Source organism: Oncorhynchus kisutch, linkage group LG30, assembly GCF_002021735.2.
Source record: "Oncorhynchus kisutch isolate 150728-3 linkage group LG30, Okis_V2, whole genome shotgun sequence".
Lineage (NCBI taxonomy): Eukaryota > Metazoa > Chordata > Actinopteri > Salmoniformes > Salmonidae > Oncorhynchus > Oncorhynchus kisutch.
The window spans coordinates 41,470,320-41,542,408 of record NC_034203.2 but is presented as its reverse complement, the minus strand read 5'-3'; the positions used below and the strand labels follow the sequence as shown (position 1 = coordinate 41,542,408).

General features: G+C 43.6%; 2 long non-coding RNA genes across 2 annotated transcripts; one reads left to right on the top strand and one right to left on the bottom strand.

Annotated features, from left to right (window-relative positions):
- Positions 1-21,001: 21,001 nt before the first annotated feature.
- LOC116358669 (uncharacterized) lies at positions 21,002-30,776 on the top strand. The gene is made up of 4 exons (XR_004206451.1): positions 21,002-21,361; positions 29,374-29,521; positions 29,607-29,716; positions 29,834-30,776. It is a non-coding gene; the product is annotated as an uncharacterized LOC116358669 (long non-coding RNA).
- A 16,315-nt stretch (positions 30,777-47,091) lies between these two features.
- LOC109885319 (uncharacterized) lies at positions 47,092-48,707 on the bottom strand. The gene is made up of 3 exons (XR_002254534.2): positions 48,582-48,707; positions 48,151-48,232; positions 47,092-47,570 (listed from the first exon to the last, which is right to left on the bottom strand). It is a non-coding gene; the product is annotated as an uncharacterized LOC109885319 (long non-coding RNA).
- Between the last annotated feature and the right edge of the window lie 23,382 nt (positions 48,708-72,089).

The following is a 72,089-nucleotide window of genomic DNA, read 5'->3' as shown; positions in this document are numbered from 1 at the left end:
ACGCCACGACACAACCCTCACGACACAACGCCACGACACAGCGCCACGACACAACGCCACGACCCAATGCCACGACACAACCCTCACGACACAACGCCACGACACAACCCTCACGACACAACGCCACGACACAGCGCCACGACACGACCCTCACGACGCAACCCTCATGACACAACGCCACGACACAACGCCACGACACAACCCTCACGACCCAACGCCACGACACAACCCTCACGACACAACGCCACGACACAACTCTCACGACCCCAACGCCACGACACAACCCTCACGACACAACGCCACGACACAACGCCACGACCCAACTCTCACGACACAACGCCACGACACAACGCCACGACACAACGCCATGACCCAACGCCACGACACAACGGCACGACCCAACGCCACGACCCAACGCCACGACACAACGCTCACGAAACAACGCCACGACACAACCCTCACGACCCAACGCCACGACACAACTCTCACGACACAACCCTCACGACACAACCCTCACGACACAACCCTCACGACACAACCCTCACGATACAACGCCACGACTCAACGCAACGACACAACGCTCACGACCCAATGCCACGACACAACCCTCACGACACAACGCCACGACACAACCCTCACGACACAACGCCACGACACAGCGCCACGACACGACCCTCACGACGCAACCCTCATGACACAACGCCACGACACAACGCCACGACACAACCCTCACGACCCAACGCCACGACACAACCCTCACGACACAACGCCACGACACAACCCTCACGACCCAACGCCACGACACAACCCTCACGACACAACGCCACGACACAACGCCACGACCCAACTCTCACGACACAACGCCACGACACAACGCCACGACACAACGCCATGACCCAACGCCACGACACAACGGCACGACCCAACGCCACGACCCAACGCCACGACACAACGCTCACGACACAACGCCACGACACAACCCTCACGACCCAACGCCACGACACAACTCTCACGACACAACCCTCACGACACAACCCTCACGACACAACCCTCACGACACAACCCTCACGATACAACGCCACGACACAACGGCACGACACAACGCCACGACACAACGCCACGACCCAACTCTCACGACACAACGCCACGACACAACGCCACGACACAACGCCATGACCCAACGCCACGACACAAAGCCAAGACACAACCCTCACGACCCAACGCCACGACACAACCCTCACGACCCAACGCCACGACACAACCCTCACGACCCAACGCCACGACACAACCCTCACGACACAACGCCACGACACAACCCTCACGACACAACGCCACGACACAACGCCACGACACAACGCCACGACACAACGCCACGAAACAACCCTCACGCCACAACGCCACGACACAACGCCACGCCACAACGCCACGACACAACGCCATGACACAACGCTACGACCCAACGCCACGACACAACCCTCACAACACAATGCCATGACCCAACGCCACGACACAACCCTCACGACACAACGCCACGACACAACGCCACGACACAACGCCACGACCCAACCCTCACGACACAACGCCACAACACAACCCTCACGACACAACGCCACGACACAACGCCACGACACAACGCCACGACCCAATGCCACGACATAACCCTCACGACACAACGCCACGACAAAACCCTCACAACACAACGCCACGACACAACGCCACGACCCAACGCCACGACACAACCCTCACGACACAACGCCACGACACAACCCTCACGACACAACGCCACGACACAACGCCACGACACAACGCCACGACCCAATGCCACGACACAACCCTCACGACACAACCCTCACGACACAGCCCTCACGACACAACGCCACGACACAACCCTCACGACGCAACCCTCACGACACAACGCCACGACACAACCCTCACGACACAACGCCACGACACAACCCTCACGACCCAACGCCACAACACAACCCTCACGACCCAACGCCACGACACAACCCTCACGACCCAACGCCACGACACAACGCCACGACACAACCCTCATGACACAAACCTCACGACACAACCTCATGACACAACCCTCACGACACAACGCCACGACACAACTGCACGACACAATGCCACAACCCAACGCCACGACACAACCCTCACGACACAACGCCACGACACAACCCTCACGACACAACGCCACGACACAGCGCCACGACACAACGCCACGACCCAATGCCACGACACAACCCTCACGACACAACGCCACGACACAACCCTCACGACACAACGCCACGACACAGCGCCACGACACGACCCTCACGACGCAACCCTCATGACACAACGCCACGACACAACGCCACGACACAACCCTCACGACCCAACGCCACGACACAACCCTCACGACACAACGCCACGACACAACCCTCACGACCCAACGCCACGACACAACCCTCACGACACAACGCCACGACACAACGCCACGACCCAACTCTCACGACACAACGCCACGACACAACGCCACGACACAACGCCATGACCCAACGTCACGACACAACGGCACGACCCAACGCCACGACCCAACGCCACGACACAACGCTCACGACACAACGCCACGACACAACCCTCACGACCCAACGCCACGACACAACTCTCACGACACAACCCTCACGACACAACCCTCACGACACAACCCTCACGGCACAACCCTCACGATACAACGCCACGACTCAACGCCACGACACAACGCTCACGACCCAATGCCACGACACAACCCTCACGACACAACGCCACGACACAACCCTCACGACACAACGCCACGACACAGCGCCACGACACGACCCTCACGACGCAACCCTCATGACACAACGCCACGACACAACGCCACGACACAACCCTCACGACACAACGCCACGATACAACGCCACGACACAACGCCACGACCCAACCCTCACGACACAACCCTCACGACACAACGCTACGACACAACGCCACGACACAACGCCACGACCCAACGCCATGACACAACCCTCAAGACACAACGCCACGACAAAACCCTCACAACACAACGCCATGACCCAACGCCACGACACAACCCTCACGACACAACGCCACGACACAACGCCACGACACAACGCCACGACCCAACCCTCACGACACAACGCCACAACACAACCCTCACGACACAACGCCACAACACAACCCTCACGACACAACGCCACGACACAACGCCACAACCCAACGCCACGACACAACCCTCACGACACAACGCCACGATACAACGCCACGACACAACGCCACGACCCAACCCTCACGACACAACCCTCACGACACAAGGCTACGACACAACGCCACGCCACAACGCCACGACACAACGCCACGACCCAACGCCATGACCCAACGCCACGACCCAACGCCACGACAAAACGCCACGACCCCAACCCTCACGACACAACGCCACGACCCAACCCTCACGACACAACGCCACGACACAACGCCACGACACAACGCCATGACCCAACGCCACAACGGCACGACCCAACGGCACGACCCAACGCCACGACACAACCCTCACGACACAACGCCACGACACAACGCCACGACACAACGCCACGACACAACGCCACGACACAACCCTCACGACACAACGCCACGATACAACGCCACGACACAACGCCACGACCCAACCCTCACGACACAACCCTCACGACACAACGCTACGACACAACGCCACGCCACAACGCCACGACACAACGCCACGACCCAACGCCATGACCCAACGCCACGACCCAACGCCACGACAAAACGCCACGACCCAACCCTCACGACACAACGCCACGACCCAACCCTCACGACACAACGCCACGACACAACGCCACGACAAAACGCCATGACCCAACGCCACAACGGCACGACCCAACGCCACGACCCAACGCCACGACACAACCCTTACGACACAACGCCACGACAAAACGCCACGACACAACCCTCACGACACAACGCCACGACACAACGCCACGACACAAAGCCACGACACGACCCTCACGACACAACGCCACGACACAACGCCACGACACAACGCCACGACCCAACGCCACGACACAACCCTCACGACACAACGCCACGACACAACGCCACGACACAACGCCACGACACAACGCCACGACACAACCCTCACGACACAACGCCACGACCCAACGCCACGACACAACGCCACGACACAACCCTCACGACACAATGCCACGACACAATGCCACGACCCAACGCCACGACCCAACGCCACGACACAACGCCACGACACAACCCTCACGACACAACGCCACGACACAACGCCACGACACAACGCCAAGACACAACCCTCACGACACAACGCCACGACACAACGCCACGACACAACGCCACGACACAACGCCACGACACAACCCTCACGCCACAACGCCACGACACAACGCCACGCCACAACGCCACGACACAACGCCATGACACAACGCTACGACCCAACGCCACGACACAACCCTCACAACACAATGCCATGACCCAACGCCACGACACAACCCTCACGACACAACGCCACGACACAACGCCACGACACAACGCCACGACCCAACCCTCACGACACAACGCCACAACACAACCCTCACGACACAACGCCACAACACAACGCCACGACACAACGCCACGACCCAATGCCACGACACAACCCTCACGACACAACGCCACGACAAAACCCTCACAACACAACGCCACGACACAACGCCACGACCCAACGCCACGACACAACCCTCACGACACAACGCCACGACACAACCCTCACGACACAACGCCACGACACAACGCCACGACACAACGCCACGACACAATGCCACGACACAACCCTCACGACACAGCCCTCACGACACAACGCCACGCCACGACACAACCCTCACGACGCAACCCTCACGACACAACGCCACGACACAACCCTCACGACACAACGCCACGACACAACCCTCACGACCCAACGCCACAACACAACCCTCACGACACAACGCCACGACACAACCCTCACGACCCAACGCCACGACACAACGCCACGACACAACCCTCACGACACAAACCTCACGACACAACCTCATGACACAACCCTCACGACACAACGCCACGACACAACGGCACGACACAATGCCACAACCCAACGCCACGACACAACCCTCACGACACAACGCCACGACACAACCCTCACGACCCAATGCCACGACACAACCCTCACGACACAACGCCACGACACAACCCTCACGACACAACGCCACGACACAGCGCCACGACACGACCCTCACGACGCAACCCTCATGACACAACGCCACGACACAACGCCACGACACAACCCTCACGACCCAACGCCACGACACAACCCTCACGACACAACGCCACGACACAACCCTCACGACCCAACGCCACGACACAACCCTCACGACACAACGCCACGACACAACGCCACGACCCAACTCTCACGACACAACGCCACGACACAACGCCACGACACAACGCCATGACCCAACGCCACGACACAACGGCACGACCCAACGCCACGACCCAACGCCACGACACAACGCTCACGAAACAACGCCACGACACAACCCTCACGACCCAACGCCACGACACAACTCTCACGACACAACCCTCACGACACAACCCTCACGACACAACCCTCACGACACAACCCTCACGATACAACGCCACGACTCAACGCCACGACACAACGCTCACGACCCAATGCCACGACACAACCCTCACGACACAACGCCACGACACAACCCTCACGACACAACGCCACGACACAGCGCCACGACACGACCCTCACGACGCAACCCTCATGACACAACGCCACGACACAACGCCACGACACAACCCTCACGACCCAACGCCACGACACAACCCTCACGACACAACGCCACGACACAACCCTCACGACCCAACGCCACGACACAACCCTCACGACACAACGCCACGACACAACGCCACGACCCAACTCTCACGACACAACGCCACGACACAACGCCACGACACAACGCCATGACCCAACGCCACGACACAACGGCACGACCCAACGCCACGACCCAACGCCACGACACAACGCTCACGACACAACGCCACGACACAACCCTCACGACCCAACGCCACGACACAACTCTCACGACACAACCCTCACGACACAACCCTCACGACACAACCCTCACGACACAACCCTCACGATACAACGCCACGACACAACGGCACGACACAACGCCACGACCCACCCCCACGACCCAACTCTCACGACACAACGCCACGACACAACGCCACGACACAACGCCATGACCCAACGCCACGACACAAAGCCAAGACACAACCCTCACGACCCAACGCCACGACACAACCCTCACGACACAACGCCACGACACAACCCTCACGACCCAACGCCACGACACAACCCTCACGACACAACCCTCACGACACAACCCTCACGACACAACCCCCACGACACAACGCTCACGACACAACGCCACGACACAACCCTCACGACCCAACGCCACGACACAACTCTCACAACACATCCCTCACGACACAACCCTCACGACACAACCCTCACGACACAACCCTCACGACACAACGCCACGACACAACGCCACGACACAACGCCACGACACAACGCCACGACCCAACTCTCACGACACAACGCCATGACACAACGCCACGACACAACGCCATGACCCAACGCCACGACACAAAGCCAAGACACAACCCTCACGACCCAACGCCACGACACAACCCTCACGACAAAACGCCACGACACAACCCTCACGACCCAACGCCACGACACAACCCTCACGACACAACCCTCACGACACAACCCTCACGACACAACCCTCACGACACAACGCCACGACGGCACGACACAACGCCACGACCCAACGCCACGAAACACAACCCTCTCGACACAACGCCACGACACAACCCTCACGACACAACGCCACGACCCAATGCCACGACACAACGCCACGACCCAATGCCACGACACAACCCTCACGACACAACGCCACGACACAACCCTCACGACACAACGCCACGACACAGCGCCACGACACAACCCTCATGACGCAACCCTCACGACACAACGCCACGACACAACCCTCACGACACAACGCCACGACACAACCCTCACGACCCAACGCCACGACACAACCCTCACGACACAACGCCACGACACAACCCTCACGGCCCAACGCCACGACACAACCCTCACGACACAACCCTCACGACACAACCGTCACGACACAACCCTCACGACACAACGCCACGACACAACGCCACGACCCAACCCTCACGACACAACGCCTCTCCCCATGTGAACTACATGTTGCGTGTATGTACTGACATGTGTACTGACATGTGTACTGACATGTGTACTGACATGTATACTGACATGTACTGACATGTGTACTGACATGTGTACTGACATGTGTACTGACATGTGTACTGACATGTGTACTGACATGTGTACTGACATGTGTACTGACATGTGTACTGACATGTGTACTGACATGTGTACTGACATGTATACTGACATGTGTACTGACATGTGTACTGACATGTGTACTGTTTGTTTGACTGGGAAGATGCATTGAAAACAGTCTGCCAGTGTTGGACGCTTACCGTCTGTTTGACTGGGGAAGATGCATTGAAAACAGTCGGCAAGTGTTGGACGCTTACCGTCTGTTTGACTGGGGAAGATGCACTGAAAACAGTCGGCAAGTGTTGGACGCTTACCGTCTGTTTGACTGGGGAAGATGCATTGAAAACAGTTGCTATGTAGTGTCTTAGAAAGATCAGGAACACTTAGTCTGAACGGTACCAAAGGACTTTATAATACATTCATAACCCGTACATGTGGTATTCATAAACAGTATGTAAGTCCTAATGTAGGCCCTTCACATTACATATTATTATTATTATTATTATTATTATTATTAACTATTTGACTTATTTCTGTTACACCACTGCAGTATAATTAGAGGATAGAGGGTTTTTCTTTGCCAAGTAAAAAATAAATAAAATAAATAAATAAATAATAATAAACAAAAAATTAATAGAAATAAAATAAATAATAATAAATAAAAAATAAATAAATAAATAAATAATAATAAATAAAATAAATAATAATAAATATAAAATAAATAAAAATAAAATAAATAATAATAAATAAAAAATAAATATAAATAATAATAAATAAAATAAATAAAAATAAATAAAAATAAATATATTTTAAACATTTTTATTTGTTGAACAATGCGAAACATCCACATACATCTCAATCCCATTGAGCACGTCTGGGACCTGTTGGATTGGAGGGCCATTCCCCCACAGAAATGTCCGGGAACTTGCAGGTGTCTTGGTGGGAGAGTGGGGTAACATCTCACAGCAAGAACGGGCAAATCTGGTGCAGTCCATGAGAGGAGATTCTGACTTAATGCAGCTGGTGGCCACTCCAGATACAGACTGTTACTTTTGATTTTGACCCTCCCTTTGTTCAGGGACACATTATTCCATTTATATTAGTCACATGTCTGTGGAACTTGTTCAGTTTATGTCTCAGTTGTTGAATCTTGTTAAATGGTCATTACAAATATTTACACGTTAAGTTTGCTGAAAATAAACTCGGTTGACTGTGAGAGGGCGCTTCTTTTTTTGTTGCCGAGTTTATTTGCCCATAGAAAGTCTGTTATGACCGAATATACTTTTTTTTTAAAGAATGTCTTCGGTGGTGTAATTGTTATTATGGAGAATAAATGTAGAAACTTTGGAAGCCGTTCCGTTCTGAAGAGGTGTATTCTGCCTGTAAGATTCACGGGACGATTATTACATTTAATTAGATCTGCTTTCATATCGTTGAATTAAGATATCTTTATATATTTGTTGTTTGTTGTCACGTATTTAAGTATTGGACATGTTTTCCACATAAAGGTCTACTGCAGTTGTTCAGTTTTCTTAGGCTTTTTCCTATTGACATTTCTGTCCCCCCCCCCCCCCCCCCCCCCCCCCCCCACTTAAATTTTATATCTTGATCTCTGTTTTTAGTGATTATTTTTTTATCTGCTGATAATTACTTCAGGATTGTGGAGTCTAAGAAGGTTGTAGGATCAATCCAACAGTTGTTCAAATCTGATTTTCACTGAAGCTTTTAAAATTGTCGTTAATCACTTTGTTTGTTTATGATTAATACGTTTGTATCTGTATCTTTTAAAATTATAACTGGTTTGTGCATTTGTTTTGTGAGGGCTAGGAAATATTTATCAGGTTTATGTCCCAGTAGTATGCTTTATTTAAATTTCACCTGTACAGTAGTTGTTGGCTCCCTTCAAAAGTAAAATATCATATTCCGGCTTAAGTTCAGAAATAGTATTTTCTTCTTTATCTTGTAAAGATATTTTATGGACTTTTTCTAAAATGGTAACTAACTCAGATTTCACTTTTGCCGAGTATGAGACTATCATTCCCCTAATTTACGCCTTAAAAGCATCCCAAATGATATTGGAGGTCGGCTTTTCTCTGTCCTCTATGTCTACATTTGTAATGATGAAGGTTTTTATTTGCTCATTTATGTATTTAATACATTTTGGGTCTTGAAGATGCGTTCTGTTCATTCTGTTCATTCTGTTCATTCTGTTCATTCTGTTCATTCTGTTCATTCTCTATATTCTGTTCATTCTGTTCATTCTGTTCATTCTGTTCATTCTCTATATTCTGTTCATTCTGTTCATTCTGTTCATTCTGTTCATTCTCTATATTCTGTTCATTCTGTTCATTCTGTTCATTCTGTTCATTCTGTTCATTCTGTTCATTCTCTATATTCTGTTCATTCTGTTCATTCTGTTCATTCTGTTCATTCTCTATATTCTGTTCATTCTGTTCATTCTGTTCATTCTGTTCATTCTGTTCATTCTGTTCATTCTGTTCATTCTCTATATTCTGTTCATTCTGTTCATTCTGTTCATTCTGTTCATTCTCTATATTCTGTTCATTCTGTTCATTCTGTTCATTCTGTTCATTCTGTTCATTCTCTATATTCTGTTCATTCTGTTCATTCTGTTCATTCTGTTCATTCTCTATATTCTGTTCATTCTGTTCATTCTGTTCATTCTGTTCATTCTCTATATTCTGTTCATTCTGTTCATTCTGTTCATTCTCTATATTCTGTTCATTCTCTATATTCTGTTCATTCTGTTCATTCTGTTCATTCTCTATATTCTGTCGCTAAGTCAATTTTTGTTGTTGGTGTAATTAAGCATGATACCTGAGGATGATCCAATCACTGGGTTCTAGATTGTGTTCACTGGGTTCTAGATTGTTGGTGTAATTAAGCATGATACCTGAGGATGATCCAATCACTGGGTTCTAGATTGTTGGTGTAATTAAGCATGATACCTGAGGATGATCCAATCACTGGGTTCTAGATTGTTGGTGTAATTAAGCATGATACCTGAGGATGATCCAATCACTGTGTTCTAGATTGTTGGTGTAATTAAGCATGATACCTGAGGATGATCCAATCACTGTGTTCTAGATTGTTGGTGTAATTAAGCATGATACCTGAGGATGATCCAATCACTGTGTTCTAGATTGTTGGTGTAATTAAGCATGATACCTGAGGATGATCCAATCACTGGGTTCTAGATTGTTGGTGTAATTAAGCATGATACCTGAGGATGATCCAATCACTGGGTTCTAGATTGTTGGTGTAATTAAGCATGATACCTGAGGATGATCCAATCACTGGGTTCTAGATTGTTGGTGTAATTAAGCATGATACCTGAGGATGATCCAATCACTGGGTTCTAGATTGTTGGTGTAATTAAGCATGATACCTGAGGATGATCCAATCACTGGGTTCTAGATTGTTGGTGTAATTAAGCATGATACCTGAGGATGATCCAATCACTGGGTTCTAGATTGTTGGTGTAATTAAGCATGATACCTGAGGATGATCCAATCACTGGGTTCTAGATTGTGTTCACTGTGTTCTAGATTGTTGGTGTAATTAAGCATGATACCTGAGGATGATCCAATCACTGGGTTCTAGATTGTTGGTGTAATTAAGCATGATACCTGAGGATGATCCAATCACTGTGTTCTAGATTGTTGGTGTAATTAAGCATGATACCTGAGGATGATCCAATCACTGGGTTCTAGATTGTTGGTGTAATTAAGCATGATACCTGAGGATGATCCAATCACTGTGTTCTAGATTGTTGGTGTAATTAAGCATGATACCTGAGGATGATCCAATCACTGTGTTCTAGATTGTTGGTGTAATTAAGCATGATACCTGAGGATGATCCAATCACTGGGTTCTAGATTGTTGGTGTAATTAAGCATGATACCTGAGGATGATCCAATCACTGTGTTCTAGATTGTTGGTGTAATTAAGCATGATACCTGAGGATGATCCAATCACTGTGTTCTAGATTGTTGGTGTAATTAAGCATGATACCTGAGGATGATCCAATCACTGGGTTCTAGATTGTTGGTGTAATTAAGCATGATACCTGAGGATGATCCAATCACTGGGTTCTAGATTGTTGGTGTAATTAAGCATGATACCTGAGGATGATCCAATCACTGGGTTCTAGATTGTTGGTGTAATTAAGCATGATACCTGAGGATGATCCAATCACTGGGTTCTAGATTGTTGGTGTAATTAAGCATGATACCTGAGGATGATCCAATCACTGGGTTCTAGATTTTTGGTGTAATTAAGCATGATACCTGAGGATGATCCAATCACTGGGTTCTAGATTTTTGAACCCAGTAAATTGTTGAGAACATTTTTGGAGAGAATTTTTTGTTGTTGTCAATTCTTGAATAACTTTTCTTACTTTGAGAAAAGAAATGGAGTAGTCTTTTGTTGTTGGGAATAGTGATCTCCAGGAGTCCTGTCAAGTATTTGTAGAGATACATTTTTTCAATCTTTTTGGAGGTTCTTTAAATTTTCTCTTTTTTTATTGCTACATCTTTCAATCTTATCGAATGTATGATTTAGGTGACCTGCTAAAATTATTGTTCCTGTCTGGATTTGCCCCTGGTGGGATATACAATCAAATCAATGTGTATTTTTCACCACGTAAGGTACAATTCAATATTACAAAATGGCCTTCTTGATCCATGTGTTTGGATATAAGGAAAAAAGGTGTATTCTTATTTATCAGAATGCCTACACCTCTGCTGTTTCTACAGTAGGTGGCAGTATAGACCTCTACCTACACCTCTGCTGTTACTACATTTGTTGGCAGCATGGGCCTCTTCAACCCAGCTGCTCTTTTAATATTCAATTACATTTCCTTTTTAAGTATAACTCTTGCAGGAAAACCACATCTGCTGACAATCTCTTTAAGTGTTCAGGAGCCATATGCTTTTTTCCCCCCATCGTTGAGTCCATGCACATTCAATGTAATAAGTTTGGATTTTGTTGTATAAAATCAAAGTTAACTTTGTCTGTTCCGTCCGTGGGCATATGAAGCAGTGGCGGTCAGTGACGTAAAAGAAGGGAGGACATTCATTTTTTCATGACCGTGGCCTTACTTCTATTACAGCATATTGGATGACAGTCATTCATATTCCATTCTCCCAGTTCAATGTAACAGCGAGAGGTTTAGGTTACTGTCATTCATATTCCTCCTCTCTAGGTTTCTTCCTAGGTATTGGCCTTTCTAGGGAGTTTTTCCTAGCCACCGTGCTTCTACACCTGCATTGCTTGCTGTTTGGGGTTTTAGGCTGGGTTTCTGTACAGCACTTTGAGATATCAGCTGATGTACGAAGGGCTATATAAATAAATTTGATTTGATTTGATTTGATTCCATTCACCCAATTCAATGTAACAGCGAGAGGTTTAGGTTACTGTCATTCATATTCCATTCACCCAGTTCAATGTAACAGTGATAGGTTTAGGTTACTGTCATTCATATTCCATTCTCCCAGTTCAATGTAACAGTGATAGGTTTAGGTTACTGTCATTCATATTCACCCAGTTCAATGTAACAGCGAGAGGTTTAGGTTACTGTCATTCATATTCCATTCACCCAGCTCAATGTAACAGTGATAGGTTTAGGATACTGTCATTCATATTCCATTCACCCAGTTCATTGTAACAGCGAGAGGTTTAGGTTACTGTCATTCATATTCACCCAGTTCAATGTAACAGTGATAGGTTTAGGATACTGTCATTCATATTCCATTCACCCAGTTCAATGTAACAGCGAGAGATTTAGGCTACTACATGATACTAAAAATGTTCCTTTACCCATCATGAAGTAGCTACAACTTGGCCTAGGAATGAAAGTTTACAACGTAGGTGCACACAGGTCGAGAGAAACATTTGAGGTGACAGACCGTGACACGTTAAATAGCTGCCTTACAAACTCTTGCCTGCATCTAGCTGATATAGGGTGAAATCCTTTGTCCAACAGTTGCAAACAAGGGATTCTATTGGAAAAATTCAGGTATATTTCTTCCCATTTTGTTTCCGTTTGCTTCCGTTTAAGAAACACTTTTAAACAGAATCGGCGGAATGAAGACACCCCTGATTGCACGTAAACACAGTTCATTTTCATAGCAGCCACGTTGTATTCCTTCTTTCCTCCTCTCACCTTGTCCCTTCGCTTGTGGACTTCAATGCACAACACATCAGCTGTATGTGACCAGGCAACAAAAAAACCTTCCAAGCCAAACCATATCATAACCACTGCACACAGCCTACATAGTTGTCACCATATTAGCTAAAGTAACGTCATAGTCAAAATAGCTAATAGAGCTAACACATTAGTAAACCCGCTACAATGACGCAGCAACGTTACAGTGTACAGTCAGCAAGTAGTTTAACCCTTACAGTTTAGCTCTTACACTGGCAATACATTTGTTAAACCAAAAGCTTACCTTGACTTGGACGAGTTCCAGTGTTGTGTTGGATAGTCATAGCCAGCTAGCTAGCATAGCATCCTTCTGTTTGAGGAGGGTGTTTGAGTAGGCTAAACTAGCTAGCTGCATTTGCTATTTAAGTAAGTGAAACTGAAAGTAAAAAAAATATGAAATCTCTATCTCTCACTTGCTTCTCCTTCATTTTGGAAGAAATGAATTTGTTTAAAACTGTTCAACTATTCTTTCTCTCTCTTTGAGTCAACTACTTACCACATTTTATGCACTGCCGTGATAGCTAGCTGAAGCTTATGCTTTCAGTACTAGATTCATTCTCTGATCCTTTGATTGGGTGAACAATATGTCAGTTCATGCCACAAGAACTCTAATAGGTTGAAGGATGTCCTCCGGGAAGTTGTCATAATAACTGTGTAAGTCTATGGAAGCGAGTGAGAACCATGAGCCTCCTAGGTTTTGTATTGAAGTCAATGTACCCAGAGGAGGACGGAAGCTAGATGTCCTCCAGTTACACCATGGTGCTACACTAAATCAAATCAAAATCAAATGTATTTGTCACATACACATGGTTAGCAGATGTTAATGCGAGTGTAGCGAAATGCTTGTGCTTCTAGTTCCGACAATGCAGTGATAACCAATGAGTAATCTAACTAACAATTCCAAAACGACTACCTTATACACACAAGTGTAAAGGGATAAAGAATATGTACATAAAGATATATGAATGAGTGATGGTACAGAGCGGCATAGGCAAGATGCAGTAGATGGTATTGAGTACAGTGTATACATATGAGATGAGTATGTAAACAAAGTGGCATAGTTAAAGTGGCTAGTGATACATGTATTACATAAAGATGCAGTAGATGATATAGAGTACAGTATATACGTATACATATGAGATGAATAATGTAGGGTATGTAAACATTATATTAAGTAGCATTGTTTAAAGTGGCTAGTGATATATTTTACATCAATTCCCATCAATTCCCATTATTAAAGTGGCTGGAGTTGAGTCAGTGTGTTGGCAGCAGCCACTCAATGTTAGTGGTGGCTGTTTAACAGTCTGATGGCCTTGAGATAGAAGCTGTTTTTCAGTCTCTCGATCCCAGCTTTGATGCACCTGTACTGACCTCGCTTTCTGGATGATAGCGGGGTGAACAGGCAGTGGCTCGGGTGGTTGTTGCCCTTGATGATCTTTATGGCCTTCCTGTGACATCGGGTGGTGTAGGTGTCCTGGAGGGCAGGTAGTTTACCCCCGGTGATGCGTTGTGCAGACCTCACCACCCTCTGGAGAGCCTTACGGTTGTGGGCGGAGAAGTTGCCGTACCAGGCGGTGATACAGCCCGACAGGATGCTCTCGATTTTGCATCTGTAGAAGTTTGTGAGTGCTTTTCCGAATTTCTTCAGCCTCCTGAGGTTGAAGAGGCGCTGGTGCGCCTTCTTCACGATGCTGTCTGTGTGGACCAATTCAGTTTGTCTGTGATGTGTACGCCGAGGAACTTAAAACTTACTACCCTCTCCACTACTGTCCCATCGATGTGGATAGGGGGGTGTTCCCTCTGCTGTTTCCTGAAGTCCACAATCATCTCCTTAGTTTTGTTGACGTTGAGTGTGAGGTTATTTTCCTGACACCACACTCCGAGGGCCCTCACCTCCTCCCTGTAGGCCGTCTCGTTGTTGTTGGTAATCAAGCCTACCACTGTTGTGTCGTCCGCAAACTTGATGATTGAGTTGGAGGCGTGCGTGGCCACACAGTCGTGGGTGAACAGGGAGTACAGGAGAGGGCTCAGAACGCACCCTTGTGGGGTCCCAGTGTTGAGGATCAGCGGGGTGGAGATGTTGTTACTTACCCTCACCACCTGGGGGCGGCCCGTCAGGAAGTCCAGTACCCAGTTGCACAGGGCGGGGTCGAGACCCAGGGTCTTGAGCTTGATGACGAGTTTGGAGGGTACTATGGTGTTAAATGCTGAGCTGTTGTCGATGAACAGCATTCTCACATAGGTATTCCTCTTGTCCAGATGGGTTAGGGCAGTGTGCAGTGTGGTTGAGATTGCATCGTCTGTCGACCTATTTGGGCGGTAAGCAAATTGGAGTGGGTCTAGGTTGTCAGGTAGGGTGGAGGTGATATGGTCCTTGACTAGTCTCTCAAAGCACTTCATGATGACAGAAGCTACAGGGCGGTAGTAGTTTAGCTCAGTTACCTTAGATTTCTTGGGAACAGGAACAATGGTGGCCCTCTTGAAGCATGTGGGAACAACAGACTGGGATAGGGATTGATTGAATATGTCCGTAAACACACCAGCCAGCTGGTCTGCACATGCTCTGAGGGCGCGGCTGGGGATGCCGTCTGGGCCTGCAGCCTTGCGAGGGTTAACACGTTTAAATGTTTTACTCACCTCGGCTGCAGTGAAGGAGAGGGCTTTTGAGGCTACTGTAGACGTTCCTTGCAAAATTGTGTTTTAATAAAAGTTTTGGTGACGTGATTATAAATGATAAAACCTAGTATAGTTTTATATAAAAATTATAACTTTTTAAAATGTTTTACCATTTAATGTTTTTTTTTTATTCACTGAGGAGGATGGTCCTCCCCTTCTTCTGAGGAGCCTCCACTGATATGAAGGCAGTAGCCTGACGGGTAGGAGTGTTGGGTCAGTGACTGAAAGGTTGCTGGATTGAATCCCAGAGCCGAAAAGGTAAAAATCTGTTCTTCTGAGCAAGGCTGGAAGCCACCCTCACCTCTCTGATTCAGAAGGGTTGGATTAAATGTGGAAGACTCATTGCATTTGAATGCATTCAGTTGTAAAACATGGCTAGGTATCTTCCTTCATTCCATGGAATGGGACAGAAATAGTTATTACATAGAGCATGTGGGCTGAGCAGACATTTAACAGAAAAATTCTAGAGTAAAGTACTGCTCTGTACTTTGTGGCGCAATGCCTTTTTAGGGATTTTAAAGCTCCAACTACTCCCCTAATGAACCAACAGTCTGTGGAATATGTCATTGTGCATACATTGGAGAAAGACTGCCACTTAAAGGAAAACTCCACCCAAAAACTATCTTTTGGTATTTGTTTAATTAGTCCATTATTGATATCTGTCTAGTTCTTCTATCCAGTGTCTGTGTTCTTTTTCCCATCTTAATCTTTTCTTTTTATTGGCCAGTCTGCAACTCTGCCTAGAAGGCCAGCATCCCGGAGTCGCCACTTCACTGTTGATGTTGAAACTGGTGTTATGTGGGTACTATTTAATGAAGCTGCCAGTTGAGGACTTGTGAGGGTACTGTTTCTCAAACTAGACACTAACGTACTTGTCCTCTTGCTCAGTTGTGCACCGGGGCCTCCCACTCCTCTTTCTTGTCTGGTTAGAGCCAGTTTGCGCTGTTCTGTGAAGGGAGTAGTACATAGCGTTATACGAGATCTTTAGTTTCTTGGCAATTACTCACATGGAAGAGCACATGAAAACTATCTTTTGGTATTTGTTTCACTCGTCCATTGTTAACATAGTCCCAAAAAGTTTTCAAGATATGCAACTTTGAGAATACAGAATTCTGGCCTGTGTGATACGAAGCAAAAAGCAACATCGTGTTCTGAAAAATGCATCATACAGAGATGATGTATATATTTTCAAAGTTACATATCTTGAAACTTGATTTCTGAAATGCAAAGAATTTTGGGACTGTTACGGTTTTCTAGGTGTGAAGGAGAGTCGGTCCAAACTGCAGCGTGTAGATTGCGATCCATGTTTAATGAACAACGAATAAACACAAACACTACAAAACGTAACGAAAACCGAAACAGCCGATACTGGTGCTAACTAACATAGAGGACACTAAGGACAATCACCCACGACAAACTCAAAGAATATGGCTGCCTAAATATGGTTCCCAATCAGAGACAACGATAAACACCTGCCTCTGATTGAGAACCACTCCAGACAGCCATAGACTTTGCTAGATAACCCCACTAGCTACAATCCCAATACATACACACCAAAACCCCAAGACAAAACACACCACAATACAAAAACCCCATGCCACACCCTGGCCTGACCCAATACATGAAGATAAACACAAAATACGTAGACCAGGGCGTGACAGGGACTATATGAACAATGGGCTAATGAAACAAATACCAAAATATTGTTTTTGAGTGGAGTATTTCTTTTAAGTATTGTGGTTAGTTTGTATTACCTTGTAAATTAAATTAAAATATAGTGGCTAGTGGGGGTCTACTTGGGGAGAGTGGGTCCAACGCGAGACTGAGATGAGTGGAGGCCAAGTTTCAATCTAACAACTATAGCTGCCAAACCGACAGGCAGCAGCAATTTCTTATTTTCTGTTGATTCAACATTCAGCTGAAGCTTAGCTTCCTCCTCTCCCACTGTGATGCCTTATTCTTCTCTATCGCTCTGTGTGTGTGTGTGTTCATTCTGTTGGTCTTATCCTGTTGCAGCATCTGCTTCTGAAGCTAGGAGGCTTAGAGAGGGGTTTAATAGGAATGTCCTGAAGAGTTTACCACGGGTGTAGGCAGGAAGTGTTGGCTGGACTTCCTGCCGGTTGGAACTGTGTTCTGTGGATCTCTCTGCTATCACAGAACATATCTGTTTGGCAGGTGGATGCTGAGATGACGTTGAGGAGGCAGGTTTCTCTCTGCAAAGCTTTTAACTCATTCACATATCTAGGGGTTCGTGTCTCAGTGTGTGATTCTCAGAACGCTGGGTGGGAGAGCCTCACGAATCAACCTACAATTAGAGATAGTTGTAAATGGCCGGTGTTCCAACAGTTCTTGGTTTGTCTAAATTACAGATGGATTTGTGAGTAGCTTCCTATTTCTTGATAGTGTGGAATAATTGCTGTGTGAGAGAGATAGAGATATAGAAATAGGTACCTCCTGCCATTCGATTATTTCCCCCTTGATGGAACACCTACTTAAAAGCCATTTATTGAAAATACTGGGCCAATTACAAACAGTTAGTATTTTATTTTATTTTTTTAACCTTTATTTTACTAGGCAAGTCAGTTAAGAAGAAATTCTTATTTTCAATGACGGCCTAGGAACAGTGGGTTAACTGCCTGTTCAGGGGCAGAACGACAGATTTGTACCTTGTCAGCTCAGGGATTTGAACTTGCAACCTTCCGGTTACTAGTCCAACGCTCTAACCACTAGACTACCCTGCCTCCCCGTATTGAGTTTCCTTCAAAACATCCAGTCTGAAAATTAATATGATTTATTTTTATTTTTCACTATTCATCAAAATGTTAACTTTTCAGAATAACTGTTATGTACCTCTTTGATGTATTTTCATGCTGTCAGACATACCTCTTCCCCTGAGGAAGTTTCTGCAGTTCCCTGGTGTACGGTTGTCCATCTAATCAACACTCATGGTAATGTGATTTAGTAGGAAATGGTTCTTTCTCTCCTTTCTCTCTGTCCCCTCCTCCTCTCATTCAGACAGGGTTCTTTTATAGACTCTCATTCTCTCCTTCTGCTGCCAAGCTTTTCTTCTGACAGACAGATACAATGTTCCTCCAGACTGCTGTGGCTGTTCTCACGCTTTCTGCTTCGACATTAAGAAAACATTTTTATTTTCTCCTGCCCATCTCTCCCCCTCTCTCCCTCTGTTTCTCTATCTCCCATTCCTTTGTGTTCTCTCTTTCTCATCTCTCTCTCTCTCTCTTTCTCATCTCTCTCTCTCTCTCTCTCTTTCTCATCTCTCTCTCTCTCTCTCTTTCTCCATCTCTCTCTCTCTCTCTCTCTCTCTCTCTCTCTCTCTCTCTCTCTGCCCATCTCTCCCCCTCTCTCCCTCTGTTTCTCTATCTCCCATTCCTTTGTGTTCTCTCTTTCTCATCTCTCTCTCTCTCTTTCTCCATCTCTCTCTCTCTCTCTCTCTCTCTGTATCTCTCTCTCTCTCTCTCTCTCTCTCTCTCTCTCTCTCTCTCTCTCTCTCTCTCTCTCTCTCTCTCTCTCTCTTTCTCCATCTCTCTCTCTCTCTCTTTTTCTTTCTCTCTCTCTGCCCATCTCTCCCCTCTCTCCCCTCTGTTTCTCTTTATTTCTCTTTCTACCTCTACCTTTCCCTCTCTCGTTCCCTCACTCTCTCTCAACAATGTCAGTCCATCTACCTCTTCTTTCTCTCCAGTGACGCTCCCTCCCCTCTGCTTTCTCTCTCTCCTCGTCAACCAATGCCAAAAAACATTGAATGAAACCCTCTCCTCCTCTCTCCCCAGCCCCTCCCTCTTCCTCCGCTTCCCTCAGACAGGCATGCAGAACGTGCCCTGACTACCAGTCCTGTCTGTCGTTTAATTACTAATTACATACGCACTGACACCTCGCTCTACTGCTCCCTCTTTTCAGCCTGCAGGAAAACAAGATCTCTCTCTCTCTCTTTCACCCACATATCTCTTTCTCCCCATCTCCCATTCTCTCCACCTCTCTCTCTCTCCCCTATCTCTCCTCACCTCTCTTTTCTCTCCTCTCCCCCCTCTCTCTATCTCTCTCTCCTCACCTCGCTTTCTCTCTCTCCCTTTCCCCCTGTCTCCACCTCTCTCTCTCCACCTCTCTCTTTCCACCTCTCTCGCTCTCTCTCTCTCTGTCTCGCTCACTCTTTCTCTCTCACTCTCTTGCTCTCTCTCTGCCCATCTCTCCCCCTCTCGCTCTCAATCTCTCTCTCTCTCTCTCTCTCTCTCTCTCTCTCTCTCTCTCTCTCTCTCTCTCTCTCTCTCTCTCTCTCTCTCTATCTTCCACTCTCTCTCCCTCTCCCCTCTCTCCCTCTCTCTCTTTTTTTCCCTCTCTCTCTCTCTCTCTCTCTCTCTCTCTCTCTTGCTCTCTCTGCCCAACTCTCTCCCTCTCCCCGTTCCCCTTCTCTCTGAATCCCTCTCTCTAAATTCAATTCAACGGGCTTTATTGGCATGGGAAGCATGTTTACATTGCCTAAGCAAGTGAAAGAGATAATAAACAAAAGCGAAATAAACAAAAATAAATATAAATATCACGTTTTGAGGCAAGACCCAGATGCAGACAACATCAAATTAACATCAGTTTACTAATCCAACAGGGAAATGCAAAAGACAGGTCTGAAAACAGGAGACAAAGGGCATGAAAGGGGATGTATGTGAAGGACAACAGAAGTTGAACAACATGAAAGGGGATGTATGAGAAGGACAACAGAAGTTGAACAACATGAAAGGGGATGTATGCGAAGGGCAACAGAAGTTGAACAGCAGAGGAGGTAATCATTTTGGATAAACAGGGGGGAGGGGTTTGTGGGATTCCACCCAGAGGGGCATATCCCATGGTGGACAGCCGGGGAGCTGGGGTCCGATGGCGATCCGCTTGTCGTCAATATCTGGAGGTGGTCTTGAAGAGGGCCGACCGGGCTGTCCTCCAAGTACGACGACAGCGACGGACAAACGTCTGGGCAGAAGGTACGCTGATCTCTTCTTCCTGCTCGGTGAAGAGCAGGGGATGATACAACAGGTTACACGTCTTGCTGCTGTGATGGCACACTGCGCTATTTCACCCAATAGATATGGGAGTTTATCAAAATTGGATTCGTTTGTAAATTCTTTGTGGGTCTGTGTAATCTGAGGGAAATCTATGTCTCTAATATGGTCATACATTGGGCAGGAGGTTAGGAAGTGCAGCTTAGTTTCCACCTCATTTTGTGGGCAGTGTTCACATAGCCTGTCTTCTCTTGAGAGCCAGGTCTGCCTACGGCAGCCTTTCTCAATAGCAAGGCTATGCTCACTGAGTCTGTACATAGTCAAAGCTTTGCTTAATTTTGTGTCAGTGACAGTGGTCAGGTATTCTGCCACCATGTACTCTCTGTTTAGGGACAAATAGCATTCTAGTTTGCTCTGGTTTTTTTGTGAATTATTTTCAATGTATCAAGTAATTATCTTTTTGTTTTCTCATGATTTGTTTGGGTCTAATTGTGTTGCTGTCCTGGGGCTCTGTGGGGTCTAATTGTGTTGCTGTCCTGGGGCGCTGTGGGGTCTAATTGTGTTGCTGTCCTGGGGCTCTGTGGGGTCTAATTGTGTTGCTGTCCTGGGGCGCTGTGGGGTCTAATTGTGTTGCTGTCCTGGGGCTCTGTGGGGTCTAATTGTGTTGCTGTCCTGGGGCTCTGTGGGGTCTAATTGTGTTGCTGTCCTGGGGCGCTGTGGGGTCTAATTGTGTTGCTGTCCTGGGGCGCTGTGGGGTCTGCTTGTGTTTGTGAACGGAGCCCCAGGACCAGCTTGCTTAGGGGACTCTTCTCCAGGTTCATCACTCTGTAGGTGATGGCTTTGTTATGGAAGGTTTGGGAATCGCTTCCTTTTAGGTGGTTGTAGAATTGAAAGGCTCTTTTCTGGATTTTGATAATTAGTGGGTATCGGCCTAATTCTGCTCTGCATGCATTATTTGGTGTCTGCGTTGTACACTGAGGATGTTTTTGCAGAATTCTGCGTGCAGAGTCTCAATTTGGTGTTTGTCCCATTTTGTGAAGTCTTGGTTGGTGAGCGGACCCCAGACTTCACAACCATATAGGACAATGGGTTCTATAACTGATTCAAGTATTTTTAGCCAGATGCTAATTGGTATGTCGAACTTTATGTTCCTTTTGATGGCGTAGAAGGCCTTCTCTCTCCATGCTACTTGCCACGCAAGTTTCTGTCTGTGGCTCTGTGTGGTTTTGACTCTTCCTCCCTTCACCAGAGAATCATCCATAGAAACCCTCATCACACCTCATGCTGACTGCAACGATCTCTAGTCATTCGTATGTAAAACAGCATCTGAATCAAGTGACAGACCTCTTAGTTAGAAAAAACAAAAACATGTTAATTATTTTATATCAAAACAAAAAACATTTTATTTGTCACATGCGCGGAATACAACAGGACCTTACCCACAATGCAGTTCAAAAAATTGAGTAAAGGAAATATTTACTAAATAAACTAAAGTAAAAAATAAATAAAAAAGTAACACAATAAAATAACAGTAACGAGACTAAATACATACAGGGGGTACTGGTACAGAGTCAATGTGGAGGCTATATGCAGGGGGTACTGGTACAGAGTCAATGTGGAGGCTATATACAGGGGGTACCTGTACAGAGTCAATGTGGAGGCTATATACAGGGGGTACTGGTACAGAGTCAATGTGGAGGCTATATGCAGGGGGTACTGGTACAGAGTCAATGTGGAGGCTATATACAGGGGGTACCGGTACAGAGTCAATGTGGAGGCTATATACAGGGGGAACCGGTACAGAGTTAATGTGGAGCCTATATACAGGGGGTACCGGTACAGAGTCAATGTGGAGGCTATATACAGGGGGAACCGGTACAGAGTTAATGTGGAGCCTATATACAGGGGGTACCGGTACAGAGTCAATGTGAAGGCTATATACAGGGGGTAACGGTACAGAGTCAATGTGGAGGCTATATACAGGGGGAACCGGTACAGAGTTAATGTGGAGCCTATATACAGGGGGTACCGGTACAGAGTCAATGTGGAGGCTATATACAGGGGGTAACGGTACAGAGTCAATGTGGAGGCTATATACAGGGGGTACCGGTACAGAGTCAATGTGGAGGCTATATACAGGGGGTACCGGTACAGAGTCAATGTGGAGGCTATATACAGGGGGAACCGGTACAGAGTTAATGTGGAGCCTATATACAGGGGGTACCGGTACAGAGTCAATGTGGAGGCTATATACAGGGGGTAACGGTACAGAGTCAATGTGGAGGCTATATACAGGGGGTACCGGTACAGAGTCAATGTGGAGGCTATATACAGGGGGTACTGCTACAGAGTCAATGTGGAGGCTATATACAGGGGGTACCGGTACAGAGTCAATGTGGAGGCTATATACAGGGCGTACCGGTACAGAGTCAATGTGGAGGCTATATACAGGGGGGTACCGGTACAGAGTCAATGTGGAGGCTATATACAGGGGGTACCGGTACTGAGTCAATGTGGAGGCTATATACAGGGGGTACCGGTACAGAGTCAATGTGGAGGCTATATACAGGGGGTACCGGTACACAGTCAATGTGGAGGCTATATACAGGGGGTACCGGTACAGAGTCAATGTGGAGGCTATATACAGGAGGGTACCGGTACAGAGTCAATGTGGAGGCTATATACAGGGGGTACCGGTACAGAGTCAATGTGGAGGCTATATACAGGGGGTACCGGTACACAGTCAATGTGGAGGCTATATACAAGGGGTACCGGTACAGAGTCAATGTGGAGGCTATATACAGGGGGTACCGGTACAGAGTCAATGTGGAGGCTATATACAGAAGGTACCGATACAGAGTCAATGTGGAGACTATATACAGGGGGGTACTGGTACAGAGTCAATGTGGAGGCTATATACAGGGGGTACTGGTACAGAGTCAATGTGGAGGCTATATGCAGGGGGTACCGGTACAGAGTCAATGTGGAGGCTATATACAGAAGGTACCGATACTGTAACGGCGTTCTTCGTTTGTTGAGAGAGAGTCGGACCGAAATGCAGCGTGGTGGTTACTCATGTCTTTAATGAAGGAAAAGTGACGATACATGAAATAACAAAATAAATACAAAAAAACAACAAACGGAACGTGAAACTTATTACAGCCTATCTGGTGAAACTACACAGAGACAGGAACAATCACCCACGAAAGACAAAGCGAAACTCAGGCTACCTAAATACGGTTCCCAATCAGAGGCAACGAGAATCACCTGACAGCTGATTGAGAACCGCCTCAGGCAGCCAAGCCTATACAACACCCCTAATCAGCCGCGATCCCAAATACTACAAACCCCAATACGAAATACAACACGTAAACCCCTGTCACACCCTGGCCTGACCAAATATATAACGAAAACACAAATCACTAAGACCAAGGCGTGACAGAACCCCCCCCCCAAGGTGCGGACTCCCGGACGCACCTCAAAACCAAAGGGAGGGTCCGGGTGGGCGTCTGTCATTGGTGGCGGCTCCGGCTCCTTGCAGACTGACAGCTCTGGCTGCTTCATGCAGACTGACAGCTCTGACTGCTCCATGCAGGCTGACAGCTCCTTGCAGACTGGCAGCTCCTTGCAGACTGACAGCTCCTTGCAGACTGACAGCTCCCTGCAGACTGGCAGCTCCTTGCAGACTGACAGCTCTGACTGCTCCATGCAGGCTGACAGCACCTTGCAGACTGGCAGCTCCTTGCAGACTGACAGCTCCTTGCAGACTGGCAGCTCCTTGCAGACTGACAGCTCTAACTGCTCCATGCAGGCTGACAGCACCCTGCAGATTGGCAGCTCAGGCTGCTTCAAACAGGCAGGAGGCTCCGGCAGCGCTGTAGAGAAGAAAGGCTCTGATAGCGCTGAACAGGAGGGAGACTCCGACAGCGCAGGAGAGGAGGAAAACGCTGGCTGCGCTGAACAGGCGGGAGACTCCGACAGCGCAGGAGGGAAGGAAGGCTCTGGCTGTGCTGAACAGGCGGGAGACTCCGACAGAGCAGGAGGGAAGGAAGGCTCTGGCTGTGCTGAACAGGCGGGAGACTCCGACAGAGCAGGAGAGGCGAGGCGCACTGTAGGCCTGATGCGTTTTGCGGGCACTGGTAATACTGGAGCGAGGACACGCACAGGAAGCCTGGTGCGGGGAACTGCTACCGGAGGACTGGTGTGTGGAGGTGGCACAGGATGTGCAAGGCTAGGGATGTGCACAGGAGGCCTGGTGCGTGAGGCTGGCACCAACTTCACCAGCCGACTAACACACACCTCAGGACGAGTATGGAGCGCTAACTCAGGTGCCATCAAATCCCCGACACGATCCGTCGGACGAATATGATATCTATAGCACCAAGCTACCAACTCCCTCATTTACTCTCCACTCTACTTTCCCCATTAACTCCTTCACAGTCTCATCTTCGCTCACCTCTAACACCGGCTCTGGTTCTGGTCTCCTCCTTGGCTCCTCACGATAAACAAGGAGAGTTGGCTCAGGTCCATCTCCTGACTCAGCCACTCTCCCTCTAAGCCCCCCCCCCAATACATTTTTGGGGCTGCTTTTCGGGCTTCGCTCTGCGCCGCCGTGTCTTTCTTTTCTCCAACTCCATTCGCCTATAGCCTTCTTCGCACTGCTCCAGCGAATCCCATGCGGGCTCCTGCACTCTCTCTGGGTCGGCCGCCCACCTGTCGATTTCTTCCCACGTCGTATACTCCATGCCATCCAATACGTCTTCCCATGTCCATTCCTCCTTTCGCTTTTCCTGCGGTCGCTGCCTGTAACCACGCCACTCGGTCCGTGTGTGGTGGGTGATTCTGTAACGGTATTCTTCGTTTGTTGAGAGAGAGTCGGACCGAAATGCAGCGTGGTGGTTACTCATGTCTTTAATGAAGGAAAAGTGACGGTACATGAAATAACAAAATAAATACAAAAAAACAACAAACGGAACGTGAAACTTATTACAGCCTATCTGGTGAAACTACACAGAGACAGGAACAATCACCCACGAAAGACAAAGCGAAACTCAGGCTACCTAAATACGGTTCCCAATCAGAGGCAACGAGAATCACCTGACAGCTGATTGAGAACCGCCTCAGGCAGCCAAGCCTATACAACACCCCTAATCAGCCGCGATCCCAAATACTACAAACCCCAATACGAAATACAACACGTAAACCCCTGTCACACCCTGGCCTGACCAAATATATAACGAAAACACAAATCACTAAGACCAAGGCGTGACAGATACAGAGTCAATGTGGAGGCTATATACAGGGGGTACCGGTACAGAGTCAATGTGGAGGCTATATACAGGGGGTACCGGTACAGAGTCAATGTGGAGGCTATATACAGGGGGTACTGGTACAGAGTCAATGTGGAGGCTATATACAGGGGGTACCGGTACAGAGTCAATGTGGAGGCTATATACAGGGCGTACCGGTACAGAGTCAATGTGGAGGCTATATACAGGGGGTACCGGTACAGAGTCATTGTGGAGGCTATATATAGGGGGTACCGGTACTGAGTCAATGTGGAGGCTATATACAGGGGGTACCGGTACAGAGTCAATGTGGAGGCTATATACAGGGGGTACCGGTACACAGTCAATGTGGAGGCTATATACAGGGGGTACCGGTACAGAGTCAATGTGGAGGCTATATACAGGGGGTACCGGTACATAGTCAATGTGGAGGCTATATACAGGGGGTACCGGTACTGAGTCAATGTGGAGGCTATATACAGGTGTTACTCGTACAGAGTCAATTTGGAGGCTATATACAAAAGGTACCGATACAGAGTCAATGTGGAGGCTATATACAGGGGGTACCGGTACAGAGTCAATGTGGAGGCTATATACAGGGGGTACCGGTACAGAGTCAATGTGGAGACTATATACAGGGGGTACCGGTACAGAGTCAATGTGGAGGCTATATACAGGGGGTACTGGTACAGAGTCAATGTGGAGGCTATATACAGGGGGTACCGGTACAGAGTCAATGTGGAGACTATATAGAGGGGATACCGGTACAGAGTCAATGTGGAGGCTATATACAGGGGGTACTGGTACAGAGTCAATGTGGAGGCTATATACAGGAGGTACTGGTACCGAGTCAATGTGGAGGCTATATACAGGGGGTACCGGTACTGAGTCAATGTGGAGGCTATATACAGGGGGTACCTGTACAGAGTCAATGTGGAGACTATATACAGGAGGTACCCGTACTGAGTCAATGTGGAGGCTATATACAGAAGGTACCGATACAGAGTCAATGTGGAGGCTATATACAGGGGATACCGGTACAGAGTCAATGTGGAGGCTATATACAGGGGGTACCCGTACAGAGTCAATGTGGAGGCTATATACAGGGGGTACCTGTACAGAGTCAATGTGGAGACTATATAGGAGGTACCCGTACTGAGTCAATGTGCGGGGGTTACCGGTTAGTCAAAGTCATTGAGGTAATGTACATGTAGGTAGAGGTAAAGTGACCATGCATAGATAATAAACAGTGAGTAGCAGCAATGTACATAAGGGGGGGGGAAGTGATGTACTGGGCCGTACGCACTACCCTCAGTAGCGCTTATGATCGGTTGCCAAGCAGTTGCCATACCAGACAACGATGCAACCGGTCAAGATTTATAATAAATATCTTACTACACTTTTAAACATGAACACAATGATACAATAAGAGTTTTGACCTCACTGTGACCTCCGACCTCTCTAGTTCTTTCAAATATGTCGTCCTTCATCTTTGTATTTTCCAGAAGAACACAAGGATAAGACGAAGACACTTTTCTCCTTTACCTCAATAGCTTTCTGTCTTAATTCATGTTCCCTGCTTCATCAGCTCACGCTGCAGTGTAATGCTGCGCTCTCTCTCTCTCTCTGTGTGTGTGTGTCTGGGATGTGTGTGTTTGTGTATGTGTGAGTGTGTGTGTATGTGTGAGTGTGTGTGTGTATGTGTGAGTGTGCCTGTGTGTGTGTGAGAGAGAGAGAGAGAGAGAGCAGAAGATGCGTGGTAGATTGGACCAGCGGGGGAACCCACTCACACCCAGTAGACTAGCTGTTTCAATCCCATAATGTCCTTTCTGCTCTGCTCTCACTCCCTGTGTAACAATATGCAGTTCTTTGCAGGCGGGAACATCAATTTTCACTCTGTATTCTGCTTATGTGAAATTGATATGTCAGATAAGGGAAAATGACCCTGTTAGGAGAGCATGATTAAAACTAGACACTCTTACAAGAAAAAGTGAAGTCAAGAAAAGGATAACACCTTGAAAACCTCTTTTAAGGTGTTCCATGTAGAACCCTTTTGTGTTCCATGTAGAACCCTTTTGTGTTCTATGTAGAACCCTTTTGTGTTCCATGTAGAACCCTTTTGTGTTCCATGTAGAACCCTTTTGTGTTCCATGTAGAACCCCTTTGTGTTCCATGTAGAACCCATTTGTGTTCCATGTAGAACCCTTTTGTGTTCCATGTAGAACCCTTTTGTGTTCCATGTAGAACCCTTTTGTGTTCCATGTAGAACCCATTTGTGTTCCATGTAGAACCCTTTTGTGTTCCATGTAGAACCCTTTTGTGTTCCATGTAGAACCCATTTGTGTTCCATGTAGAACCCTTTTGTGTTCCATGTAGAACCCCTTTGTGTTCCATGTAGAACCCATTTGTGTTCCATGTAGAACCCTTTTGTGTTCCATGTAGAACCCTTTTGTGTTCCATGTAGAACCCTTATGTGTTCCATGTAGAACCCTGTTGTGTTCCATGTAGAACCCTTTTGTGTTCCATGTAGAACCCTTATGTGTTCCATGTAGAACCCCTTTGTGTTCCATGTAGAACCCTTTTTTAGAACCCTTTTGTGTTCCATGTAGAACACCTTATGTGTTCCATGTAGAACCCTTTTGTTTTCCATGTAGAACCCTTTTGTGTTCCATGTAGAACCCTCTGCGCTCTCTCGCTCTCTCACAGGGATAAATACACTGGGGTAAAATAAGCGACCCCTGAATGGGGTGGAGACAATCACAGGAACAGGTGAAACAGATCAGGGCGTGACAGCCATCCCATGTGACAAAAGCAGCGGTGTGGCGTCTCTACAAGGAATCGATGAAAACACTTGGTATGTCAAGCATAAACACATTCTGATTATTTAATTGACCGCCAACACGATTTGGCACTGCTTTTATTGACCTCACATCCCACAGCTGGTTGGACTGGAGGATGATACGGTGCTGGTGGAAAGCTATGGCTGGCAACAACACCTGACTCTGTACTTCAGGCCACTGACACAGATCAAGCAATAGCAGCACTTCAGGTTGAATATCCTTTTCATTGCATTGTATGCGGTTATTCTTCTTCTCTAAACTTGGAAGGTGAATTGATCTGCAAGGTTGTAATGACTTATTTTTTTTGGTTCTTTCCTGTTTTACAGCTTCAAAGCTCTGGAGCATGGTGTTGTTGTCGCCAAGGAGCGTTCGGACTCAGTCTGCGCAACGATGACGTCCTTCCTCCCATAGATGGTCCGTCTGTACAAGCACCACCTGGACTGTACAAGCACACCGCTAGACAAACTTAGATTTTTGAGAAGATCAGGGAGTTTTTGCGACGAAGAGGCAATGGGACATCACATGTCCTGACCCAAAGTCGAGGGCAGGACAGAAACAGGCTCTCCGAAGATAGATTCCCTTGTTCATGCCTAGTTCGGACGGACCAGTCATCACCACTGTCCGCAGTGCCTCTATTAATTAAAATGACTCTCTCCTAACACACACACACACACACACACACACACACACACACACACACACACACACACACACACACACACACACACACACACACACACACACACATACGTTGCTGCTACTATTTTTTATCCTGCTGCTCAGCCACTTTACCACTGATTGTATGCATATAAACCTAACTACCTCGTCTATCACTATCGCTATTGATATTGTTGGTATTGTACATACTGTATTTTATTTATAGTGACGCTGTACATTTCTGATATTGCATCTATGCAAGTAACCATTTGGCTGTACCGCAGGTAAAGCAATTTAATTGATGAAGACATCGCAGATGAAGTTATGTGTAACATTAGAGAGGTTTTCTCAGAAAGCCACTTCGCATCGCTAGTTCTGTAGAGACCCATCCACGTAGCAAGACTTAGCAACAAACAAAAAAATATATTATAAAAATAAATATATATATATAAAATGAATATTGATATGTGCGTTCGTAACATGATTTTGTGACATACCACAACAATATTCAACAATATACAGTGCCTTGCGAAAGTATTCGGCATGCCCAATTTTTCAGTTTGTGATTTGTTGAAAAAGTTTGAAATATCCAATAAATGTCGTTCCACTTCATGATTGTGTCCCACTTGTTGTTGATTCTTCACAAAAAAAATACAGTTTTATATCTTTATGTTTGAAGCCTGAAATGTGGCAAAAGGTCGCAAAGTTCAAGGGGGCCGAATACTTTCGCAAGGCACTGTATATACAACAATATTCGTGTGACCGTATCAAGTGTCCCACCACATAAATATATGTCGCCATGCATACTGTAAACGTGCAGCTCACTCGAGTTTTAACTCAGGTTGCATGGCCTTAACTCCTGTATGGAATACTATGAGATAAGTGCGTGTGTCACAGTATATACAGTAGGCGAATGCTGCACCACCGAGAGCATCCTGACTAGTTGCATCACTGCCTGGTATGGCAACTGCTCGGTCTCTGAGCAAGGCACGACAGAGGATAGTGCGTACGGCCCACTACATCACTGGGGCCAAGATTTCTGCCATCAAGGCCCCCACCCTTTTTACGCTGCTGCTACTCTCTGGTTATTATCTATGCATAGTCACTTTAACTCTACCTACATATACATGTTACCACAATTACATGTACTGTACATATTATCTCAATTACCTCGACTAACCTGTACCTCAGCACATTGACTCTTTACCGGTACCCCCTGTATACAGCCCCCACATTGACTCTGTAACATACCCCCTGTATATAGCCTCCACATTGACTCTGTACCGGTACCTCCCTGTATATAGCCTCCACATTGACTCTGTACCGGTACCTCCCTGTATATATATATATATTTTTTTTTTTACCTTTATTTTACTAGGCAAGTCAGTTAAGAACAAATTCTTATTTTCAATGATGGCCTAGGAACAGTGGGTTAACTGCCTGTTCAGGGGCAGAACGACAGATTTTGTACCTTGCCAGCTCGGGGATTTGAACTTGCAACCTTTCGGTTACTTGTCCAATGCTCTAACCACTAGGCTACCCTGCCGCCTCGCTACTGTTATATTACTGCTGCTCTTTAATTACTTATTATTTTTTATTTAATATCTTACTTATCTATTTTTTACTTAATCTTTCTAGCCATTTTTCCAGCCTCGACAACATTCCACTGAAAAGGCAGCGCCCGAAATTCAAAAATATTTTTTTGAAATATGTAACATTCACACATTAACAAGTCCAATACAGCAAATGAAACATAACCATCTTGTTAATCTACCCATCATGTCTCATTTCAAAAATGCTTTACAGCTAAAGCACAACATATGATTATGTTAGATCACCACCAACTCGAAAAAACACACAGCCATTTTTCCAGCCAAAGAGAGGAGTCACAAAAAGCAGAAATATAGATAAAATGTATCACTAACCTTTGATGATCTTCATCAGATGATACTCATAGGACATCATGTTACACAATACATGTATGTTTTGTTCAATAATGTGCATATTTATATCAAAAAATCAGAGTTTTACATTGGCGCCTTATGTGCAGTAATATTTTGATTCCAAAACATCCGGTGATTTTGCAGGAATACTCATAATAAACATTGATAAAAGATACAAGTGTTGTTCACAGAATTAAAGATAGACTTCTCCTTAATACAACCGCTGTGTCAGATAAAATAAAAAAACAAGGCTCTCTGCCAGACAGCTGACTCAAAGAGGTCTCATGAGCCCCTCCTTTATAGTAGAATCCTCATTCAAGTTTCAAAAGACGGTTGACATCTAGTGGAAGTCGTCGGAAGTGCAACCTCATCCATATCTCAATGTGTATTCGTTGGGCCAAGCTTTGAAAAACTACAAACCTCAGATGTCCCACTTCCTGGTTGGATTTTTCTCAGGTTTTCGCCTGGCATATGAGTTCTGTCATACTGACAGACATCATTCAAACAGTTTTAGAAACTTCAGAGTGTTTTCTATCGAATACTAATAATAATATGCATATATTAGCATTTGGGACACAGTAGGAGGCAGTTCACTCTGGGCACGCTATTCATCCAAAAGCGAAAATGCTGCCCCCTATCCCAAAAACGTTACACTTATTTTTCATTAACCTCTTGCGACGAGCAAACCCGTATCCGGGAGCGTAATCATAGCCTCAAACGCATTAGCATAACGCAGCGGACATAAATACCCCTACAAACTTTTCCTATTCATGAAAATCTCAAATGAAAGGAAATAAATACATTCAAACACAAGCTTAGCCTTTTGTTAACAACACTGTCATCTCAGATTTTCAAAATATGCGTTACAGCCAACGTTAGACTAACATTTGAGTAAGTTTATCATGGCATAATGCTATGCTAGCTCTGCTGGCAGCAGGCAACATTTTCACGAAAATAAGAAAAGCAACCAAATTAAATCATTTACCTTTGAAGAACTTCGGATGCTTTTCACTCAGGAGACTCCAAGTTAGATAGCAAATGTTCCTTTTTTTCAAAAAGATTAATTGTGTAGGCGAAATAGCTCCCGTTTCTTCATCATGCTTGGCTGAGTAATCGACCGTAAAATGCTACAACTATAACGCCAAACTTTTTTTCAAAATTTGCTCCATAATATCGACAGAAACACAGCAAACGTTGTTTAGGATCCATCCTCAAGGTGTTTTTAACATATATATTCGATAATATATCCGTTGAGGCAATTGGTTTCTCATAAGAAGCGATTGGAAAAATGTCTACCTCAGTATTTTACGCAAGATTTTCTGCAGGAGACACTATGTGACCACGTGCTATATATGGTCCCTTACAGCCATTCTTCAATGGAAATGCCTAAAAAGACATCACAATGCTGTAGACACCTTGGGGAAGACGTAAGCTCATTCGTAGCTCATTCACACAAAAATGCGTCACTTCCTGGTTGGATTTTTATCTGGGTTTCGCCTGTAACATCAGTTCTGTGGCACTCACAGACAATATCTGTGCAGTTTTGGAAACGTCAGAGTGTTTTCTTTCCAAAGCTGTCAATTATATGCATAGTCGAGCATCTTTTCGTGACAAAATATCTTGTTTAAAACGGGAACGTTTTTCATCCAAAATGTTTAATAGCGCCCCCTAATGCAATTAAGCTGCATTGTTGGTTAAGTGCTTGTAAGTAAGCATTTCACTGTTGTATTCGGCGCATGTAACATTTGATTTGATACACATGTGCACATTTGCGGTTTGTCCCATTTTTGCGAATTATAGGTTGGTGAGCGGAACCCCAGACCTCACAACCACAAAGGGAAATGGGTTCCATAACTGATTCCAGGATTCTATAACTGATTCCAGGATTCTATAACTGATTCCAGGATTTTTTTTGCCAGATTCTAATTGGTATTTCAAATTCTATGTTCCTTTTGAAGGTCCTTCTTGCCTCATTCACAGCTTTGTGGAAGTTACCTGTGGCGCCGAGGTATGTATAGTTTTTTTGTGTGCTCTAGGGCAACAGTATCTAGATGGAATTTTGTATTTGTGGTCCTGGCAACTGGACCTTTTTTGGAACCACCTTTTTTTTGTCTTACTGAGATATACTGTCAGGGCCCAGGTCTGACAGGAATCTGTGCAGAAGATCTTGGTGCTGCTGTAGGTCTTCCTTGGTTGGTGACAGGAGCACCAGATCATCATCTATATCTCAATTCAATTCTCTCTATTCTCTCTGTTCTCTCTCTCTCGCTCTCCCTCTCCAGCCTAATTAACATACTAACATCTGTCTATCCTCTTTTTATGAAGGAAAAACTCTCCTTCTCTCTGTTCCTCTCCGAGCATATGCCAGCGAACATCTCTCTGTTGGGGTTTAGACTCCTCAGCATTACCTGCTGTTGACCCTGTCGATGACGTGTCTGTGGGCGAGAGGGACTGAGGGAGAACCACGGCAGATGACAACAGTTAGCACATCGCTCCTCTGTGTCCACTTGTCATATAGTCTCTCTCTCTCTGTCTCTCTCTCTCTCTCTCTCTCTCTCTCTCTCTCTCACTCTCTCTCTCTCTCTCTCTATCATCTATCTCTCTATTCCCTGTCTGCGCAGAGCTCAAAGACTGGTGAGGGAAGGGAATTCCTCAAACACACAGATGTTGTGATAACCACTCAGAGGGAGCCAATTATAATACCGTCATTTCCTGTCAATACAGCAGTAGACTTAGAAAAGCCCACTGGGTTCATATTGACTACAGTACCGTAGTCCTGCACAGAGCACTGGGTTCATATTGACTACAGTGCCGTAGTCCTGCACAGAGCACTGGGTTCATATTGACTACAGTACCGTAGTCCTGCACAGAGCACTGGGTTCAAATTGACTACAGTACCGTAGTCCTGCACAGAGCACTGGGTTCAAATTGACTACAGTACCGTAGTCCTGCACAGAGCACTGGGTTCAAATTGACTACAGTACCGTAGCCCTGCACAGAGCACTGGGTTCATATTGACTACAGTACCGTAGCCCTGCACAGAGCACTGGGTTCATATTGACTACAGTACCGTGGCCCTGCACAGAGCACTGGGTTCATATTGACTACAGTACTGTAGCCTTGCACAGAGCACTGGGTTCATATTGACTACAGTACCGTAGCCCTGTACAGAGCACTGGGTTCATATTGACTACAGTACCGTGGCCCTGCACAGAGCACTGGGTTCATATTGACTACAGTACTGTAGCCCTGCACAGAGCACTGGGTTCATATTGACTACAGTACCGTAGCCCTGCACAGAGCATTGGGTTCATATTGACTACAGTACCGTAGCCCTGCACAGAGCACTGGGTTCATATTGACTACAGTACCGTAGCCCTGCACAGAGCACTGGGTTCATATTGACTACAGTACCGTGGCCCTGCACAGAGCACTGGGTTCATATTGACTACAGTACTGTAGCCCTGCACAGAGCACTGGGTTCATATTGACTACAGTACCGTAGCCCTGCACAGAGCATTGGGTTCATATTGACTACAGTACCGTAGCCCTGCACAGAGCACTGGGTTCATATTGACTACAGTACCGTAGCCCTGCACAGAGCACTGGGTTCATATTGACTACAGTACCGTGGCCCTGCACAGAGCACTGGGTTCATATTGACTACAGTACCGTGGCCCTGCACAGAGCACTGGTTTCATATTGACTACAGTACCGTGGCCCTGCACAGAGCACTGGGTTCATATTGACTACAGTACCGTAGCCCTGCACAGAGCACTGGGTTCATATTGACTACAGTGCCGTAGCCCTGCACAGAGCGCTGAGGTAACATGTGTTGTGTCCCCATTGGCGCCCTGTTGTGCTATGAGCCCTGGTCAAAAGTAATACCATTTGGGACAAGGAACCTGTAATGACAAAGTCACACTAGTCTTTATCTCACAACTCTACTTCTGCCTGACTGAGCCCCAGTTGGAGTCTGGGGAGAGATCTCATTGTGTTTTTAAAAATGATTTATTCAACCAGGCAAGTCAGTTAAGAACACATTCTTATTTACAGTGACGACGTAAAGCAGGTTAACTGCCTTGTTCAGAATGACAGATTTTTACCTTTGTCAGCTCAGGGATTTGATCCAGCAACCTTTCAGTTACTGGCCCAACATTCTAACCACTAGGCTACCCCGTCATGATTGTCAGATTGATGGGCTAAGTGTGTAGACAGCTCTCTATACAGGGTCACATTTCCTACAGGTTCTGTGATGGTGACAAGGTCCTATTCTACAGAACCTGAAGGGACAATCCATCTTCTACACATTTTCAATCCATCCTTCAACATCTCCATCTTTCAACATCTCCATCCTTCAACATCTCCATTCTTCAACATCTCCATTCTTCAACATCTCCATCTTTCAACATCTCTATCCTTCAACATCTCCATCTTTCAACATCTCCATACTTCAACATCTCCATCTTTCAACATCTCCATCCTTCAACATCTCCATCTTTCAACATCTCCATCCTTCAACATCTCCATTCTTCAACATCTCCATTCTTCAACATCTCCATCTTTCAACATCTCTATCCTTCAACATCTCCATCTTTCAACATCTCCATACTTCAACATCTCCATCTTTCAACATCTCCATCCTTCAACATCTCCATTCTTCAACATCTCCATTCTTCAACATCTCCATCTTTCAACATCTCTATCCTTCAACATCTCCATCTTTCAACATCTCCATACTTCAACATCTCCATCTTTCAACATCTCCATCCTACAACATCTCCATCCATCAACATCTCCATACTTCAACATCTCCATCCTTCAACATCCCTATCCTTCAACATCTCCATCCTTCAACATCTCCATCTTTCAACATCTCCATCCTTCAACATCTCCATCTTTCAACATCTCCATCCTTCAACATCCCTATCCTTCAACATCTCCATCCTTCAACATCCCTATCCTTCAACATCTCCATTCTTCAGTAACTCAAATTCTGCCCTCCTATCTTTCCTCCACCCCTCAGTCCCCTCTCCACTCATCAATCCCCTCTCCACCCGTCAGTCCCCTCTCCACCCCTCAGTCCCCTCTCCACCCCTCAGTCCCCTCTCCACTCATCAATCCCCTCTCCACCCCTCAGTCCCCTCTCCACCCCTCAGTCCCCTCTCCACCCCTCAGTCCCCTCTCTACTCATCAGTCCCCTCTCCACCCCTCAGTCCCCTCTCCACCCCTCAGTCCCCTCTCCACCCCTCAGTCCCCTCTCCACCCCTCAGTCCCCTCTCCAACACTCAGTCCCCTCTCCACCCCTCAGCCCCCTCTCCACCCCTCAGTCCCCTCTCCAACCCTCAGTCCCCTCTCCACTCATCAGTCCCCTGTCCTTCACACCACTCCTGAGGAAAACATATTTAGCTCCACTCTGTTTATATTGCCTGAAATGTCAGAGCTAGCAGAAGTGGCCCTGGAGGAGCTGGCACTCATTTAACTACGTTCCAATTGTCACACTATTCTCTATGTGGTGCACTACTTTTGAACAGGGCACTATGGACCCTAGTCAAAAGTAGTGCACTATCTAGGGAACAGCGTGCCATTTGGGAAGCAGAAGTCACTATCTGCTCAGACGAGATGTGGAGAGTGTCTGGCGTTTTCATATTACCAGATTAATATATTTTCCAATTTCTCTTCCCGTGATTTTATACCACTGTACGGTTGATGTGTTCTTTCAGATGTATTTATATAACGGTGTCTCGAGAGGATGCTGCATATCTGAACTATGCTGTTGAGTACACACAGGGCCAAGGCTGTTGGTATTTCTAAAGGTTTTAAGTGCCCGAGGAGGGAAATGAAAGCGTGTTTATTTGACCTTTATAAATTTAACAAGGAAGTCCCATCGTGGTCAGAGAAACTCTTTTACATGGGGAGACATGGAAAAGAGTGTGTATCAGTCTCACTGATATTGAAGCATCATTGAAGAGTGTGTGTGTGTGTGTGTGTGTGTGTGTGTGTGTGTGTGTGTGTGTGTGTGTGTGTGTGTGTGTGTGTGTGTGTGTGTGTGTGTGTGTGTGTGTGTGTGTGTGTGTGTGTGTGTGTGTGTGTGTGTGTGTGTGCACACATGTAATATCATTCATATGGAACTATATCTACAACGATTAATCTCTGCGATATTTCTGGATATTATTGTCCCCTCTCTCTATTCCTTCAGATGACCCCATGCCTTCTCCAAAAGTCTGTCTTCCTTCTCTGTAGTTCTGGGAAATGTGACTTTTAGTTTCCTAAAGAGTCTCGTTCGGAACATGGTAGAAAAGCCAGAACCACCAAGGGTGTTTTCTTTAGAAAAGCCACTGATCACAAACCCACTTCACACATGATCCATATCTGCCCTGAGGTCAGGTTTAGATTGATAGTGGATTGGAGGTAAATAATACAGGGTGGTTTTTTTATGCCTGCCCTGAGGTCAGGTTTAGATTGATAGTGGATTGGAGGTAAATGATGCAGGGTGTTTTTTTTTATTTCTGACCCAAGGTCAGGTTTAGATTCACCCTCTCGGTGTGTTCTTTTCCCTAAACCCAGATTATCTCTAGTCTAACCTCACAACCTCCTCAAAATCCCTTCTGACAAATAATCTTCAGATATCAGATCAAAGGTCCGTCTTATTTAATATCTCTCATTTAGCAGACTCCTTTCTCTCTGACTTTCATGCTGCATTCATTTTATGTGTGGGTGGACACAGCAGGAATCAAACCCACAATACAGGCCTTGAAAGCTCCATGCTCCACCAACAGAGCTACAGAAGACACTGTGATATTTACAGCCTTCTTTGATTATTTATGTTAATGATAAAGCATCAAACCATTAGGGAGTGGGCACCGAGACTTAAAAAATAAAAATAGATGTCACAGAGTGGCCCTTTAAAGCCTGCCATCCAGATCACAGAGTGGCCCTTTAAAGCCTGCCATCCAGATCACAGAGTGACCCTTTAAAACCTGCCATCCAGATCACAGAGTGGCCCTTTAAAGCCTGCCATCCAGATCACAGAGTGACCCTTTAAAACCTGCCATCCAGATCACAGAGTGGCCCTTTAAAGCCTGCCATCCAGATCACAGAGTGACCCTTTAAAGCCTGCCATCCAGATCACAGAGTGACCCTTTAAAGCCTGCCATCAATATCACAGAGTGACCCTTTAAAGCCTGCCATCCAGATCACAGAGTGACCCTTTAAAGCCTGCCATCAATATCACAGAGTGACCCTTTAAAGCCTGCCATCCAGATCACAGAGTGACCCTTTAAAGCCTGCCATCCAGATCACAGAGTGACCCTTTAAAGCCTGCCATCCAGATCACAGAGTGACCCTTTAAAGCCTGCCATCAATATCACAGAGTGACCCTTTAAAGCCTGCCATCAATATCACAGAGTGACCCTTTAAAGCCTGCCATCAATATCACAGAGTGACCCTTTAAAGCCTGCCATCAATATCACAGAGTGACCCTTTAACACTAGAACTGCCATGAGACACTGACGTTTGATTTTGTAAATAAATAAAATAAACAGTCCCCAAACAAAGGCTATAGCTAAAAAAACAGTCCTGCTCCTTCCTGGCTTGTCCTAAATGTTTGTATTTTACACTTCTCATTCGTCAGATTTTGAAATCACAAACAGAAAAGTATGTAGAGCCTTTTTCCCTTCACCTTTTCACAACATTACCCGACAAGACAATCTGCTTAATGGGCAATATGTAAAGGTCTGTGTGTAGCTGGTGCAGAGGAGTCAGGCTCAGGACAGCAGAGATGAGGAAATCAAAGTAACTTTACTCAAAGTTATCAAAATACAAGAGCATTACCAAGCCCACAATACAACAAACAATACAACAAACAATCACTCACAAATACAACATGTAGAACAGGGGGTTAAATAATAAACAAGTAATTAGTTGAAGCCAGGTGTGAAAAGATAAAGACAGAACAAATGGAAAATGAAAAATGGATCGGCGCCGCCCGATGAAGGAGAGGGACCGACTTCGGCGGAAGTCGTGACACAATAATTGTACACCTTACTTCACAAATGAATTTAAATGAGGCCTAAGTGAACGATGAGGAGGGTGAAGAGGTGGATTTAGATTAGAGAGACAAGGATGAGTTTGTTATATGCCTATCGATCAGCAGCCAAACATTTGCACTCCTTGCGGTCAAATGTCTCACTCAGCATTAAAATAACAAACATGGTTAGAATGATAGAATGTATCACTCAGCATTAAAATAACAAACATGGTTAGAATGATAGAATGTATCACTCAGCATTAAAATAACAAACATGGTTAGAATGATAGAATGTATCACTCAGCATTAAAATAACAAACATGGTTAGAATGATAGAATGTATCACTCAGCATTAAAATAACAAACATGGTTAGAATGATAGAATGTATCACTCAGCATTAAAATAACAAACATGGTTAGAATGATAGAATGTATCACTCAGCATTAAAATAACAAACATGGTTAGAATGATAGAATGTATCACTCAGCATTAAAATAACAAACATGGTTAGAATGATAGAATGTATCACTCAGCATTAAAATAACAAACATGGTTAGAATGATAGAATGTATCACTCAGCATTAAAATAACAAACATGGTTAGAATGATAGAATGTATCACTCAGCATTAAAATAACAAACATGGTTAGAATGATAGAATGTATCACTCAGCATTAAAATAACAAACATGGTTAGAATGATAGAATGTATCACTCAGCATTAAAATAACAAACATGGTTAGAATGATAGAATGTATCACTCAGCATTAAAATAACAAACATGGTTAGAATGATAGAATGTATCACTCAGCATTAAAATAACAAACATGGTTAGAATGATAGAATGTATCACTCAGCATTAAAATAACAAACATGGTTAGAATGATAGAATGTATCACTCAGCATTAAAATAACAAACATGGTTAGAATGATAGAATGTATCACTCAGCATTAAAATAACAAACATGGTTAGAATGATAGAATGTATCACTCAGTATTAAAATAACAAACATGGTTAGAATGATAGAATGTATCACTCAGCATTAAAATAACAAACATGGTTAGAATGATAGAATGTATCACTCAGCATTAAAATAACAAACATGGTTAGAATGATAGAATGTATCACTCAGCATTAAAATTAAAAACATGGTTAGATTAATAGTCTGTGATTGATTTCTTTATTCTCATTCTCTTTATTTCACGTGTGAGCACACCAACGCAGGATCAATCCATTGACGTGCCTTTGTATGGTTACACAAGGACCATGCCAATACCGGGGAAGCTCATTTGCAGGCCATTGGAACAGACCCTTATTGGCGTTGCACCAACTAAACAAAGAATTAATAACTTATAACTTAATACCTCTTTCAAAACAGCCATGTTGTTCCTGTCCAATGTGTTTTTTTTAACCTTTATTTAACTAGGCAAGTCAGTTAAGAACAAATTATTATTTTCAAAGACGGCCTAGGAACAGTGGGGTAACTGCCTGTTCAGGGGATTTGAACTTGCAACCTTTCGGTTACTAGTCTAACGCTCTAACCACTAGGCTACCCTGTCGCCCCATTTAATTAACTTGTGTGGCATGGATAGAGAACTGATGCGTATGATTGATTGATTGACTGACTGACTGATTGATTCACAAATTGATTGATTCACAAATTGATTGATTGACTGATTGATTCACTAATTGATTGATTGACTGATTGACTGATTTATTCACTGTTGATTGAGTGATTCACTAATAGATTGATTCACTAATTGATTTATTGATTCGCTAATTGATTGAATGATTCACTAATTGACTGATTGACTTATTTATTCACTGATTGATTGATTGACTGATTGGTTGACTGATTGACTGATTCATTGATTGATTGACTTATTTATTGACTGATTGATTGATTCACTAATTGATTGACTGATTGATTGACTGATTGATTCTCTAATTGATTGATTGATTGACTGATTGATTAACTGTTGATTGAGTGATTCACTAATTGATTGAATGATTCGCTAATTGATTGAATGATTCACTAATTGACTAATTGGTTGACTGATGGATTGACTGATTTATTGATTCACTAATTGATTGATTGATTGACTAATTGACTGATTGGTTGACTGATGGATTGACTGATTTATTGACTGATTCACTAATTGATTGACTGACTAACATATTCACTAATTGACTGATTGACTGATTCACTAATTGATTGATTGACTAATTGACTGATTGATTGACTGATTGGTTTACATAAAAAACAACATATAAACACAGTAGTGACATTTAAAAAACCTGACAGGCATTACACAATAAAATCAGAGATAGATTTCCGTTGTAGTCCGTAAAGGAAGATGACCTGATTTTATATATAATATACTGGGTGAGGACAAGGGCATACACAGCTATAGATAAATATACTGGGTGAGGACAAGGGTGGACACAGCTATAGATAAATATACTGGGTGAGGACAAGGGTGGACACAGCTATAGATAAATATACTGGGTGAGGACAAGGGTGGACACAGCTATAGATAAATATACTGGGTGAGGACAAGGGTGGACACAGCTATAGATAAATATACTGGGTGAGTGTTTGTGTGTGTGTGTGTTTGTCACAAAAGCCTGTATCTGGGTACCCTTAGGTAATCTGGCATAAAAGTATAATTTGTGGCGGTCTGCGATTCGTTGTACCAACCTGTCAGAGCTGAATCAGTGTTTTGTTTACGTGTGCAGCCCAAGCTCCAGTGGATTTTGCTTGTGTGTGTCTCCGTGTGTGCGTCTCTCTCTCTCTCTCTCTCTCTCTCTCTCTCTCTCTCTCTCTCTTCTCTCTCTCTCTCTCTCTCTCTCTCTCTCTCTCTCTCTCTCTGTGTGTGCGTCTCTCTCTCTCTCTCTCCCTCTCTCTGTCTCTCTCTCTCTCTCTCTCTCTGTCTCTCTCTCTCTCTCTCTCTCTCTCTGTCTGTCTCTCTCTCTTTCTGTCTGTCTCTCTCTCTCTCTCTGTGTGTGTGTCTCTCTCTCTCTCTGTGTGTGCGTGTGTGCGTGCGTGTGTGTGTGAAAACATAGCGAGAGCAGAGCGCATTCCTTCGGAGTGACGGAAAAGAGAAAGAGAGAGAGAGGGAGACAGACAGAAAGAGAGAGAGAGAGAGACAGAGAGAGAGAGAGAGAGAGAGAGAGAGAGAGAGAGAGAGAGAGAGAGAGAGAGAGACGCACACGGAGGAGAAAAGACAGGGAAGGAGTTATTAGTCAGGGCAGAATGATCGTCTTGGGAAATGCTTCTGCTCTTTTCTCAGTGAGAAGACAAAAGTCAAAGGCTGACAGAAAACAGCACTTTATATTTCTTGAATGCTGAGTCTTCAAATGTTGCTGTCAGTACAGCTTTGCTCGATGCCCCTTTAAGTGGATCTATTTGCAAAGAGAGGAACTGTCTGGTGACCTTAAAACCAGACCATGACTGAACGCTGATTGTTTCTGTCTTTTTATCCTGTCAGTTCTAGAGAATGTATTTACTTTTAAGGACACTCATTTTAAGTGACAGGACTGAAACACAGACTCCCGGTTGTGGCATTATCTAATTTCTTCAACAGAGAGATCTCTCCCAAAATCTACAAGGCTAAGCACACTGATTAATTTAGCTGACAACAGTGCTCATAATAGCATTCATACGATAAACACCCAACAGATTCGTGTTTGTTCTGACTCTCATTATAATTCCAATAATTTATTTCACCACCCACCATCCTAACCGCCGCTAACCTATTGACAACCTGTACTCCCTGTTCACCCACGACTGCGTGGCCACGCACGCCTCCATCTCAATCATCATGTTTGCAGACGACACAACAGCAGTAGGCCTGATTATTAACAATGATGAGACGGCCTACAGGGAGGAGGTGAGGGTTCTGGTGGAGTGGAACCAGGAAAATAACATGTCTCTCAACGTCAACGAAATGATCATAAACTTCAGGAAACAGCAGAGGGAGCACCCCCCTATCTACATCGACGGGCTCGCAGTGGAGAAGGTGGAAAGCTTCAAGTTCCTTGGCGTACACATCACTGACAATCTGAAATGGTCCACCCACACAGACAGTGTGGTGAAGAATGCGCAACAGAGCCTCTTCAACCTCAGGAGGCTGAAGAAATTCGGCTTGGACCCTAAGACCCTCACAAACTTTTATAGATGCACAATTGAGAGCATCCTGTCGGGCTGTATCGCTGCTTTCCAGAGGGTGGTGCGGTCAGCCCAACGCATCACTGGGGGCACACTGCCTGCCCTCCAGGACACCTACAGCTCCCGATGTCACAGGGAAGCCAAAAAGGACATCAACCACCCGAGCCACGGCCTGTTCACCCCGCTATCATCCAGAAGGCGAGGTCAGTACAGGTGCATCAAAGCTGGGACCGAGAGACTGAAAAACAGCTTCTATCTCAAGGCCATCAGACTGTTAAACAGCCACCACTAACATTGAGTGGCTGCTGCCAACACACTGACCATCAGACTGTTAAACAACCAACACCCGGTTACTCAACCCTGCACCTTAGAGGCTGCTGCCCTGTATACACTACTGTTCTAAAGTTTGGGGTCACTTAGAAAATGTCCTTATTTCTTAAATAAAAGCACATTTTTTTTGTCCATGAAAATAAATAAAATTGATCAGAAATACAGTGTAGACATTGTTAATATTGTAAATTACTATTGTAGCTGGAAACAGCAGATTTTTTAAAATGGAATATCTACATAGGTGTACAGAGGCCCATTATCAGCAACCATGACCCCTGTGTTCCAATGACACGTTGTATTAGCTAATACAAATGTATAATTTGAAAAGGTTAATTGATCATTAGAAAACCCTGTTGCAATTATGTTCGCACAGCTGAAAACTGTTGTTCTGATTAAAGAAGCAATAAAACTGGCCTTCTTTAGACTAGTTGAGTATCTGGAGCATCAGCATTTTAGGTTTGATTAAATTTATTTATTTATTTATTTATTTTACCTTTATTTAACCAGGTAGGCAAGTTGAGAACAAGTTCTCATTTACAATTGCGACCTGGCCAAGATAAAGCAAAGCAGTTCGACAGATAAAACGACACAGAGTTACACATGGAGTAAAAACAAACATACAGTCAATAATGCAGTATAAACAAGTCTATATACAATGTGAGCAAATGAGGTGAGAAGGGAGGTAAAGGCAAAAAAGGCCATGATGGCAAAGTAAATACAATAGGCTCAAAATGGCCAGAAACAAAGGACTTTCTTCTGAAATTCGTCAGTCTATTCTGGTTCTGAGAAATGAAGGCTATTCCGTGCGAGAAATTGTTAAAAAACTGAAGATCTCATACAATGCTGTGTACTACTCCCTTCACAGAGCAGAGCAAACTGGCCCTAACCAGACTAGAAAGAAAAGTGGGAGGCCCCAGTGCACAACTGGGCAAGAGGACAAGTACATGAGAGTGTCTAGTTTGAGAAACAGAGGCCTCACAAATCCTCAACTGGCAGCTTCATTAAATAGTACCCACAAAACACCAGTCTCAGAGTCAACAGTGAAGAGGTGACTCCGGGATGCTGGCCTTCTAGGCAGAGTTCCTCTGTCCAGTCTCAACGTCAACAGTGAAGAGGTGACTCCAGGATGCTGGCCTTCTAGGCAGAGTTCCTCTGTCCAGTGTCTGTGTTCTTTTGGTCATCTTTTATTTTTATTGGCCAGTCTGAGATATGGCTTTTTCTGTGAAGGCCAGCATCCCGGAGTCACCTCTTCACTGTTGACGTTGAGACTGGACAGAGGAACTCTGCCTAGAAGGCCAGCATCCCGGAGTCGCCTCTTCGCTGTTGACTCTGAGACTGGTGTTTTGTGGGTACTATTTAATGAAGCTGCCAGTTGAGGACTTCTGAGGCGTCTGTTTCTCAAACTAGACACTCTAATGTACTTGTCCTCTTGCTTAGTTGTGCACCGGTTTTTCTAATGATCAATTAGCCTTTTAAAATGATAAACATGAATTAGCTAACACAACGTGCCATTGGAACACAGGAGTGATGGTTGCTGATAATGGGCCTCTGTTCACCTATGTACATATTCACCTGTACATATGTAGATATTCCATAAAAAAACAGCCCTTTTAGCTACAATAGTCATTTACAACATTAACAATGTCTACACTGTATTTCTGATCAATTTGATGTCATTTTAACGTACAGAAAAAGGTGTTTTTCTTTCAAAAACAAGGACATTTCCTAGTGACCCCAAACTTTTAAAAGGTAGTGTACGTAGTCATGGAATCACTGGTCGCTTTAGTAATGGAACACTTTATCAATAGTGTTTACATACTGCTTTACTCATTACATATGTATATACTCTATTATATTCTACTGTATCTATATTCATATGTATATACTCTATTATATTCTACTGTATCTATATTCATATGTATATACTCTATTATATTCTACTGTATCTATATTCATATGTATATACTCTATTATATTCTACTGTATCTATATTCATATGTATATACTCTATTATATTCTACTGTATCTATATTCATATGTATATACTCTATTATATTCTACTGTATCTATATTCATATGTATATACTCTATTATATTCTACTGTATCTATATTCATATGTATATACTCTATTATATTCTACTGTATCTATATTCATATGTATATACTCTATTATATTCTACTGTATCTATATTCATATGTATATACTCTATTATATTCTACTGTATCTATATTCATATGTATATACTCTATTATATTCTACTGTATCTATATTCATATGTATATACTCTATTATATTCTACTGTATCTATATTCATATGTATATACTCTATTATATTCTACTGTATCTATATTCATATGTATATACTCTATTATATTCTACTGTATTTTAGTCAATGCCACTTCGACATTGCTCGTCCTAATATTTATATATTTCTTAATTCCATTATTTCCCTTTTAGATTTGTGTGTATTGTTGTGAGATATTGTTAGATACTACTGCGCTGTTGGAGCTAGAAACTGAATGTGACCAAATGTGACCAATAAAATGGGGTTTGATTTGAACATCAGTAATTAAGACACTGATATACAATACAGTGTTTCTGAAGCCAAAGTCAGTAGATTTAGTTGCCAGGGTGTGTTTGTGTGGGTAAGAACGTCTGCTAAATGATTAAAATGTGTGTCTGAACCGATGCTAACCTATTGACTGAACAGACATACAGGATCTGTCAACAACAATATAAATATCGTTCAACTCCTAGGGGGGAAGGGTGAGTTTCTTCAGAGTTTAGGGAAGAAGGGCAGGGTTCTAAGTGCGGGGATTATGAGATCTTGCTGTTTAACACGTCTGTAGCTTTAATGAGAACAGCTTCCTCTTGGGTTTCCTTTATCCTTTATCCTCTTCCTCTACCAATCACAGAGTCACATAATGAGACCTGCAAGAGACACACAACGAATGGTTGTCATTTCTTTTCTCTTTGATTTATCACAGTTCATGTTACTGGGCGTCAGACATAACAGACAAAATACTTCACAATTTACATACATTTAACGAGAGCTGTTTAGTATGTGTGTGTGTGTACTGTACTTATGTCATCTGAGGATATGGTTACAAATCTCCATTTTGCCTTAACAATTGGGGTTCTATTCAATCATATCCGCATTATCCGACATCCTCTCAGTGGTTGTTTTGACGGTGTTTTGGTGGTGGAACTGCGTTAGAGCTGTCAAATCCACAAGCGGCTCCTGGCATTCAACCAAGAGCGAACATTGCCATTGGCTGCACAGAGTCACGTTAAGAGAAATCCCATGCAGCGTTGTTTACAAAAGTGCGAAAACTGGAATGTGAGATGTAATCTACACCTCGATTTGGCTGATAGAAAACCTCATTGTTTCCTTTAATGATTTTATTTCATTTTAAATTTGAGCGTAATTATTTTAGCCTACACTTTTTTTGTTCTGAACTTCTAAATAGGAGTGGGGTGGGTGTGGCTTCATGACAATGAAGCTGCTCACCAATTTGACGGCTCCAACTCAGTTCCACCTCCAACACCGCCAAAAACATCAGCTATGCGGCTGTCTGAATCTAGGCCTCGATCTATAATACAGACCAATGAGTAATACATAATCCCATCCCCACTTGAGGAAGGGTTCCAAGAACGTTCTATCAAACAATGTTGTAACATTCTATCAAACAATGATGTAACATTCTATCAAACAATGATGTAACATTCTATCAAACAATGTTGTAACATTCTATCAAACAATGTAACATTCTATCAAACAATGTTGTAACATTCTATCAAACAATGTTGTAACATTCTATCAAACAATGTTGTAACATTCTATCAAACAATGTTGTAACATTCTATCTCTACGGTAACAACTGTGGAATTACAGTCCGAAGGGCAGAATGTAGGAACAAATCCCATGTTGCAAATACACACCCATCAGCTTAACGCTGCATGCAGAAGAGTACTCTTTGTTGTCCAGGCTTGCCTCCACCGTGCTCGGTACAGACACTGATGTGTGAGTTTCTTCTCGCCAACACTCTGTGTGTCTCAAATGTCAACCTATTCCTTATATAGTGCACTATTTTAAAAAGTAGAGCACTATAAAAAGGGAGTAGGGCCCTATAGGCCCTGGCCAAAAGTAGTGCACTATAAAGGGAGTAGGGCCCTGGGCCCTGGCCAAAAGTAGTGCACTATAAAGGGAACAGGGCCCTATATGCCCTGGCCAAAAGTAGTGCACTATAAAGGGAGTAGGGTGTAATTTGGGACGTATTCCTCTGTGGAGTCATTATCAACATCCAACACATGTTGGTCTTAGACTATATGCTCTGTTGGGGGTTGTGTTCTCAACAGGAGGAGCATACGGAGGAGGAGCATACGGATGTCTACACACACACACACACACACACACACACACACACACACACACACACACACACGCACGAATCCGTCTGAGCTCTTAATATACCAGCAACAATTCCTTGGCATTTCCAACTGTCACGTGATGTAGCTGATGTCTGATGTCTGACACTGCACTGGAAGAACAATGTATTCATTATCCTTCCGGATCCATCTGTCTGACAGCTCTCTCTCTCTCTCTCTCTCTGACAGCTCTCTCTCTCTCCCTTCCACTCTCTCTCTCTCTCTCTCTCTCTCTCTCTGACAGCTCTCTCTCTCTCTCTCTCTCTCTCTCTCTCTCTGACAGCTCTCTCTCTCTCTCTCTCTCTCTCTCTCTCTCTCTCTCTCTCTCTCTCTCTCTCTCTCTCTTCCACTCTCCCTCTCTTCCTCTCTCTCTCCCTTCTGTTCTCCCTCTCTCTCTCTCTCTCTCTCTCTCTCTCTCTCCCTTCCACTCTCCCTCTCTTCCTCTCTCTCTCCCTTCTGTTCTCCCTCCCTCTCTCTCTCCCTTCTGTTCTCCCTCTCTTCCTCTCTCTCTCTCTCCCTTTCTCTCTCTCTCTCTCTACTCTCTCTCCCTTCCACTCTCCCGCTCTCCCTCTCCCTCTCTCCCTTCTGTTCTCCCTCTCTTTCTCTCTCTCTATCTCAACACCCCATCTCTCCATTCTAACTCACCGCTCTTCACAATCCATTTGTCCTGTCTCCTGTCTCCTGTCCCCTGTCCCTGGCCCCATTAACACGCAAGATATATCGGTTGGTGTCGACCCCTCTCCACCACCACCTGTCACTCCTCAACCCAGTCACACTTCAACTGACGAGACCTGACCATGTTTAATAATATAAACTGGACTGTATGTGTGTGAATGCTACTGAAGCAATATGTGACTAGTTTGAGGAAACGAAGCAATATGTGACTAGTTTGAGGAAACGAGGCAATATGTGACTAGTTTGAGGAAACGAGGCAATATGTGACTAGTTTCAGGAAACGAGGCAATATGTGACTAGTTTCAGGAAACGAAGCAATATGTAACTAGTTTCAGCAAACGAAGCAATATGTGACTAGTTTCAGGAAACGAAGCAATATGTGACTAGTTTCAGGAAACGAGGCAATATGTGACTAGTTTCAGGAAATGAAGCAATATGTGACTAGTTTCAGGAAACGAAACAATATGTGACTAGTTTCAGCAAACGAAGCAATATGTGACTAGTTTCAGGAAACGAAGCAATATGTGACTAGTTTCAGGAAACGAGGCAATATGTGACTAGTTTCAGGAAACGAGGCAATATGTGACTAGTTTCAGGAAACGAGGTAATATGTGACTAGTTTCAGGAAACGAGGCAATATGTGACTAGTTTGAGGAAACGAGGCAATATGTGACTAGTTTGAGGAAACGAGGCAATATGTGACTAGTTTCAGGAAACGAGGCAATATGTGACTAGTTTCAGGAAACGAGGCAATATGTGACTAGTTTCAGGAAACGAGGTAATATGTGACTAGTTTCAGGAAACGAGGCAAAATGTGACTAGTTTCAGGAAACGAGGCAATATGTGACTAGTTTCAGGTAACGAGGCAATATGTGATTAGTTTCAGGAAACAAAGCAATATGTGACTAGTTTCAGAAAACTAAACGTATGTCGTAATTCACGACTTCACAGGAGAGGCATTTTTAATCAAAACGCGTTTTCTGGCAGATATGTCTTCTGGAACATTTTAACTTTCTTGTGCCTTAATAACAAACTTGTATGCCATCTGTAAATATGGATAAAAGAGTTTAATTACAAGCCTAGTTGGTTTGGCCACAGTAAAAGACAGGAACCTTCCCGCTAGTCATGATTGGCTGAGATAATGAATGGGCTGGACATGCCGAGAGATGAGTTTCGGATTGGTCCGCCGTGTAGCATCTTCTTGTTATGTGTAGATAATCCTTTCTACTGCAGTTTGAAAGATATGTCAGCCACGGAGAACTGCAGATATGTTGCTACTGCTCTCAATAACATAGCTACCCTGAATTTATCAGGCGCTATCAGCAAAGGACAGTGGGAAAAAGTTGTGATGGACTACTTTCTGGAGGACGATAGTACCATGACTCTCTCTGATTCTGAAAATGAATCAGACGATGAGGAAATCCCTGATTTAGCTAAAAACATTTTAATTGAAGGGGACCATTGTAATCTTCTGAAGAAACGGCAATCAACAGTGTTGTTGTCACTGAAGAAATCAGGGGAATGTCTGGTACAAGCAGAGTATGATAAGGAGATGAATACAATTCTAGCATTTGATTGCAAATGCAGCAGGGAGTCGAAAAGAGAACGCAGAAGGCTGTTGTATAAAACACGTGTCTACGGATTACACCTTCAAACTAAGGGCAACCATGGCATCCGTGACAGAGAGGAAGAAAGATCTTAAACAAAATGGAAACAACACAGGATGTCTTATTTAATAAAAGGGGTTGCAGTCTGTCGTGAAATGTTCATCCATGAATACGGGTAAGAGTCTAGCTACACTTTCAGATATTATACGTTTCTAATTTTGTCAGAAAGTTGTTTTCATTGCAAGTTAAAGCTTACTGTTAGCTAGCTAGCAGACGTTAGGTGGCTAGCTAACAGTAGGGTTAAGTGTATGATCTGTGTAATAATATAATCTCAGAAAGCCATTTGCATTGGTAGTTATAGCCTAATGTTAGCTAGCTAGCTAATGTTAGCTAGCTAACCTATTTGGTTTAGCTATTTGGTTTAACTTTTTGGTATTTGATTTAACTTTAGCTAGCTATAACAGTCGCTTTGTATTGCTAGTACTCTGTGGATTAGGACTATGGTTCATTGTTTATCTAGCTAGACAAAATATACCACTTCGCCAGATGATTACATGACCCATCAAGTTAGCCAGGTGTGTCTGACGGTGATCATGCCACCAAAGTCAAACGGCAGGAATCCCTTGTTCATGCGTGGTTCGGACGGACCCGGTTCATCACTGGGAGCGAATTCCCAGTCATCAGCACTATCTGCAGTGCCTCTATGGACATTCACATGACTCTCTCCTAACACACACGCCATACGTTGCTGCTACTATTTATATCCTGCTGCTCACCCACCACATATATTACCAGAATCACTGATATGGTTATTGATATTGTTTTTGTACATACTGTATATTATAATTTTTTCGTTCTCTACTGGCATTGACACTATCTATTTTTGATATTGCTACTACGCAAGTAACCATTTCTCTGTACTGTTTACACCTTCTGTAGAGACCCATCCACTTGGCAAGATGTGGCTGGTGGTTATAACATTTCTTTCACATGACCCATCAATTTAGATAAGTTTGTCTGGGTAAGCGTTATCTAATATTTACACTACATGACCTTAAGCACATGACCTCACATGTGAATCCTTAAGGAGATGTGTGGGGCTAGGGCTTAAGAGTGTGTGAACAATGCTGAATGGGTGTAGACTAAAGAGCTCTCCAGTAGGTGTACCAAATCATTCAAGGGCCATTTTCTCAAAAAGTGAGGATACAAGTATATCAACTTTCAAAGCAGAATTACTTTCCCATTGTTCATCAAATTCAGTGTATGATATACCATTTTGTAGCTCCGAGTCTCTACTTTTAAACACAATTAAAAATGTTGCTACATAAGATCAAATCAAGGCAGTCGGTCACATATCATTTGCATAAGGCTTGGACTGTTTGAATATATGCATGAGGCAAAACCATGTTAGTACACAGAGCTAAATACTGCGTTTTAGGTCTCAAGCAAAGGTGAGGTTTGAGAATGTTTGAATCTTTGTCCATTCTCAGCCGGGTGAGGTTGAGAATGTTTGAATCTTTGTCCATTCTCAGCCGGGTGAAGTTGAGAATGTTTGAATCTTTGTTCATTCTCAGCCGGGTGAGGTTGAGAATGTTTGAATCTTTGTCCATTCTCAGCCGGGTGAAGTTGAGAATGTTTGAATCTTTGTTCATTCTCAGCCGGGTGAGGTTGAGAATGTTTGAATCTTTGTCCATTCTCAGCCGGGTGAGGTTAAGAATGTTTGAATCTTTGTTCATTCTCAGCCGGGTGAGGTTGAGAATGTTTGAATCTTTGTCCATTCTCAGCCGGGTGAGGTTGAGAATGTTTGAATCTTTGTCCATTCTCAGCCGGGTGAGGTTGAGAATGTTTGAATCTTTGTCCATTCTCAGCCGGGTGAGGTTGAGAATGTTTGAATCTTTGTTCATTCTCAGCCGGGTGAAGTTGAGAATGTTTGAATCTTTGTTCATTCTCAGCCGGGTGAGGTTGAGAATGTTTGAATCTTTGTCCATTCTCAGCCGGGTGAGGTTGAGAATGTTTGAATCTTTGTTCATTCTCAGCCGGGTGAGGTTAAGAATGTTTGTCATTGACTTATTTTACAGGAAGTCCCTTGAGATAAGACATGTCATTTTCTAAAGAGATAATTACATTAAAGAGATAGTTGTACATTACAGCTATCCCCCATGGGGTAGGGATCCTAGTCCTGTCACTCTGTTAATGAATGTGTTTCATTAAAGACCCCTGAGATGTGAGGGAGTTGAATCCCCCGGCAGTTTTTCTGTGATTGACTCTCAGTCCTGAGGGACATAGGGACTCATTGCACACACACACACACACACACACACACACACACACACACACACACACACACACACACACACACACACACACACACACACACACACACACACACACACACACACACACACACACACACACACACTTGATTGTGTTGCCTATGGGAGCTCCTGTCCTTCCTCTCCTGAAGATGAAGATGGAGTACAGCTGTGTTGACATTGACGATGATCAGAGCCCACAGCCGTATAGACAGCTTCTGAATGTGTTATTCAATGCGTTACTATGGAGAGCTTATGATGTGTTATTCAATGCGTTACTATGGAGAGCTTATGAATGTGTTATTCAATGCGTTTCTATGGAGAGCTTATGAATGTGTTATTCAATGCGTTTCTATGGACAGCTTATGAATGTGTTATTCAATGCGTTTCTATGGAGAGCTTATGAATGTGTTATTCAATGCGTTACTATACCCACTCCACTGTTTCTATACGTACTCCACTGTTCTATACCCACTCCACTGTTTCTATATCTACTCCACTGTTTCTATACCCACTCCACTGTTTGTATACCCACTCCACTGTTTCTATACCCACTCCACTGTTTCTATACCCACTCCACTGTTCTATATCTACTCCACTGTTTCTATATCTACTCCACTGTTTCTATACCCACTCCACTGTTTCTATATCTACTCCACTGTTTCTATACCCACTCCACTGTTTCTATATCTACTCCACTGTTTCTATACCCACTCCACTGTTTCTATATCTACTCCACTGTTTCTATACCCACTCCACTGTTTCTATACCTACTCCACTGTTCTATATCTACTCCACTGTTTCTATATCTATTCCACTGTTTCTATACCCACTCCACTGTTTCTATACCCACTCCACTGTTCTATATCTACTCCACTGTTTCTACATCTACTCCACTGTTTCTACATCTACTCCACTGTTTCTATACCCACTCCACTGTTTCTATACCTACTCCACTGTTCTATACCCACTCCACTGTTCTATATCCACTCCATTGTTTCTATACCCACTCCACTGTTCTATACCCACTCCACTGTTTCTATACCTACTCCACTGTTTCTATACCCACTCCACTGTTTCTATATCTACTCCACTGTTTCTATACCCACTCTACTGTTTCTATATCCATTCCACTGTTTCTAGGCATTGAAAGTGTGGAGACATTGGCTTGACGGGGCTAAACACCCTTTTCTCATCTAGACTGACCACCGCAACCTAGTGCTTCTCCACCTGCATTGCTTGCTGTTTGGGGTTTTAGGCTGGGTTTCTGTACAGCACTTTGAGATATCAGCTGATGTACGAAGGGCTATATAAATAAATTTGATTTGATTTGATTTGATCCGGGCAGCGAGGAGACTGAATCCTCGTCAGGCAAGGTGGGCCATGTTCTTTACCCATTCTGTGTTTACCCTGTCTTACAGACCAGGTTCCCAGAATACGAAGGCAGACGCACTGTCCCGGCTGTATGACACAGAGGAGCGGCCCATGGATCAAACTCCTATCAAACGCCTTGTTTACACATGTCTTCCGGCACTACGGGGTGCCTGAGGATATAGTGTCTGATCGGGGTCCCCAGTTCACGTCAAGCGCTCTCATTTTTGGAACTATAATAAAAGTGTTCCTGTTCATTGTATCTGCTCTCCTGCACTTGACTTCGCCTCCAATACACCATCCTGACATCTACGATCCCCACAAGTGTCAGGGGACTCGTCTGAAGGTAACCCATACAAACGAATGGAATTATGGAGGCGGTTATGTGCCTCAAAAAAGTATGGGTTAAATATGTGTAAAAAAAAATAAAGAATTCGTGAGCTTTCTTATATCTCCTATATATAGATAGGACTTATAGATAGGACTTACATTTCAAAAACCTCATATCGTATGAATTATTTTTTGACCGTTTTTTTTTGCATTTATGAATGTGTTTGTTAATGCATTTCTGTGGAATATAGTAAAGGTCAAATTTAATATTTTATCAAATCATTTTTAAATAAATATTATATTAATAGATGATAACAAAAATAACCCTTGATTTCTCTTCAGCATTGTAGCCAGCCTTACAGAGAAACAGGTCCATCTTCAGCACTTTAGCCAGCCTCGCAGAGAAACAGGCCCCTCTTCAGAACTATAGCCAGCCTCGCAGAGAAACAGGCCCCTCTTCAGAACTATAGCCAGCCTCGCAGAGAAACAGGCCCCTCTTCAGAACTATAGCCAGCCTCGCAGAGAAACAGGCCCCTCTTCAGAACTATAGCCAGCCTCGCAGAGAAACAGGCCCCTCTTCAGCACTATAGCCAGCCTCACAGAGAAACAGGCCCCTCTTCAGCACTATAGCCAGCCTGCAGAGAAGCAGGCTCCAGCATGCCCTGAGCCAGCCTCACAGACAACCGGGCCTCAGCCTTCCCCGAGCCAGCCTCACAGAAGCAGGCCCCAGCTTGCCCTGAGCATTTCTCCAGCCTCACCTGTAATGATTTTATGAAGTTTTGTACTACAATTAGAGCTAAAATCTCAACGAATCCAATTTGATATGCAGGGTTGCCAGGTCTAGCTAAAAATGTATAGCCCAATGCCACATTCTTTTGCAGAAAGAGATGCCATTTATCCAAGTAATTATTTTTTCCATAACAGTGTTGAGCGAATTAAAAAGGAATATCAACCTCATTTCTAACAACGTAGGTGAAGGAGCAAAATTTGATTTTCCCATCAAAATTATAATTTATTTTGAGTTTAAGATTATGTCCCAAGCGAAAAGATAATTTGCCCTTATTAAACTCACCAGATCATTTTCCATCAATGGATGTCGATTTAACTTGTTTGACTGCAATGATTAAGCAATAAGGCCTGAGGAGTTGTGGTAGGCTATATGGCCAATATACCATGGCTAAGGGCTGTGTTTAGGATACAGCCCTTAGCCGTGGTATATTGGCCATATAAGCCTATCACACCTCCTTGGCCTTACTGCTATTATAAACTGTTTACCAACATAATTAGAACAGTACAAATGATTTTATGTCATAGCCGTTGTACACAGTCTGATCACAACCAATCAGCATTCAGTGCTCAAACCACTCAGTTTATATTTGTAAATCAATCTTGTTTGCGCATGTGTATAACTATAGATAAATCCAACAGGAGAGTTTGAAAGTTGGACAGAGGATCTTGATCTATGTGCAAGAAAAACTTGGACAAACCTTTTTTACACCCCAAAAAATAAAAAAATAAAATAATAATATAATAATAATAATAATAAAAATAAAAAATAAAATAATAATATAATAATAATAATAATAAAAATAAAAATACTGCAAAAAACGATTGTTTGGTTATTTTCTGGAATATGTGCTGTTATTATGTGCCAGATGTTTTTTAATGTCACACCCTGGCCTTAGTATTCTGTGTTTTCTTTATTATGTTGGTTAGGCCAGGGTGTGACATGGGTGATTTATGTGTCTTGTTTTGTCTAGGGTTTTTTGTAGTCAATGGGGTTGTGTTCAGTTGAGTGTTCTAGGTAAGTCTATGGTTGCCTGGAGTGGTTCTCAACCAGAGGCAGGTGTTTATCGTTGTCTCTGATTGGGAACCATATTTAGGCAGCCATATTCTTTAGGTATCTTGTGGGTGATTGTTTCCTGTCTCTGTGTTTTACACCAGTTAGGACTGGTTCGGTTGTTCCTGTCTCTGTGTTTTGCACCATCTCGGACTGTTTCAGTTTAACCACGTTTTCTTATTTTGTATAGTGTTCACGTTTTCATCTTTCATTAAAGATGTTTATAAATAACCACGCTGCATTTTGGTCTTCCTCTCCTTCCCAGGAAGAAAACCGTTACATTTAAGCCTAGGCGTCCCGCTAGCGGAACAATTTACGGTGACGTGGGAGGGTGCGTAATTAAAATAAATAATCCATTAAGATTATGGATACTAAACATTTAAGTACATAGAAGTGTCTTATTTGGGTTGAAAGCTTAAATTCTTGTTAATCTAACTGCACTGTCCGATTTACAGTAGCTATTACAGCGAAAACATGCCATGCGATTGTTTGAGGACGGCTCCCCACATCTAAATAGCTTTCATAAATTCACAAATAGCGATTAAATATTCACTTACTTAAAAAAAAATCTTCCTCTGGTTTGTCATCCAAAGGGTCCCAGCTGTAACATGTAGTGTCGTTTTGTTAAAATCCTTCTTTATATCCCAAAAAGTCTGTTTAGATGGCGCCATCGAGTTGAGTAATCCACTCGTTCAACATGCAGAGAAAGGAATCCGAAATCTACCCCTAAACTTTGTTTCAACAAGTCAAAATACGTTTCTATTCACTCCTCAGATACCCTAGAATGTAATCAAACTATAATATTTCTAACAGAAAGAAGTATGTTCAATAGGAAACTGATTTTAGCAGGTGCGTTTTGTATTGATGGCGCGAGCAAACATGAATTTCCAAGACTGTGTCCCTGTACTAAAACTGATATTTCTTATTCGTTTTGGATGTCACAAGCCTTAAACCTTGAACATAGACTTCTGACAACCTGTGGAAGCCATAGGAATTGCAACCCGGGAGCTAATTTGTCCGGTTTGAATTTTCTCCTACCATATATATTGTGTTATATTCTCCTACATTATTTTAACATCTCTACAAACATAACAGTGTTTTCTTTCCAATGACACCAATTGTATGCATATCCTAGCTTCAGGGCCTGAGCAACAGGTAGTTTACTCTGGGCACATCAGTCAGGCGGGAAATGAGAAGAAAGATGCCAAGCCCTAAGAAGTTTAAAGACTACAAACCGTTAGAATCTATTTGCGAGATTGACTTGTTATTTCAATAGGCTTTTGACTAAAATCTGAGTTTATAATTGTAATTCAACTTTGCCAAGGTTTGTTGAGCTAGATGCAGGTAGCCTACAGCCCCTGATAGGCCAACATCTCATGTCAGGGAAAAGTCCACAATGAAAGTGATATTAAATGTGGAGAATTAAACATTTAAGATAGAGCTGTGATCATAATCACAATTGATAACTTCCCATTTAATTAACCAAACATGGCCATTAATAATTTCATAATAACACAAGGCTACAACAATAAATTGAAGTTATAGGCTATAATTATTAAATCTGTTTGTCAGCTCTAGGTAGGCTACACAAGTGGCACAAATTGATTTGCAATGACTCCAGTGATATCATCACTTCAACATATTTATTGTATCAAATGGTAGGCAGTAGCCTACAATGGCATAGATATTAATAGCCTACTTGATGGACAAAAGATGCAAATGTATTATTCTCCACATTTAATGGCAGTTTCAATGTGGACTTTTTTTTTCCCCATAACAGAAGCATTTGAGGGAATTCCATAACTTACAAATTACCACTCGCGCAGCGCTCGAGACCCAAGAACTGAGCGTGCATGAAACACTTCGCATGATACGGTTTTTCGACATTAGATTGCAGTTTACTCTAAACCACCTGTCAGTGAATATATCTCAAGCGCTCTAGTGCGCCTAAAGTCATTTTCCAGCGCTTTATCGCTGTTACATCAGTTCTAGTACGTTAATATGGGGAAAAAAAGGTAAAAGGTGTCTTTACAATGCCAACTTTTACAGCCTACCACAACTGGTAAAAAGTTGTCACGATGTGTGCGTGTGCTGCTTTGTCTTCCGTGACCGCAACAGAACTCTTTCAACCAGTACTCTCAACACACACACACACACACCTCTTCCCACCCCCACCACTACTAACAGCCTGCTCACTGCCTGATAGTCAGCAGCAGCAGGTCACAGTGAAATATATATTCCTATTTTTTCTCTTCTTAAAAAAAAAGAGAAATACCATGGTGGCGACAGTGCAATTTAGAAGTAGCCCAAAAAACCCACAACCAGCGACCAATTCATTTACACCCGCGACTTCGTTTTCAAAGTAGCCCAATTTGTCAGGAAAAACAACGGACATGGCAACACTGCTGATATGATGCCAGAAACCTTACAGGATTATGAGGAGACCACAATATTTCTGGATTTTTTAACACCCCTGACTTATGATGACATGGAGGAACTTTCTATGCACCACAGGAGGTTGTTGGCACCTTAATTGGGGAGGATGGCTCGTGGTAATGGCCGGAGCGGAATCAGTGGAATGGTATCAAATACATGGTTCCCATGATGCCATTCCATTCACTCCATTCCAGCCATTATTATGAGCCGTCCTCCCCTCAGCATCCTCCACTGCTATGCACTCCAAGCCTACTACCTGCCAACTTGTCCCGATACCCAAATCAAATCAAATCAAATGTTATTTGTCAAATCCCCCTGAAAACAACATCAACCTTACAGTGAAATGCTTACTTACAAGCACTTAATCCAACAATGCCAGTTTTAAGAAAAAAAAAATGTAACAAATAATGAAAGAGCAGCAGTAAAATAACAATATTGAGGCTATATACAGGGGGTACCGGTTTAGAGGCAAAGTGTGGGGGCACCAGTTAATCGAGGTAATTGAGGTAATATGTACATGTAGTTAGAGTTATTAAAATGACTAGCTGGTCAAAGAACTCATCCTAGTAACAGGCTAACCAATTCTTAACATTTTAAACATTTTAAACAGGGATAGTTCCCAAATCTCTTAAATTGGCTTTAGATAAATAATAATAATAATAATCCAGAATAACAACAAAAAAACTATAAACAAACCTCCGCTTCCTTTCTAAGATACTATAGAAGGTGATAGAACAGCAGCTGATTATTCACACAGTTTCTTTCATGACCCTATTTTGTTCTTTTAGATTTAAGTGCTGCCTTCGATATGGTTGATCATGCTAGTCTCAATAAGAGGTTAGAAGACTTGGTTGGTCTACGACACGTGTCGAACTCATTCCACGGAGGGCCGAGTGTCTGCGGGTTTTTCGCACCACCCTTGTACTTGATTGATGAATTAAAGTTCCTAATTAGTAAGGATCTCCCCTCACCTTGTTGTCTAGGTCTTAATTGAAAGGAAAAAACAAATAAACCTGCAGACACTCAACCCTCTGTGGAATTAGTTTGACACCCCTGGTCCACGAGGACAGGTTCTCAACTGGCTCAAATCATACCTCTCTGAGCAGTATCAATTAGTTCAAATGGGCAATAATTCATCTGAACGTTCCAAGGTTGAATGTGGTGTTCCTCAAGGTTATATGCTTGGACCCCTTTTATTTTCCTTGTACATGCTACCCATTGGCAATGTCATCCGTAAGCACAACATGCACTTTTGTTGCTACACTGATGATACACAGTTGTATTTATCTTTTAAACCAGACAACGCTTTTACAGTCCGCCCGATTAGAGTCTTGCATCATAACCAACATCTTGCTTTTAAACCGAAAATACCGAAATGATGCCACGAGAAACTTACAAAACAAAGTGTCAAGACCTTACTCTCAACATTGACGGTTGCATCATTACACCAAAACCTTGGTGTTACCTTTGACCCCAAGCTAACTTTGGACAACCACATAAAAAGAACATTCAGAAACAGCATACGTTAAATCTCAGGATTTAAATTCCATAATTTAGACACTTCATCTCTAAGCCAGATGCCGAGAAACTGGTCCATGCATTTGTTTCATCTAGGCTAGACTACTTTAAAACGCCCTTCTCTCCAGCTGCTCAGACTCTACTATTAGAAGCCTACAACCTGTACAGAACAGTGCAGCTGGGATTTTAACCAACACTAGAAGGTATGAGCACATCACTCCAGCTTTATCTCCACTCCACTGTTTCTATATCCACTCCACTGTTTCTATACCTACTCCACTGTTTCTATACCTACTCCACTGTTTCTATACCCACTCCACTGTTTCTATATCCACTCCACTGTTTCTATACCCACTCCACTGTTCTATACCCACTCCACTGCCTCTCCTTCCAGTTCTCTGCTGCCAATGACTGGAACGAACTACAAAAATCTCTGAAACTGGAAACACTTATCTCCCTCACTAGCTTTAAGCACCAACTGTCAGAGCAGCTCACAGATTACTGCACCTGTACATAGCCCACCTATAATTTAGCCCAAACAACTACCTCTTTCCCAACTGTATTTAATTTTAATTTATTTATTTATTTTGCTCCTTTGCACCCCATTATTTTTTATTTCTACTTTGCACATTCTTCCATTGCAAAACTACCATTCCAGTATTTTACTTGCTATATTGTATTTACTTTGCCATCATGGCCTTTTTTGCCTTTACCTCCCTTCTCACCTCATTTGCTCACATTGTATATAGACTTGTTTATACTGCATTATTGACTGTATGTTTGTTTTTACTCCATGTGTAACTCTGTGTCGTTTTATCTGTCGAACTGCTTTGCTTTATCTTGGCCAGGTCGCAATTGTAAATGAGAACTTGTTCTCAACTTGCCTACCTGGTTAAATAAAGGTAAAATAAATAAATAAATAAATAAAATATCTACTCCACTGTTTCTATACCCACTCCACTGTTTCTATACCCGCTCCACTGTTTCTATATCTACTCTACTGTTTCTATACCCACTCCACTGTTTCTATACCCACTCCACTGTTTCTATACCCACTCCACTGTTCTATACCCACTCTACTGTTTCTATATCTACTCCACTGTTTCTATACCAACTCCACTGTTTCTATACCCACTCCACTGTTTCTATATCCACTCCACTGTTTCTATATCTACTCCACTGTTTCTATACCCACTCCACTGTTTCTATACCCACTCCACTGTTTCTATACCCACTCCACTGTTTCTATATCCACTCCACTGTTTCTATACCCACTCCACTGTTTCTATACCCACTCCACTGTTTCTATATCTACTCCACTGTTTCTATATCTACTCCACTGTTTCTATACCCACTCCACTGTTTCTATACCCACTCCACTGTTTCTATACCCACTCCACTGTTTCTATATCTACTCCACTGTTTCTATATCTACTCCACTGTTTCTATACCTACTCCACTGTTTCTATATCCACTCCACTGTTCTATACCCACTCCACTGTTTCTATACCCACTCCACTGTTTCTGTATCTACTCCACTGTTTCTATATCTACTCCACTGTTTCTATACCCACTCCACTGTTTCTATACCCACTCCATTGTTTCTATACCAACTCCACTGTTTCTATACCCACTCCACTGTTTCTATATCCACTCCACTGTTTCTATACCCACTCCACTGTTTCTATACCCACTCCACTGTTTCTATACCCACTCCACTGTTTTATACCCACTCCACTGTTCTATATCTACTCCACTGTTCTATATCTACTCCACTGTTCTATATCTACTCCACTGTTTCTATATCCACTCCACTGTTCCTATATCCACTCCACTGTTTCTGTATCTACTCCACTGTTTCTATATCTACTCTACTGTTTCTATACCCACTCCACTGTTTCTATATCCACTTCACTGTTTCTATACCCACTCCACTGTTTCTATACCCACTCCACTGTTTCTATACCTACTCCACTGTTTCTATACCCACTCCACTGTTTCTATACCCACTCCACTGTTTCTATACCCACTCCACTGTTTCTATATCTACTCCATTGTTTCTATATCTACTCCACTGTTTCTATACCCACTCCACTGTTTCTATACCCACTCCTGTTTCTATATCCACTCCACTGTTTCTATACCCACTCCACTGTTTCCATACCCACTCCACTGTTTCTATACCCACTCCACTGTTTCTATACCCACTCCACTGTTTCTATACCCACTCCACTGTTTCTAAATCTACTCCACTGTTTCTATATCTACTCCACTGTTTCTATACCTACTCCACTGTTTCTATACCTACTCCACTGTTTCTATATCTACTCCACTGTTTCTATATCTACTCCACTGTTTCTATACCCACTCCACAGTTTCTATACCTACTCCACTGTTTCTATACCCACTCCACTGTTTCTATACCCACTCCACTGTTTCTATACCCACTCCACTGTTTATATATCCACTCCACTGTTTCTATACCTACCCCACTGTTTCTATACCCACTCCACTGTTTCTATACCCACTCCACTGTTCTATACCCACTCCACTGTTTCTATATCTATTTCCACTGTTTCTATATCTACTCCACTGTTTCTATACCCACTCCATTGTTTCTATACCCACTCCACTGTTTCTATACCCACTCCACTGTTTCTATACCCACTCCACTGTTTCTATATCCACTCCACTGTTTCTATACCCACTCCACTGTTTCTATACCCACTCCACTGTTTCTATATCTACTCCACTGTTTCTATATCTACTCCACTGTTTCTATACCTACTCCACTGTTTCTACATCCACTCCACTGTTCTATACCCACTCCACTGTTTCTATACCCACTCCACTGTTTCTATATCTACTCCACTGTTTCTATATCTACTCCACTGTTTCTATACCCACTCCACTGTTTCTATACCCACTCCATTGTTTCTATACCCTCTCCACTGTTTCTATACCCACTCCACTGTTTCTATACCCACTCCACTGTTTCTATACCCACTCCACTGTTTCTATACCCACTCCACTGTTTCTATACCCACTCCACTGTTTTATACCCACTCCACTGTTCTATATCTACTCCACTGTTTCTATACCCACTCCACTGTTTCTATACCCACTCCACTGTTTCTATACCCACTCCACTGTTTCTATATCTACTCCACTGTTTCTATATCTACTCCACTGTTTCCAAACCTACTCCACTGTTTCTATATCCACTCCACTGTTCTATACCCACTCCACTGTTTCTATACCCACTCCACTGTTTCTATATCTACTCCACTGTTTCTATATCTACTCCACTGTTTCTATACCCACTCCACTGTTTCTATACCCACTCCATTGTTTCTATACCAACTCCACTGTTTCTATACCCACTCCACTGTTTCTATATCCACTCCACTGTTTCTATACCCACTCCACTGTTTCTATACCCACTCCACTGTTCTATACCCACTCCACTGTTTTATACCCACTCCACTGTTCTATATCTACTCCACTGTTCTATATCTACTCCACTGTTCTATATCTACTCCACTGTTTCTATATCCACTCCACTGTTCCTATATCCACTCCACTGTTTCTGTATCTACTCCACTGTTTCTATATCTACTCTACTGTTTCTATACCCACTCCACTGTTTCTATATCCACTTCACTGTTTCTATATCCACTCCACTGTTTCTATACCCACTCCACTGTTTCTATACCTACTCCACTGTTTCTATACCCACTCCACTGTTTCTATACCCACTCCACTGTTTCTATACCCACTCCACTGTTTCTATATCTACTCCATTGTTTCTATATCTACTCCATTGTTTCTATATCTACTCCACTGTTTCTATACCCACTCCACTGTTTCTATACCCACTCCTGTTTCTATATCCACTCCACTGTTTCTATACCCACTCCACTGTTTCCATACCCACTCCACTGTTTCTATACCCACTCCACTGTTTCTATACCCACTCCACTGTTTCTATACCCACTCCACTGTTTCTATATCTACTCCACTGTTTCTATACCTACTCCACTGTTTCTACATCCACTCCACTGTTCTATACCCACTCCACTGTTTCTATACCCACTCCACTGTTTCTATATCTACTCCACTGTTTCTATATCTACTCCACTGTTTCTATACCCACTCCACTGTTTCTATACCCACTCCATTGTTTCTATACCCTCTCCACTGTTTCTATACCCACTCCACTGTTTCTATATCCACTCCACTGTTTCTATACCCACTCCACTGTTTCTATACCCACTCCACTGTTTCTATACCCACTCCACTGTTTTATACCCACTCCACTGTTCTATATCTACTCCACTGTTCTATATCTACTCCACTGTTCTATATCTACTCCACTGTTTCTATACCCACTCCACTGTTTCTATACCCACTCCACTGTTTCTATACCCACTCCACTGTTCTATACCCACTCTACTGTTTCTATACCCACTCCACTGTTTCTATACCCACTCCACTGTTTCTATATCCACTCCACTGTTTCTATACCCACTCCACTGTTTCTATACCCACTCCACTGTTTCTATATCTACTCCACTGTTTCTATATCTACTCCACTGTTTCTATACCCACTCCACTGTTTCTATACCCACTCCACTGTTTCTATACCCACTCCACTGTTTCTATATCTACTCCACTGTTTCTATATCTACTCCACTGTTTCCAAACCTACTCCACTGTTTCTATATCCACTCCACTGTTCTATACCCACTCCACTGTTTCTATACCCACTCCACTGTTTCTATATCTACTCCACTGTTTCTATATCTACTCCACTGTTTTCTATACCCACTCCACTGTTTCTATACCCACTCCATTGTTTCTATACCAACTCCACTGTTTCTATACCCACTCCACTGTTTCTATATCCACTCCACTGTTTCTATACCCACCCAACTGTTTCTATACCCACTCCACTGTTTCTATACCCACTCCACTGTTTTATACCCACTCCACTGTTCTATATCTACTCCACTGTTCTATATCTACTCCACTGTTCTATATCTACTCCACTGTTTCTATACCCACTCCACTGTTTCTATACCCACTCCACTGTTTATATACCCACTCCACTGTTTATATATCCACTCCACTGTTTCTATACCTACCCCACTGTTTCTATACCCACTCCACTGTTTCTATACCCACTCCACTGTTCTATACCCACTCCACTGTTTCTATATCTATTTCCACTGTTTCTATATCTACTCCACTGTTTCTATACCCACTCCATTGTTTCTATACCCACTCCACTGTTTCTATACCCACTCCACTGTTTCTATATCCACTCCACTGTTTCTATACCCACTCCACTGTTTCTATACCCACTCCAACTGTTTCTATACCCACTCCACTGTTTCTATACCCACTCCACTGTTCTATACCCACTCCACTGTTCTATACCCACTCCACTGTTTCTATATCTACTCCACTGTTTCTATATCTACTCTACTGTTTCTATACCCACTCCACTGTTTCTATATCCACGTCACTGTTTCTATACCCACTCCACTGTTACTATACCTACTCCACTGTTTCTATACCCACTCCACTGTTTCTATATCTACTCCACTGTTTCTATACCCACTCCACTGTTTCTATCTCCACTCCACTGTTTCTATATCTACTCCACTGTTTCTATACCCACTCCACTGTTTCTATATACCTACTCCACTGTTTCTATACCCACTCCACTGTTTCTATACCCACTCCACTGTTTCTATACCCACTCCACTGTTTCTATATCTATTTCCACTGTTTCTATATCTACTCCACTGTTTCTATACCCACTCCATTGTTTCTATACCCACTCCACTGTTTCTATACCCACTCCACTGTTTCTATACCCACTCCACTGTTTCTATACCCACTCCACTGTTTCTATACCCACTCCACTGTTTCTATACCCACTCCACTGTTTCTATACCCACTCCACTGTTCTATACCCACTCCACTGTTCTATACCAACTCCACTGTTTCTATATCTACTCCACTGTTTCTATATCTACTCTACTGTTTCTATACCCACTCCACTGTTTCTATATCCATGTCACTGTTTCTATACCCACTCCACTGTTACTATACCTACTCCACTGTTTCTATACCCACTCCACTGTTTCTATATCTACTCCACTGTTTCTATCTCCACTCCACTGTTTCTATCTCCACTCCACTGTTTCTATCTCCACTCCACTGTTTCTATCTCCACTCCACTGTTTCTATCTCCACTCCACTGTTTCTATACCCACTCCACTGTTTCTATACCCACTCCACGTTTCTATACCCACTCCACTGTTTCTATACCTACTCCACTGTTTCTATACCCACTCCACTGTTTCTATATCCACTCCACTGTTTCTATACCCACTCCACTGTTCTATACCCACTCCACTGCCTCTCCTTCCAGTTCTCTGCTGCCAATGACTGGAACGAACTACAAAAATCTCTGAAACTGGAAACACTTATCTCCCTCACTAGCTTTAAGCACCAACTGTCAGAGCAGCTCACAGATTACTGCACCTGTACATAGCCCACCTATAATTTAGCCCAAACAACTACCTCTTTCCCAACTGTATTTAATTTTAATTTATTTATTTATTTTGCTCCTTTGCACCCCATTATTTTTTATTTCTACTTTGCACATTCTTCCATTGCAAAACTACCATTCCAGTATTTTACTTGCTATATTGTATTTACTTTGCCATCATGGCTTTTTTGCCTTTACCTCCCTTCTCACCTCATTTGCTCACATTGTATATAGACTTTGTTTATACTGCATTATTGACTGTATGTTTGTTTTTACTCCATGTGTAACTCTGTGTCGTTTTATCTGTCGAACTGCTTTGCTTTTATCTTGGCCAGGTCGCAATTGTAAATGAGAACTTGTTCTCAACTTGCCTACCTGGTTAAATAAGGTAAAATAAATAAATAAATAAATAAAAATATCTACTCCACTGTTTCTATACCACTCACTCGTTCTATACCCACTCCACTGTTTCTATACCCACTCCACTGTTTCTAACCCACTCCACTGTTTCTATACCCTACTCCACTGTTTTCTATACCTACTCCACTGTTTCTATACCTACTCCACTGTTTCTATACCCACTCCACTGTTTCTATACCCACTCACACTATTTCTATACCTACTCCACTGTTTCTATACCCACTCCACTGTTTCTATACCCACTCCACTGTTTCTATATCCACTCCACTGTTTCTATACCTACTCCACTGTTTCTATACCCACTCCACTGTTTCTATACCCACTCCACTGTTTCTATACCCACTCCACTGTTTCTATATCCACTCCACTGTTTCTATACCCACTCCACTGTTTCTATACCCACTCCACTGTTTCTATACCCACTCCACTGTTCTATACCCACTCCACTGTTTCTATATCTACTCCACTGTTTCTATATCCACTCCACTGTTTCTATACCCACTCCACTGTTTCTATACCCACTCCACTGTTTCTATACCCACTCCACTGTTTCTATACCCACTCCACTGTTTCTATACCCACTCCACTGTTTCTATACCCACTCCAGTGTTTCTATACCCACACCACTGTTTCTATATCTACTCCACTGTTTCTATATCTACTCCACTGTTTCTATACCCACTCCACTGTTTCTATACCCACTCCACTGTTTCTATATCCACTCCACTGTTTCTATACCCACTCCACTGTTTCTATACCCACTCCACTGTTTCTATATCTACTCCACTGTTTCTATATCTATTCCACTGTTTCTATACCCACTCCACTGTTTCTATACCCACTCCACTGTTTCTATACCCACTCCACTGTTTCTATATCTACTCCACTGTTTCTATATCTACTCCACTGTTTCTATACCTACTCCACTGTTTCTACATCCACTCCACTGTTCTATACCCACTCCACTGTTTCTATACCCACTCCACTGTTTCTATATCTACTCCACTGTTTCTATATCTACTCCACTGTTTCTATACCCACTCCACTGTTTCTATACCCACTCCATTGTTTCTATACCCTCTCCACTGTTTCTATACCCACTCCACTGTTTCTATATCCACTCCACTGTTTCTATACCCACTCCACTGTTTCTATACCCACTCCACTGTTTCTATATCTACTCCACTGTTTCTATATCTACTCCACTGTTTCTATACCCACTCACTGTTTCTATACCCACTCACTGTTTCTATACCTACTCCACTGTTTCTATACCCACTCCACTGTTTCTATACCCACTCCACTGTTTCTATATCCACTCCACTGTTTCTATACCTACTCCACTGTTTCTATACCCACTCCACTGTTTCTATACCCACTCCACTGTTTCTATACCCACTCCACTGTTTCTATATCCACTCCACTGTTTCTATACCTACTCCACTGTTTCTATACCCACTCCACTGTTTCTATACCCACTCCACTGTTCTATACCCACTCCACTGTTTCTATATCTACTCCACTGTTTCTATATCTACTCCACTGTTTCTATACCCACTCCACTGTTTCTATACCCACTCCACTGTTTCTATACCCACTCCACTGTTTCTATACCCACTCCACTGTTTCTATATCCACTCCACTGTTTCTATACCCACTCCACTGTTTCAATATCTACTCCACTGTTTCTATATCTACTCCACTGTTTCTATACCCACTCCACTGTTTCTATACCCACTCCACTGTTTCTATACCCACTCCACTGTTTCTATATCTACTCCACTGTTTCTATATCTACTCCACTGTTTCTATACCCACTCCATTGTTTCTATACCCACTCCACTGTTTCTATACCCACTCCACTGTTTCTATATCCACTCCACTGTTTCTATACCCACTCCACTGTTTCTATACCCACTCCACTGTTTCTATACCCACTCCACTGTTTCTATACCCACTCCACTGTTTCTATACCCACTCCACTGTTTCTATACCCACTCCACTGTTCTATACCCACTCCACTGTTCTATACCAACTCCACTGTTTCTATATCTACTCCACTGTTTCTATATCTACTCTACTGTTTCTATACCCACTCCACTGTTTCTATATCCACGTCACTGTTTCTATACCCACTCCACTGTTACTATACCTACTCCACTGTTTCTATACCCACTCCACTGTTTCTATATCTACTCCACTGTTTCTATACCCACTCCACTGTTTCTATCTCCACTCCACTGTTTCTATATCTACTCCACTGTTTCTATACCCACTCCACTGTTTCTATACCTACTCCACTGTTTCTATACCCACTCCACTGTTTCTATACCCACTCCACTGTTTCTATACCCACTCCACTGTTTCTATATCTATTTCCACTGTTTCTATATCTTCTCCACTGTTTCTATACCCACTCCATTGTTTCTATACCCACTCCACTGTTTCTATACCCACTCCACTGTTTCTATACCCACTCCACTGTTTCTATACCCACTCCACTGTTTCTATACCCACTCCACTGTTTCTATACCCACTCCACTGTTTCTATACCCACTCCACTGTTCTATACCCACTCCACTGTTCTATACCAACTCCACTGTTTCTATATCTACTCCACTGTTTCTATATCTACTCTACTGTTTCTATACCCACTCCACTGTTTCTATATCCATGTCACTGTTTCTATACCCACTCCACTGTTACTATACCTACTCCACTGTTTCTATACCCACTCCACTGTTTCTATATCTACTCCACTGTTTCTATCTCCACTCCACTGTTTCTATCTCCACTCCACTGTTTCTATCTCCACTCCACTGTTTCTATCTCCACTCCACTGTTTCTATCTCCACTCCACTGTTTCTATACCCACTCCACTGTTTCTATACCCACTCCACTGTTTCTATACCCACTCCACTGTTTCTATACCTACTCCACTGTTTCTATACCCACTCCACTGTTTCTATATCCACTCCACTGTTTCTATACCCACTCCACTGTTCTATACCCACTCCACTGCCTCTCCTTCCAGTTCTCTGCTGCCAATGACTGGAACGAACTACAAAAATCTCTGAAACTGGAAACACTTATCTCCCTCACTAGCTTTAAGCACCAACTGTCAGAGCAGCTCACAGATTACTGCACCTGTACATAGCCCACCTATAATTTAGCCCAAACAACTACCTCTTTCCCAACTGTATTTAATTTTAATTAATTTATTTATTTTGCTCCTTTGCACCCATTATTTTTTATTTCTACTTTGCACATTCTTCCATTGCAAAACTACCATTCCAGTATTTTACTTGCTATATTGGTATTTACTTTGCCATCATGGCCTTTTTTGCCTTTACCTCCCTTCTCACCTCATTTGCTCACATTGTATATAGACTTGTTATACTGCATTATTGACTGTATGTTTGTTTTTACTCCATGTGTAACTCTGTGTCGTTTTATCTGTCGAACTGCTTTGGCTTTATCTTGGCCAGGTCGCAATTGTAAATGAGAACTTGTTCTCAACTTGCCTACCTGGTAAATAAAGGTAAAATAAATAAATAAATAAATAAAATATCTACTCCACTGTTTCTATACCCACTCCACTGTTTCTATACCCACTCCACTGTTTCTATACCCACTCCACTGTTTCTATACCCACTCCACTGTTTCTATACCTACTCCACTGTTTCTATACCTACTCCACTGTTTCTATACCTACTCCACTGTTTCTATACCCACTCACTGTTTCTATACCCACTCCACTATTTCTATACCTACTCCACTGTTTCTATACCCACTCCACTGTTTCTATACCCACTCCACTGTTTCTATATCCACTCCACTGTTTCTATACCTACTCCACTGTTTCTATACCCACTCCACTGTTTCTATACCCACTCCACTGTTTCTATACCCACTCCACTGTTTCTATATCCACTCCACTGTTTCTAT